This window comes from Lithobates pipiens, unplaced genomic scaffold (genome assembly GCF_037356315.1).
Source record: "Lithobates pipiens isolate NorthernLeopardFrog02 unplaced genomic scaffold, aLitPip1_a1.2 Scaffold_35, whole genome shotgun sequence".
Classification (NCBI taxonomy): domain Eukaryota; kingdom Metazoa; phylum Chordata; class Amphibia; order Anura; family Ranidae; genus Lithobates; species Lithobates pipiens.
This window is the reverse complement of record NW_027507811.1, coordinates 28,189,413-28,261,188: the sequence shown is the minus strand read 5'-3', so window position 1 is coordinate 28,261,188 and position 71,776 is coordinate 28,189,413. Positions and strand designations below refer to the sequence as shown.

The 71,776-nt window shown below is 47.1% G+C and overlaps 3 protein-coding genes and 1 pseudogene across 3 annotated transcripts; 2 read left to right on the top strand and 2 right to left on the bottom strand.

Annotated features, from left to right (window-relative positions):
• Positions 1-37,800: 37,800 nt before the first annotated feature.
• LOC143955303 (uncharacterized) lies at positions 37,801-41,252 on the top strand. The gene is made up of 2 exons (XM_077465378.1): positions 37,801-38,096; positions 40,801-41,252. Exons 1-2 carry the CDS (start codon positions 37,839-37,841, stop codon positions 41,200-41,202), a joined length of 660 nt encoding a protein of 219 aa, XP_077321504.1. The 5' UTR covers positions 37,801-37,838; the 3' UTR covers positions 41,203-41,252.
• A 1,292-nt stretch (positions 41,253-42,544) lies between these two features.
• On the bottom strand, positions 42,545-43,060 carry LOC143955302 (histone H3). The gene has a single exon (XM_077465377.1). It carries the CDS (start codon positions 43,008-43,010, stop codon positions 42,600-42,602), a length of 411 nt encoding a protein of 136 aa, XP_077321503.1. The 5' UTR covers positions 43,011-43,060; the 3' UTR covers positions 42,545-42,599.
• Positions 43,061-44,744: 1,684 nt separating this feature from the next.
• LOC143955301 (histone H2B 1.1-like) lies at positions 44,745-45,245 on the bottom strand (annotated as a pseudogene).
• A 159-nt stretch (positions 45,246-45,404) lies between these two features.
• On the top strand, positions 45,405-46,901 carry LOC143955300 (histone H2A.J). The gene has a single exon (XM_077465376.1). The coding sequence runs from the start codon at positions 45,510-45,512 to the stop codon at positions 45,903-45,905; it is 396 nt and encodes a 131-aa protein (XP_077321502.1). The 5' UTR covers positions 45,405-45,509; the 3' UTR covers positions 45,906-46,901.
• The last annotated feature ends 24,875 nt before the right edge of the window (positions 46,902-71,776 follow it).

The window sequence follows — 71,776 nt, the reverse complement described above, 5'->3', positions numbered from 1 at the left end:
GTGCAATCAGCACACAACATAAAACATTTGGTACCAGCATATAATATACAATTAACATTGAGCATACTATGAAGTAAAACCTTGAATTTGCCTTGAAAAATACTTAGAATAACAGTATTGCAAGAAAAAGGAAATACAAGGGATACAGTCAATCAAGGAGGAAAATTGCACCAAGAGGAGTCATTTGGAAAATAATATTGTATGAGAAAGGCATTAGTGTGTGTACCAGGTTGCCCATGGGACTAGGGGTGGACTGAAAACTCATGGGGCCCCCAGGCAATAGGAGATTATGGGGCCACACAGTATACACACACTGACACACACACACACACACACACACACACACACACACACACACACACACACACACACACACACACACACACACTATACAAGCACACAGTATACAAGCACACAGTATACACAGTCATGTTTTTAATGGCTAAGAAGGTACTGGAGAGGTGGGGCAGCTATAATCTGAGGATTTTTAGACCAAATGGATGTCGGTAAGGGACATTTCAGAGACAGATGTAAAAAAACAGATTTTTACATACTGTTCCTGGTTTTACTGAAGCTGGCAAACCTGATGGGGCCACTAGTGACTCAGGGCCCCTCGGGCAGTGCCCAAGTGGCCCAATGGTTAGTCCGCCCCTGCATGGGACCCATGTTTTTTTTGGGGGGAATGGATGTATGCTTCACTGGTAGAGACAGCATTGACTCTTAAGGCTCGTACACACAATCACACTTTTTGACAACAAACATGCAAATTATCTGTTTTAAGGCAGCATGCAACTGTGTGTACGTTCCATCGAACAAACTATTTTGGTTTTCATTGGACTTTTGTTGGCTGTGCGAACAGACAAACTTTTTGACAACATAAGAACGATGTAGCAAAGTCTGATCAAGTGTACACAAAACCATCAGACTTTTGTGAAAAACATCAAACAATACAGAAGTTGACCAAAGGGTGGCACCTGAGTAATTGAATGTCCTCTTTTGAGGTGTCGTCACTCATCAGTACATTGAAACGTCACGACGTTCGTGTTTGTTGCCTAAAAAGTCTGATTGTGTGTATGCAATACACATTTACGGCCAACATCCTTTGTACATAAGTACAAAAGACAAAAGAGACATACATCTGGTAGCAACAATCGATGGGCTGGTAAGGGTATGTTTAGTGGAACTATGGGAGTTTGCCTAAAATGGTAGGCTAAGAACTTTCACCAGGCTAGTGTGGCCCCCCTATAATTGTTGGGAGGTATTGGTGGGGAATATTTTCTGTTGGGTTTGTTGGATTCTGAAGCAGGAATCCACAGAGGTCTGTCTGATTGCCTTTGTGTCCCCCATCATTGCACTCCCTGCTTCGGGCAGACCTGGAAGTGGTGTGATCATTATTTCTAGATTTTCCATGTGGATCAGCATTCAATCTTATCACCTATTGTTGTATTTACATTCCCCTTTCAATCTATTCCCCATAATAAGTGGACCGCTACCAAACCTTTCATAGCAAATTCATATAAATGTTCAAAACTATCTGCACATATATAGAAAGTGACATCTTATGTGGATGTACGATCACTGTGTAAGGACTGATCCATCAGTCTATACAGCGGTACACCTCTACCTATACAAGTCTGGTTATAATATCTGACTGCTGAGTAGGCGGGATCTCTAATCCAGGGGGTATTATTAAAGAATAACATATGGGTCGATACAGTTTGATGATGGGATGAGATTGGTTGATGTATGCACGCTAAGGATGAGCTTAATATTCAGGTAAAACATAAGTTTGACTCAAACATCGAGTGCCTTTTGCCAATTATGGCTCAGGGGGTTAAGTCCATGCCTCACACTATATAAGGGCACCTGCGTCAGCCTTGTGTAGTGTGTTCTTTGCGGAGAGAGAGTGGCATTACATATACACTGTATCCAGTTTAGCTAGATCTGACTGCAGGCCATTCCTGGTGTACGCATTCAAATAAACTTTCAGGCAGGCAGGCCAGACATGTTATTCAGTAGGGATGAGCTCGGTGTTTGAGTCGAACGCATGTTCGACTCGAACATCGGCCGTTCGTCTGTTCGGCAAAATCAGAACATTGTGGGCCATTCACACCATATTCGTGTGGCATAAATGACCCACAATGCACTACGCCATTGCAGTGCATTCCTGTCTCATGATTGGCCAAGCATGCACTATGACCCCGCATGCTTGGCCAATCACAGCGCCGGCAGCGAGGAGAGCCATAATTGGCCCCAGGCAGGATGCCTGTGGCCAAATATAGCTCAGGGGGTTTGGGACATGCCCCACACTATATAAGGCTGCCAGCGTGGTGGCCTTGTGTAGTGTGTTCCGGCATGCAGTGAGAGAGCAGCATAGGCAGGGACAGTGTGTTCTTTTCCTGTAAATCTGCAGCAGTTAAAGTGGGTGTTGTGTGCCTCCAGCACAGTATACACCTGTAGCTACCCGTTATTGCTGGTGTTCTCTAGTACAGGCATCTGCAGGAGTTAAAGTGGTTGTAAACCCTTACAACACGCTTTGTCCTACAAGTAAGCCTAGATTAAGGCTTACCTGTAGGTCCAAGAAATATCTCCTAAACCTACACAGTTTAGGAGATATTTGCTGAAAGACAGGAGCACGCCGCGGTCAACGGCGATGTGCTTCGAGTGGCGGCTCCCGTGCACATGCGCGGGAGTGATGTCATTGCGGCTTCGCCGAATGACAGCTGCGGAGCAGCAAGACCCACCGAGAAGATGGATGCGCTGGACTACAGGGGACAGTAGTGACTTCGCTGGCTCCTATGTCAGGTAAGTGACACCTAATGGACTACTATGCGATGCATAGTAGTCCATTATGCTTTACCTTTGCAGGGAATGAAAGAGGAAGTAAACCCAGCAGGGTTTACTTCCTCTTTAAAGTAGGTGTTGTGTGCCTCCAGCACAGTATACACCTGAAGATACCTCTTATTGCTGGTGTTCTGTAATACAGGTATCTGCAGCATTTGCAGTGGGTGTTGTGTGCCTCCTGCACAGTATACACCTGAAGTTACCCCTTAATGCTGGTGTTGTTCTGTTTCTCTAACACAGACAGGCAGCATCAGTAATTACAGTCGGTGCACTGTGTCATCTGCTCAGTGTGCACCTAAAGCTACCCAGTTGCTGGTTTTCCCATCTCCCTGCAGGCCATTACTATGTCTGGAAGGCCAACAAAGAGAAGCAAACAGACACGAGCCAATAAAAGAGGGCAAGCAGGCTCTGTGTCTAGAGACAACAATGCTGGGCGTGGACGCGGTGCATCGTCATCAGCACGTGGCCATGGGACATGCTTGTCCTTATTTTTGGCAGCTGGACATGTTGAGCCGCATCATGCTGAAGACTTGGTAGAGTGGATGACCAAGCCCTCCTCATCCTCTCTCACCCAGTCTCAGGGTACAAACAAAGAAGCTGACAATGTGTCCTCTTCCCTTGTCTCAATGTCATCAGTCACTCCTTCCCTAGACCCACCATGTCCTCCTAGTAGTCCCCCAAACTGTTTGAGCACAGTGTTGGGTACATGCTCCAGGAGGATGCCCAGTGTTTTGAAGGCTCTGATGATGATACCCAGCTAGAGGAAGGCAGTAGCGTTAGTGCAGACAGAGGGGATGCTCAAGAAGGAGAACAATCTGGCAGTCATGTTCCACCAGCTGCAGCATACTGCCAGGTTTGCTCCAGTGATGAAGAGGGAGGGGATGATGAGGTCACTGACTCCATGTGGGTGCCTGATAGGAGAGAGGAGGAGGAGGAGAAGGAGGAGGAGGCACATCTCCAATGAGGCACCTCTGGGGGCCAGCTTAGGGGCAGCACACCGACTGAATAACACTGCAGAGCTCAGCCTGTGCAGGGAGCAGCCTCTGTGCGTTATTCCAAAAGTTCTTTGGTGTGGGCCTTTTTTGAGACCAGTGCATCAAATCGCAGAGCTGCTATTTGCAACATATGTCTCAAACGTATCTCGCGTTGGCCAAAACATCAGCTGCTTGGGCACCACATGCTTGACCAGACATATATTGACCTGCCATGCAGCTCGTTGGCAAGCATACCTTACAGACCCACACCAAAGAACAAAGTGGACCTCTCCTAGTTCTTCATCAGATGGGATCTCCAATCCCACTAGACCTTCCGTCCTCTTTGAAACCTGCACTGAGAGGAATAAAGGTGTAGAATTAGGTGTGTCACAGCCAAGTACTTGCGGGCACTCTGCTAGCAGTACACCCACGTCCAATTGTAGCAGGCAAATTGCCCTGCTCCAGATACTGGACCGTAGAAAGAAGTTCACTCCCAGCCATCTCCATGCCCAGCGGTTGAATGCTAGCTTGGCTAAATTGCTAGCACTTCAACTACTGCCTTTTCAGTTGGTAGACTCGGCCCCCTTCCGTGAGTTTGTGCAATGTGCGGTTCCTCAGTGGCAGGTCCCCAAACGCCACTTTTTCTCACAGGTGGTGATTCTCTACCGGCATGTAGAAGGCAATGTCCATGCCTTGCTGGACAGGGCAGTCAGTGGTAAGGTGCGTATTACCGCTGACTCATGGTCCAGCAGGCATAGACAGGGACGTTACTTATCTGTCACAGCCCATTGGGTCACTCTTCTGGCAGCTGGGAAGGATGCAGGACAAGGTGCAGTAGTGTTGGAGGTTGTTCCGCCACCACGCCTCCAAAATGCTACTACTGGTTGTGACACACCTCTCTCCTCCACCTCCTCCTCTTCTTCTTCCTCCATGGCCTCTTCCAGTGCTTTGTCTTCTGAACCAGCGGTGCTCCGTAAGCGTTCAAGGGGCTACGCAAGTATGCAGGCAAAAATATGCCATGCTGTGCTTGCGCTGGTTTGTTTGGGGGACAGGAGCCACATTGGGGCAGGTATTTTGGCAGCTCTGCAGGGGCAGGCCGAGAGGTGGTTGACCCCACGCCAGCTTAAGCTAGGAATGGTGGTTTGCGACAATGGCACCAACCTCCTCTCCGCCCTCCGACAAGGACAACTGACCCATGTGCCCTATGTGGCTCACATCCTTAATCTGGTGGTGCAGCAGTTCTTGGGCAGGTAACCGGGCTTACAGGATGTCCTGAGGAAGGCTAGGAAAGTCTGTGTGCGTTTCCACCGATCATTTAATGCCAGTTCTTGGCTGGCTGAGCTCCAAAAGGAGTTGAACCTGCCCAAGAACCTCCTTATATGTGCCATGCTAACCAGGTGGAACTCAACGTTAGCACTCTGCTGCATGTGCTGCCGCTGCAAAATGGCTATCAATGAGTACCTGTGAGACTACGGCACCAGGAAAGGGTCAGGGAAGCTCATTTGTTTTTGTTTTTTTGTTTTTTCAGGGATGCATGCACTGTCCTGTCACCATTTGAGGAGGTCATGAGGATGGTGCGCAGTCACAGTGCATGCATCAGTGACACTGTACCTCTTGTCCACCTGTTGGAGCACACACTGCATGGAATAATGGACAGGGCACTTGAGGCAGAACAGAGGCAGGAAGAGGAGGACTTCCTTGCCTCTCAAGGCCCCCTTTATCCAGACAGTGTTCCTGCTGTCCGACCCATCACACAGGAAAAGGACGAGGAGGAGGAGGTGGAGAAGGCTTGTGTCAGCATGGAGGTGGAGACTGGCACTCAGCATCAGTAGCAGCAGCAGTCTTTCAGGGATGAATGAATGAATGAATGAAATACTTATATAGAGCACAATGCGAACTGAATCGCCTCTAGGCGCTGTGGCGAGCTTTGATCATCGTGGTGTCGTGGTACCAGAACCAGCGCCTAAGGCCCAATTTTTCAGCCCCTGTTTAACAGGGGCATAGGATAGGATGATTTACAGTCCCAAGAAACCTGTGGACTTGTACGTGGCTGGGAGGAGGTGGCTGCGGATCATGTTGTCCTTAGTGACCCAGAGGACTCCGGACCTAATGCCTCAGCTAACCTACGCTGTATTGGCTCCCTGATCCTGCAAAGCCTGCGGAAGGATCCCCATATTCTTCGGATCAAGGAGAGGGACCATTACTGGCTGGCCACTCGCTTGATCCACGGTACAAGGGTAAGGTTGCAGACCTTATATTGCCATCGCAGAGGGAGTAGAAGATGAGGCCTTGCAGAAAGGTCTGTGCGATGCATTCCCAGAGACTGGGAGGTTACAAACTCCTGGTCCTGGACAACGTGTTGCTGAGGCTTCGGTCAGTCAGAGAAGGAGCAGTGGAGAAGGTGGCCTATCAATGAGTACCTGTGAGACTACGGCACCAGGAAAGGGTCAGGGAAGCTCATTTGTTTTTTTGTTTGTTTTTTTCAGGGATGCATGCACTGTCCTGTCACCATTTGAGGAGGTCATGAGGATGGTGCGCAGTCACAGTGCATGCATCAGTGACACTGTACCTCTTGTCCACCTGTTGGAGCACACACTGCATGGAATAATGGACAGGGCACTTGAGGCAGAACAGAGGCAGGAAGAGGAGGACTTCCTTGCCTCTCAAGGCCCCCTTTATCCAGACAGTGTTCCTGCTGTCCGACCCATCACACAGGAAAAGGACGAGGAGGAGGAGGTGGAGAAGGCTTGTGTCAGCATGGAGGTGGAGACTGGCACTCAGCATCAGTAGCAGCAGCAGTCTTTCAGGGATGAATGAATGAATGAATGAAATACTTATATAGAGCACAATGCGAACTGAATCGCCTCTAGGCGCTGTGGCGAGCTTTGATCATCGTGGTGTCGTGGTACCAGAACCAGCGCCTAAGGCCCAATTTTTCAGCCCCTGTTTAACAGGGGCATAGGATAGGATGATTTACAGTCCCAAGAAACCTGTGGACTTGTATGTGGCTGGGAGGAGGTGGCTGCGGATCATGTTGTCCTTAGTGACCCAGAGGACTCCGGACCTAATGCCTCAGCTAACCTACGCTGTATTGGCTCCCTGATCCTGCAAAGCCTGCGGAAGGATCCCCATATTCTTCGGATCAAGGAGAGGGACCATTACTGGCTGGCCACTCGCTTGATCCACGGTACAAGGGTAAGGTTGCAGACCTTATATTGCCATCGCAGAGGGAGGGAGTAGAAGATGAGGCCTTGCAGAAAGGTCTGTGCGATGCATTCCCAGAGACTGGGAGGTTACAAACTCCTGGTCCTGGACAACGTGTTGCTGAGGCTTCGGTCAGTCAGAGAAGGAGCAGTGGAGAAGGTGGCCGTCTGACCGATGCGTTCAGACAATTTTTTAGTTTGCACCCCGAAGGTATCATTGGTTCCAGCAACCATCGCCAGTGTCTGATTTACATGGTGCAGGAATACCTAGGGGCAAGGTCAGACTTGGACACCTTTCCTACCGAAAATCCTCTGGCTTACTGGGTCTTGAGGATGGATCACTGGCCAGAGCTTGCACAGTATGCAATTGATCTACTGGCCTGTCCTGCATCCAGCGTTCTTTCGGAACGCACCTTCAGTGCTGCTGGAGGATTTGTAACCGATCACAGGGTGCCCCTGTCCACGACTCAGTTGATCAGCTGACCTTCATAAAGATGAATCACTCTTGGATCACCACCAGCTACCAAGCACCTGAAGCTGATGTAACTGATTTTTTTATTTTTTATTTTTTTTTATGTCAAAATGTCACACCCCTTCAAGACTGCAATGTTGATGCTCAGTGACTGTCCTGTTATGTTGACTGACTATCCTCTTCCTTCTCAATGATCCTGCTGAAAGCTTGGAACAACATTTTTGGTTCTGGGTGACACCACCAGCCCAATTTTTCAGCCCCTGTTTAACAGGAGCGTGTAATTACATTTTTTTTTAATGCAATGTTATCTTGGAAGAACATTTTTGGATTCTGGGCGATGCCACCAGCCCCATATGTCAGCCCCTGTTTAACAGGGGCATGCAATTACATTTTTTTTTTTTTTTTTAAATGTATATTTATTGAGAAAAAGTTTTCTTTTGCAGAACAAAGTATTTATGCTTCCGATACATACAATCAAAATTAACATTGCAAATGTAACAGCAAAAACCGCCGCAGGCGGGATATTAAATGTTGGTATCTTGATATATCACATTGGGGGGAAAGGAAAAGGATACACCACAGATTCGCAAACAAAGATGCATAGTTAAACCAAATGCCGTAATTTATATAGGGGACATAGGGATAGGATCCCGGGAATAAGCCGTGGGGAGACTTTCCTGAGAGCTCATATCTACACATCAGAGTGTTGCCTCAGGGTTAAATATGGAGTTGTCCCATCTGTCCCATATTTTAGAGAATTTAGGTAGGGAGTCCTGTACCAAAGCAGTCATATGTTCCATCCTGCGTATGTTTGCAATAGCAGAAATTAACTGTGAGTGAGTGGGGGGGGGGGGGGTGGAGGACAGCCAAAGAACAGGGATCACTCTCTTGGCAGCTAGGAGGATATATGCTGTTAGCTTCTTAGCGCATTTAGATAGCGTCGCAACAGGCAGGCCCAGTAAATAATGCCTAGGGTCCAAAGGGATATCAATCCCCAACACAGTGTGGAGTAGGGATTGGACCATAGACCAAAAAGGTACAATCAAAGGGCAACTCCAAAAAATATGAAAATGAGTGCCCTCATGTCGTAGGCACCTCCAACACAGCTTAGATATAGAGGGGTCATATTTGTGTAACATTTCAGGAGTTTTGTACCAAAACATCAGTATCTTATAAGCTGTCTCTCTCTGCTCCACACACCTAGAGACTTTGGAGGTAGACATCCAGACGTCCTGCCATTGAGAGAGAGTTAAGGGAGTCTGTAAAATAGTGGCCCATCTCCTCATATAGAGGTGAGCTTCCGCGGTAGGGACGGTTGAATTATGAAGTATGCTGTATATAGAGGATATTAGGCCCTTCTGGCAAGGACCCTGGGAGCATAAGGTTTCAAAGGCACTAGGGTTGACCAAAGCCAGGTCAGGGGATCTGGAATGAAAATAGTGTTTAAATTGGAGGTATGAAAAAAGGAGTTGGTTCAGGATATCATATTTATTCTGAAGCTCTAGAAAGGATAGGAATTTACGAGATATCGGGTGCACCAGGTGGCGAAGTTGGAAGATACCCGAACTGAACCAAGGGAGCATATTCTTCAGGGAGAGGCTATCTGGTAAGTCTGGGTAGAAAATGACATTCAACAGGGGTGAGCATGGAGAAGAGAGAGAGAACTTCCTATGACATTTTTTCCATATGGATAGAGTAAATAGCATCGGCCCAAGGAGTATGTGCCGAAGCTGAGCCATAGAGGAGGGCAGATCTGACCACAGCATAGAGCAAGGGTGAACAGGACTGACAACACTCATCTCTAGTTCCGACCATCTACTGGTAGCGAAATACGACGACCAGGAGATAGCCGGCAGAAGGTGAGTCGCATAAAAATACTTCACTATATCAGGAGCTCCCAACCCCCCATGGGACCGTGGAGCAAAGACCACAGTCTGGGCGATTCTGTGCATTTTATTTCCCCATATAAATTTAGTGAAGGCCCGTTGAATATTCCAAAGCTGAGGCATGGAAATAGCAATTGGTAACGTTTCAAAGAGATACAAAAACTTAGGGAGTATGGCCATTTTTAATACATTAATCCTACCCATGAGGGATAAAGGGCATGTTGACCAGCCTCGGAGCAAACAGAGAAACAAAGTTAGCTTCGTATAAGGAATTATATGTAGAGGTTAAATTAATGCCAAGGTACTTGAGGGAGACAGGGCACCAATGGTAGGGGAATTCATTTTTTAAAGAAGCTAGAAGTGGGGGAGGAATGTGAATGGGGAGCGCTTCAGTTTTAGTCGTGTTAACCCTATATCCCGAGAGTCCACTGAATGTATCCAGGAGTGTATGAAGTTTGGGAAGGGAGACATGAGGTTTCGTCAAGGTGAGGAGGATGTCATCGGCAAACAGAGACAACTTGTATTCCTTCAGTCTGAGGGAGATTCCGCTTATATCCGGGTCTTCCCTTATAGCTGCGGCCAAGGGCTCAAGGCATAATATAAACAGCAGGGGGGAGAGGGGACATCCCTGTCTAGTACCATTACTATGCGTAAAGAGTGGGGATCTATAAGATGCCAATTGGACCTGGGACGTGGGAAGCGAGTACAAGGCCTGCAGGGCTGACAGGAAAGAACCAGAAAAACCAAAACGCTGGAGCGTGGCAAACATGTACGGCCATCCCAGCCTGTCAAAAGCTTTTTGTGCGTCTAAACTTAAAATAATGGCAGGGCGGGATGTCTTGTCGAGCAGGTCTATGAGGTCGATGGTACGTCTAGTGTTATCACCGGCTCGTCTACCCAGGACAAATCCCACCTGATCACTATGGACCAGGGCGGGAATCATCAAGGAAAGTCTATTAGCTAAAATTTTGGTGAAGATCTTATAATCGGAGTTAAGTAAAGCTATGGGTCTGTAATTGTCCGGTAGGGTAGGGGATTTACCCGGCTTCGGGATAACTGTTATGTGCGCATGTAGGAACTGGGAATGAGGCACTGTACCTTTCTGTAAAGAGGAAAAAAGATTTAGCAAATGGGGGCTCAGAGTCGGGAGGAAAGATTTATAATAAATATAAGGAAGTCCGCCTGGGCCTGGGGATTGATTTATGGCCAATTCCTCTGGCGTGACGGCAGCGTTCAGGGTATCCACCTGAGAAGAGGACAACACTGGCAATTTCAAAGAGGTACAGAAGTCATTAAAGCTATCTTGAGAGAAAACGTGATTGGGAACGGAAGTTAGGCAGTTATATAATTTTTTGTAAAAAGCACCAAAAACTTTAGTCATTGTTAAGGGGCAGTAAGTCGAAGTGCCATCTGACTGAATAAGAAGATCAGGATAGGAGTGAAATGGGCGGGGTTTGAGCTTATTCACCAACATCCTATGAGGCTTGTTGGCGAACTCATAAAATTTCTGTTTTGCCCAGAGTAGGGCTTTAGAGCATTTATGCATATCTAAAGATTTGACCCTTTCGCGTAAGGAGGTCACTGTGCGAAGACGGGACACCGAAGGGGAGGACAAGAGCAGAGCCTCAGCTTTTTGCAATTGTGAAAGAATGTCTAGCCTCTGCGTAGCCGAGTCCCGCTTAAGGCAGGAGCCGGCTGAAATACATATTCCTCTGAAGAAGGCCTTGTGAGCCTCCCAAAGGGTGGACACGTCCCGCACAGATCCTACGTTAAGTTGAAAAAAGTCAGTTAAACTTTGGGATAAATGAGCCTCAGTGACCGGATCACGGAGAAGGAAATCATTAAGTCTCCAGTGGCAGGTCCTGGGTGTAGAGGAAGAGAGGGTGAGGTCGAGCTGGACCGAGGCATGATCCGACCATGTCATGGGGTTCAACTCCGAGGCTACTGCCGACGTCAGTAGAGGCGCCGTTCCAAAGATATAATCCAATCTAGAGTACATCTTATGGGGGGGGGGAATAGAAAGAAAATTGCCGGTGCGTAGGGTGTTTAATCCTCCAAATGTCTAGAAGGTTATGGGACCTAATAAGTTTGCGAAACGCAGTGGATTGACGTTCAGTTTTAGAGGAGGGGTTACCTGAGAATAGGGTTTGTCTGTCTCTCCTAGCGGACATAGTCATGTTAAAGTCCCCGCCGATGATCATGAACGGCTGGGCATATGTGCCCAGTGTATCCAAGACCTCAGTGAGGAATTGAACCTGACCCGAATTGGGGGCGTAAATATTAATTATAGTAAGAGAGCGGGATAAGTAGTCACAGTCCAGGAGAATATATCTACCCTGCGGGTCAAGGAATGAGGACTTTACCCGTAACGGACAGTTTTTTTTAATCAGTATCGCGACCCCGGCTTTACCAGAGGGGTCGGAGGCCATAAAAGAAACCGGAAAATGTTTGGCAGCAAATTTAAGAGAGCCCCCTGGGCGGAAATGAGTCTCCTGGACTAGGACCACGTCTGCGTTGGAGGACTTGAACTCCTTCAGAGCCAACCAACGCTTATGAATAGAGTTCAGGCCCTTAACATTGTAAGTAAGTACCCTCAAAGCCATTGTGCACCAAGTAGTTGGAGCTTAAAGTACCCATAATAAACATACAATAAACAAATATACCTGTACAAACCAAGGAAATACTGGGAACCGTGGTGTATCCTAGGAATGAAAAGCGGGTGAAAACATATAATAACAAGAATGCATCTAAAGAGTGAGAAAGAGAGCATCCAAAATGAGCAAAAAATGAAAAAAAGGCCAAAAAAAGGCCTAAAAAATAGAAAAATAAACCATAAGTAGTAGAAAAAAGGCCTGGGGGGTAAAGACCACCCAGGAGTCCGCAGCCGCAGCCGCGGAACAAAAGGAGGCACATCAGGGGTTCCAGCTCATCTGGAGGGACCCCCCCACCTTCCAGCAAAAGCTACAGGCAGTAAGAACAATATACTATAGTCCCAATCAACCAAAAATGGGGAGAGAAGAAAAGTCACAACCCATAACTAAGGGTGCGAACACCCCCTGTCAAGCGGGGAAAAACATGGTGAAATAGGGGCCGAGGCCGAGTCCAACCAAACACAGCAATTAAGAGTTCTCTTCAAGGAGGCAGCCTGGGATGCAAATTACGCTGGGGAGTAGAGAAGGACTTCTGCGATTTCTGGCGGGCTAGAGTCCAAATCCGTGCTGGGATGGACGTGGGTCTGGGCGTCGTTGGAAGCGGGACGGGGTCTTCATCTGGCAGCGGTGGTAAACCCAAATTGCGTATGAAAGCTTCACTTTCCTGAAGGTCCCTCATGGAGTATTGAGTCCCATCTTTAGTAGCCGAGAGACGAAAGGGGAAGCCCCAGCGATACGGGAACTGGTGATTCTGCAGATGGGTAGTTACAGGGCGAAAGCTGCAACGTTTAGCCAAGGTAATGGGGGATAAGTCACTGAAAATTTGTATCTTGGCCCCTTTAAATTCCAGACGAGACTTGTTACGGGTGGCCATGGTCAGAGCTTCTTTGCTGTCGTAGTAGTACAATAATGTCTCTAGGGTTAGCCCCAGCCGGGGGCTTTGGGGCTAAAGATCTGTGGGCCCTATCCAATCTCCAATCTATGTCCGGGACTTTAGGGGCGACAACATTGAAGAAGCTGAGTAGGTATGGTTTAATCTCCCCCTCACTAACGGTCTCAGGGACTCCTCTGATGCGTAAGTTTTGGCGGCGTTCCCTGTTCTCCAGGTCCTCCTGTTGGGACTGGAGCTGCGAGACGGATTGCTTCAGACCGGCATTGTCTTCTTCCAAGACGTGTACATATTGCAGTAAATCGTCAAATTTAGTTTCCAGGACGTCAGTCCGTTCCCCAATCTGAGCAAGCTCCCGCCGCAATTCATGGGCGAGATTACACATTTCTTTAGAGACATTGCTGGTCAAGTCTTGCAGGAGAACTCGCAGTTTATCATCAAGTACTTTAACTGTAACAGGGGCGGACATTTTGTCTAAGTGGCCCCTTGACAAAGGGCTTGGGTTATCTTGTACGGACAATTGGGAGGCCACTTGTGCATATGTGGAAGAACCTGGAGTTGGAACAGGGGAGGCCGGTCTGCTTAGAAAGCGATCTAGAGTCTGTGAGGGCCGCAGATCAGGAGACAGAGACTGAGGGAGGTGTTTCGGTCCGTATTTCACCATGAGGCGTTGGGACTAGGCATATATTCAGTTACACGTGGAGCTCCCCATGTGGAAGTACCGACTGTAAGCGGTAGGGGAGCATTGGAAGGCGGCTAGGACTCGTAAAGAGTGATCACATGTCTGTCAAGCAGGGGGACCTGGGGTGTGACCCCGAAATAGGATGTTGCAGGTTAGAGAGCAAGGGGGGGGAGGGAGTCCAAGAAACACTGCACCACTGTGTTACAGGGAGAGTCCAGGCACAAATCAGGGTGTAGATTGGGCAGATGTGGGCCTCAGGAGGGTGGAAGGAGGAACCTGGTGCACCAAGATGGCCGCTGGTGGGGCCTAGAGCATGTGCAGGACTTAGAGAGGCGTTTGGTCTGGGCGGGCAACTATCCAGGGGGAGACAGGCTGTGCTGAGACTGGGGTCAATGTCCTCGCTGAAGGAATTTGCGAGTCAGCTGCCAGAGGAAGCGTGCAGGTATACTGCAGTAGGCCTCAGGTGTACCAAGATGGCCGCCGGGTCTCACCTCTCAGGCTGTAGGGCTGGTTCCTCTCCAGGCCTCCGACGGGCGATCATCAGCCCCCTGTCCCAGGCGGGGGAGTCCTGTGGGCCCAGTGGCGATGCGTCCCGAAAGCCGCCGTCCGTAGGTCCCGAGGTGCGGAGTAGGCCGCAAGATGGCGGCGGAGACCGGCCTGTCTCGCGGCCCGCGGCCCCGGGTTCGATTTCGGCGTGGGAACGGCCGAAAATAACAGCTCCATCCGGAGCTTAGATGTTCCCCCGGCTGGATGGAGGATCCGGCGGGGCGAAAAAACGCCCGGTGGACGAGGATGGACGGAGATGCTGAGAGGCCTCGGCGGAGCTCAGCACAGGCACGTCCGTCCACTTCAACTTCCGGTCACGCCCCCCCCCCCCCAATTACAATTTTTGATGCAATGCTTTGCAGCAGGACTCATTCCTGCACTCCAACTAGAGTATCTGAGAGAGGTTGCAGTGTCCTAGCACCAGTGCCTAAGGCCCAATTTTCCATCCCCGTTTAACAGGGGCATGTAATACAATTTCCGATGCAATGCTTTGCAGCAGGGCTCATTCCTGCACTCCAACTAGAGTATATAGGAGAGGTTGCAGTGTTGTGGCACCAGCACCAGTGCCTAAAGCCCAGTTTTTCAGCCCCTGTTTAACAGTGGCATGTAATACAATTTGTGTTGCAATGCTTTGCAGCAGGTTTCATTCCTGCACTCCAACTAGAGTATATGGGAGAGGTTGCAGTGTCGTGGCACCAGCACCAGTACCTAAGGCCCAACTTTTCAGCCCCTGTTTATCAGGCGCAAGTAATAGAATTTTTGTTGCAATGCTTTGCAGCAGGACTCATTCCTGCACTCCAACTAGAGTATCTGAGAGAGGTTGCAGTGTCCTGGCACCAGCACCAGTGCCTAAGGCCCAATTTTTCAGCCCCTGTTTATCAGGTACAAGTAATATAATTTTTGTTGCAATGATTTGCATCAGGACTCATTCCTGCACTCCAACTAGAGTATCTGAGAGAAGTTGCAGTGTCCTGGCACCAGCACCAGTGCCTAAGGCCCAATTTTTGAGCCCCTGTTCAACAGGGGCGTGTAATACAATTTCCGATGCAATGCTTTGCAGCAGGGCTCATTCCTGCACTCCAACTAGAGTATCTGGGAGAGGTTGCAGTGTCGTGGCACCAGCAAGCAGTGCCTAAGGCCCAATTTTTCAGCCCCTGTTTAACAGGGGCATGTAATTACAATTCTTGATATAATATTTCACAGCAGGGCCTGTTCCTGTGCCCACCGAGAGTAACTGTGAGGATTTATAGTGTTGTGGCACCAGCACCACCACCACAACCACCAACGGCCCAGTTTTTCTACCACTGTTCAACAATGGCATGTAATTACAATTCTTGATATAATCGTTCACAGCAGGGCACTCCAGCGCCCACCAAAAGTCACTTTGAGGGCTTACAGTGTTGTGGCAACACCAACACCTTAGACCCACATTTCTGCAGAGCATATAGAGCAGGCCCCTACTTTCAAACATCCAACTTACAAATGTCTCCTACTTGCAAACGGAAGGAGACAACAGGAAATGAGATGAAAAAAGATGGACAGACAAAAAAATGATACAGGGGTGATAACCCTTCCCTATGTTTTCCAAAAAGCTTAAGAATAGATTTTTTGACTGGAGCTACACTTTAAAAATGTACCAGTTCAAACTTACAAACAGGTTATATTTAACACAACAAACCTACACAGTTCCTGTCTTGTTGCACCGCCTGTATACTGCTGTTCTGAGTATGTAGGGCCTGGGGGCCCCACGGCTTTCCTTTTTTTAAAATTTGCCGTCCATCTTTTTTTCATCTCACTTCCTGTTGTCTCTCTCCGTTTGCAAGTAGGAGACATTTGCAAGTTGGAAGTTTGAAAGTATGGGCCTGCCTTATATGCTCTGCAGAAATGGGGGCCTAAGGTGTTGATGTTGCCACAACACTGTAAGCCCTGAAAGTGACTCTTGCTGGAGCGCCCTGCTGTGAACGATTATATGAAGAATTGTAATTACACTTCCGGTTCTGGTGCCACATGGAGTGACTGCTCCGCACTTCAGCTCCAGCAGCACGACCACATATCGGCTTATAAATCCCGCTGAGCGGCTGGGCCACTGAACAAACTCCTCTGGGAGACATCCGCCCTGGCCATGGACCGGTTTGTGGAGAAAACCGGAGCTCATACGCACACGGCTCCGTCCGCGGCCCAGCCGCAAATTGAGGCCCCGGCTTCGGCCTACTCGGCTCCCTTCTCAGAACCGAATGCGGCGGCCATTGAGGTAAGCAGTGACTCTGCCTCCCCTCTCCCTCCACAACCCTTAGCCTCACACAATGCCTCATCAACTCAGATCACTGCCTCCACACAGCCAGCTGGGGACAACACTACGGAACGTATAGCACAGGCTGTGGCTGCTCTCTTGTCACCCATGATAACTGCATCTGTGGAAAAGGCTGTGAATGCAGGCATGAAACAACTTAAAGCCCAAATAGGGGAACATACTACCCGACTGAATGACTCGGAGCACCGCTTATCAAATATGGAAGAAGAGCTCTATCAGGCTCGAGCCACGGAGCAATCTCAAGATAGGACAAATCAGTACATCTTACAGAAACTCAACGATTTGGAAAATAGAGCCAGACGGAGCAACCTGCGTATCCCCGAATCGCTACAAACCTCCGCGTTGACTGACTTATGTGCTGTGCGTATCCCAGAAGCTCTGAGCCTCCCAGGTCCCTGCACAGTTGAAAGGGCCCACCGCACTCTTCTCCTACCAGGGCTGCAAGTCTGGCACTGATCTGTGAGTTTTACTCTATGTTGATTCTTTTCGGTTATATTTGTTGATCACCCAGGCATTCCTTGCCTCGGTCGAACTCCTAGTCTGCTCCTCCCGGCAGACACATTATTGTTTTCGTTTATTCCCATTCCCCTGCTCTGCCCCCTGGCCTCGGCTAGGAGCAACTCACCATATTCCGGCTATGTTAAATGTTCTACTTCAATGGGTCTCTTTTTTAATGTTTTCATTGTACATCTGCCTGTGTTATTATATTGCATATCTGACTTTATTCTGCTCCCCTAGACTCACTGTGTACAACTGTAGCTATACCCTGGCACATGATCCACTCAGGCGAACCCATATTGATACTTCCCACCCGGGCGCCTATGTATCTTATCACAGGGTCGTGTACTGGGGGCTGGCCTACACAGTGACTCCATGGGGAAAAAAGTGAAGTTTGCTCGATTGTTTATGTTCCTGTTCTTGTTTCAGGTTTAGTTGGCGGTGATTTCAATGACATCCTACACCCCACAGACAACAGATCTTCCACACGGTGCAACAGGTCAGGATGTGTTCCCCTCGCTCCCACCCACTTTGCCTCCACCATGGATACTCTCCACCTCCACGATCTCTGGCACCTTACACACCCTGCGGACAGGGAATTCGCTTTTTTTTTTTTTTTTTTTTAAGACAATTTTTATTGAAAAAAGAAATAGTAGGCACAAAAGTACAAACGTACAGAGAGATCCCCAACAATTGGAGAGATAAGATGCCAATAAACTTACAAATAAAACATCAAATAAAACATGCAATGAGTTTGGTAAGGCTGTGCATGTAAGCATTCTCAAACTGAAAAGACCATAAGGGTGTGGGATGTATAGATACATTCTGTTAGGTACAGGTCAGCTACCAAGAGTGAGAGGGGGGGGGAGTAGACATTGAGAGGGGCATAAGAAGGGCTTGGAATGGTCCGCAACATGAAGCTAAGGGGATAGCTGCCTTAGTCAGATAAGGGGATCCATCCGAGGGATAAAGTCTGGGTCCAAGGTATGAGGGGATGGATCCGCTCCAGAAAAGTCTAGGGGTAAATGATAGGACAAGTTAGGTAACAGACTTCCTAGGTCGCATCATGTAGTTTCCTGATAGAGTGCCTTGGGTAAAGGCTGTATTGGTAGGTTGTTGGGGGTCCGTGTCATTGGAATGTAGTGGTATGTGTGTGTGCCTAGGTTGGGATGTCAGGGATGAGGAATAGTTCAGAGGAGGGGGGCAGAAGGGGGTGGGTGTAGAAGAGAAGAGAAGAGAAGAGAAGGGAGAGGGAGGAAGAGAGAAGAGAGGGGGGGAGAGAGAGGGCAGTGGGGACGAAGGGTAGACGAGGGGAGCAAAGGTACAGGAGAGACTGGAGCTGTCTGGAGTCCCCTTCCCCAAGGCCCCCTGGAGCATGTAGACTGATATGTAGGCAAACTTCTTGTTCGCCTTTCGAGTTTGGTGATCTCCAATGTCAGTAAGTACCAGGGTGAGGAGATCTTGACAGCAAATCTGCAATGCAAAATGTCCCTATCTTTATGCATCCAAGTAATCGGCAGTGGTCTGGAAGTGTTTCCAACAGGCCCATTTTGTGCTGAATTTAGAGGGGGTGTCTCTGGATATATGAATCAGCTCTTCCATTTCAGCTGTTTTGTTGATTCTGGTGAACCACTCTTTCATGGAGGGAACTTTGGAAGTGCCCCAGTGAACAGGGATGCACTGTTTAGCTGCGTTGAGCATGTGCATAGCTAGAGAGCCATGATAAGTTCGTCTCGGTAGGGGCGAGAGATGGAGGAGGCATTGGGTTGGGGTTGGATCAATGTTGTAAGTGGTAATTTGGGTGGTGAGTCTGCACACTTCTCTCCAGAAATTATGTAGTGAGGGGCACGACCACCAGATGTGAAGTGGTGTTCCCCTGTCTTGGTTGCACCTCCAACAAGTGTCAGTGGTGTTCGGGGCAAATTTGTGTAGTAGAGAGGGTGTACGGTACCATCTCGATTGAATTTTATAGCCGTTTTCTTGAGCGCTGACATTCAGTGATCCCTTATGAATGGTATGAAAGATGGCATCCCATTGCTCATCACTTATTGATAAGGCAAGATCTTCCTCCCACCGTTTACATGCAGTGGTGGAACCGGGACGCTCTCCATCAAAGAGCAAGTTATGGGTGAACGCTATTAGATGCCTTTGAGGGGTGGATTGGGTGCATAGATTTTCGAACGGGGTTAGTGCCCTAGAGCATTGCGAGTTTGTGTTCAGGGATCACAGGTAATGAGCGATCAATAGGTAGGTCCAAGGAGGGATGGGTGGTCTATTCAAGTTACTGGCGATGATCGAGGCGGGGATGAGTGACCCTCTCTCGAAAAAGTGGCAAGCGTTCAATCTGTCTCTTGGCCAGTTGTCTGACAAGAAACTCGGGGATACGCCAGGCGGGAAATCTGGGTTACATTTAATCGGGGTTAGGGGTCCCGAGGTTGAAGAGATGTTCGTATGGGAACAGATTTGCTGGAAGCATTTCAGCGTAGGGCGTATGAGGGGGTGGAGGATGGCGGGGATGGGTACATGAGATGGTTTCATCCAAGGTAAGGAGGCGAGTGGAAGGGAAGAGAAGGATGCCTCCAGAGAGACCCATTCTTTGTAGGGATCGCGAACATTCCAGTCAACTATTCTAGTTAAATGGGTTGCTCTATAATAATTGAGTATGTTCGGAAAGCCCAGGCCCCCAAGGTGTTTAGGGCATGATAGGGTCTTAAGGGAGATTCTAGGTGTTCGGCTTCCCCATAGGAACTTAGAGCAGATGGCATTATACGTTCTGAAGAATGTTTGAGGAACCTGTATAGGGACTGTTTGGAGAATATACAGCAAACGAGGCAGGATATTCATCTTGAGAACCGCGATTCTGCCGAACCAAGAGAGGGTTTGTTTGTTCCATCGTTCAAGGTCGGCCGTAAGGTTTTGGAGGATGGGGAGATGGTTTTTAGCGTATAGGTCGGCTAACTTTCTAGGAATTTGTGTGCCCAGGTAGGTAATGGAGTCGTTCTTCCAGCAGATAGGGAAGTTCGCTTCACATTGCGCTTGGGTCGTCTCTGGGAGGGAAATGTTTAGGGCGTATGACTTGGAAAAATTGATTTTAAGGTTGGAAATGGCTTGAAATTTTTTGAACTCTGATAGAATGATTGGGATTGTAGTAATAGGATCTGAGAGGAACATCAATATGTCGTCCGCAAATGCCGCATATTTACACTCTTTAAGTGGGGTGAGGATGCCCTTAATATCATTATTTAGTGTAAGGGTCTGGAGGAGGGGTTCTAGAGTTAGAATAAACAGAATCGGGGAGAGGGGACAGCCTTGCCTTGTTCCGTTTCCGATGGGGAAGGCGTCTGACAGAGTACCATTGACCCGCACCCTCGCAGAAGGGGTAGAATATAATGACATGATCATGGTCATCATGTGAGGTCCAAGACCCATATTAAGGAGCACCGCTTCCATGTAGTCCCATGCCACTCTGTCAAACGCCTTCTCCGCATCCAGAGACAAGAAGAAGGCCTTCTGTTCAGTTTGTGTTATCATGTGATGAATATTAAGAGATTTCAGGGTGTTGTCCCTGGCTTCACGCCCGGGAACGAAACCTACCTGGTCAGGGGAGATGAGGGTTGGAAAAAATGGTAGAAGTCTGTTGGCTAATATTTTGGCAAATAGTTTGATGTCTACATTGAGTAGGCAAATTGGTCTATAGCTGCTTGTGATTGTTGGGTCCTTATCGGGTTTGGGTATAACGGTGATATGGGCTTCTAAGATACCGCAGGGGAGGGATTTGGATGTTGGGACAGAGTTAAGGGCCTTAAGAAAGGGGGACTGAAGTGTCTCAGCGAATAATTTATAATAAGCAGAGGTTAGCCCGTCGGGTCCAGGGCTCTTGCCTGGTTTCAATTGTTTAACAGCTTGAAGCCATTCTGCCGCCGAGATTGGTGTTTCCAACGATTGAAGGGCGTCAGAGGAAACATTTTGAAGAGGAAGCCTAGAAAGGTATGTATGAAAGTCATGCAGACGCTTTTGGGGATCTGGAGGGCGTGGGCAGTCGGAGTTAAGGTTGTAAAGGGAGGTGTAGTAGCGTTCAAATTCCCGAGCTATTTCTGCGTTCGTTTCAAGGGTGGAGCCAGTAGGGGAGTGGATATGGTGTATCGTCTGTTTGGCTTTCTTGGATCTTAGCGCGCGTGCCAATAAGTGACCGGATTTGTTCCCATGTTCGTAAAAGAATTTCTGTGAGAGGGCAAAGGATTTTCTCGTCTGGTAGCCTAGTATGTCTTGGATCTGGGTGCGGGTATCCATTAACTCGGTATGGGTGTCCACCGCTAGGGTTTTCTTGTGCTTTGTTTCAAGGGATCTGAGTTTCGCAAATAGGGCTGTCAGTGTGGCGGCTCTCTCTTTCTTGCGGGCAGAAGCAAGGGAGATAAATTTGACTCTTACCACGCACTTATGTGCTTCCCATTGCGTGAGAGGGGAAACGTCCGGTGTGTCATTGTCTAAGAAGTAGTGGGATAGACATTCCCTGACTTCCTTAACTCTAACTTCGTCTGTTAGGATATTCGCATCTAATCTCCATATATTGGTTCGGTCAAGCCGTTCAGGAAAGGTAAACAGGGCCGTGATAGGGTGATGGTCAGAGATCGTCATGGGTTCTACAGAGGCCTTGGTTAGATGGTGTAAATCCTGCTGGGAGACCATGAGGTAGTCGATCCGTGAGTACCTATTGTGGGGGGCAGAGAAAAAGGTGAAATCTTTGTCTCTGGGGTGAAGCGTTCGCCACGTGTCATGCAGTAGTAATTCATGGAGGCTTTTCTTGATCTGTTTAAGTGCACGAAACGGTAAGCTGGAAGTCCCGGAGGAAGTGTCTAGTAGGGGATCTAAGGGGGCGTTAAAATCGCCACCAAGGATCAGCATCCCTTCAGAAAAAGAGCTTAGTTGGTGCATTATCCTTCGGAAAAAGGATACTTGGGAGGTATTAGGGCTGTATATGTTCGCTAGCGTAATCTTTCTATTTTTAAACGTACCCTTGATAAGTAAGAATCTGCCATTCACATCTGCTAGAGTGTCCAGAGTTTGGAAGTCAAAGTGTTTGGAGAGAAGTATGGAGACTCCTTTACTTTTAGAATCGGGGCAGGTTGCGTGAAATTCCACTGGGAAGGTGTGATTGGACAATTTGGGGGTAGATTTAGAGCAAAAATGGGTTTCCTGAAGGAAGACAACATCTGCCTTCAATTTCTGCATCATCAACCGTGTCTGATGACGTTTCTCCGGGGTGTTTAATCCCTTTGCATTTAGGGAGAAAAGCTTCAGGGACAAGTTCGCTGTTCGTTGCATTGAAGGGGAAATTTTGTTGGAGATCAGAGGCAAGAGTCGTGGACAATGCTTGAGAGAGGGGGGCCCTGGGAAGGGGGAAGGACAGCGAGAGAAAATGAAGAAGAAAAGAGAAGAGGAGGGGAGGAGGGGGAGGAGAGGGGGCTAGAGGCTGGTATATGTAGGAGGGGAGTGGGTACCTGGAGAAGTAGGGAGGGGGGGTGAGGGATGAGACCAGTGGTTGGGTTGAGCCTGTCAACCCTCGGAATACCGAAAAGGGCACCGGTTGGGTCAACACTGACTACCAGCGTCTGTTGCTTGGGGGTGGCGGACGGGGGTTACACGAGATGTGAAGGGGCTCCGTCACTGCGAGACCGAAATGTGTAAGTGGAGGCAAGTGGAGGTGGTATATGGTATGGGCTCTAGAGAGATTAACAAAGAGAAGTAGCTTAAGAATATCATGACCTGAGTCACAGAGAGGGAGTGTAACGGATCGGTGGTCGCTGTTTCAGTCCTAGAATCCGGGGGTTAAGGTAGAAAGGTCAAGTTCATGGCCAGGAGGGAACAGGGCGTGTTCCAGACGAATGATGGTGGCCTAAGGGGGGCATGGTTGGGTATTTTGTAGGCCTAAGGAGGGTTACAAAAAGGGTAGCAGACATGACCTGTAGGTGGGAGGCCAAAAATAGTCCGGGTTGGTTATCACGGGGATGTCTAGGCTCTCGGGTCCGGCTGGGTAGAGTGGAGGAAGGGTTAAGTCAGGGGGATAACCATGTGGACAATATGTGTAAAGATAGGCATAGGCATAGGCCTTGTACATGTCGAAAGGGTCAGGAACATCTAAACAGGTTGAGCTATGTGGAGGGAAAGCTTCAGATTTCAGTATAGAGGTGGGGAGCAATCCTAATCATAAACAATTAAACAAGAAATGACCGAGAACCCTCTGGCTTACTGGGTCTTGAGGATGGATCACTGGCCAGAGCTTGCACAGTATGCAATTGAGCTACTGGCCTGTCTTGCATCCAGCGTTCTTTCGGAACGCACCTTCAGTGCTGCTGGTGGCTTTGTTACCGATCACAGGGTGCGCCTGTCCACCAAATCAGTTGATCGACTGACCTTCATCAAGATGAATCAGTCTTGGATCACCCACAGCTACCAAGCACCTGAAGCTGATTTAACCGAATAATTTTTTTTTGAAATATCACATCCCTTCAAGACTGCCTATGCCGATGCTGGGTGACTGTCCTGTTATGTTGATTGTCTATCCTCTTCCTCCTCCGCTGATATGTTGGAAGAACATTTCTGGTTCTGGGTGATGCCATCAGCCCATTTTTTCTGCCCCTGTTTAACAGGGGCGTTTAATTACAATTTTTGATGCAATGCTTTGCAGCAGGGCTAATTCCTGCAATAAAAATAGAGTATATGGGAGAGGTTGCAGTGTCCCTATGTTTTCCAAAAAGCTTAAAAATAGTTTTTTTGACTGGAGCTACACTTTAAAAATGTACCAGTTGAAAATTACAAACAGATTCAACTTAACACAACAAACCTACACAGTCCCTGTCTTGTTTGCACCGCCAGTATACTGCTGTCCTGAGTATATAGGGCCTGGGGGCCCCACACCTTTGCTTTTTTTTTTATTTGGGTATGGGGTTCCCCTTAATATCTGTACAAGACCCAAAGGGGCTGGTAATGGTCTTGTTTTCACCGCCTGTATACTGCTGTTCTGAGTATATAGGGCCTGGGGGCCACACGCATTTCCTTTTTTTAATATGGGTACGGGGTTCCCCTTAATATGCGTACAAGACCCAAAGGGGCTGGTAATGGGCAGGGAGGGATACCCATGCCATTTTTCTCAATAATTTTCAACCATATTGCAGGAACCAGATATAACATTAAAACCGCAAGCAGTTTTCAATGATGTTATTTCCGTTTAATGTCATTTTGTGAAGGGACTGTTCTAAACACGGGAAACACGTGGCACTTCACAGGCATACTACAGACACCCCCCAGGCACCATATTTAAAGGAATATTTCACTTTTTTTTTTCACTTTAATCGTCATTAAAATCAGTGCTCCCGCCAAAACGGTCATTTTTAAAAACATTTTAGGCATTGACCCATGTCCCCTGGGGCAGGAGCCAGGTCCCCAAACCCTTTTTAGGACAGTATCTTGCATATTAGCCGTTAAAATTAGCACTTTTAATTTCGAACGTTCGAGTCCCATAGACTTCAATGGGGTTCTAAAGTTCGTATGAATTTGGGGTCCGTTCGAAAGTTCTGGTGCGAACCGAACCGGTGGGTGTTCGGCTCATCCCTACTTGTAGTTGTCGATCTCAGATTCACCTCAGATTCTCCTGGGGCTGTACCTCTGCTGTGCATATTATGAGGGGCTCCCACCATCCCTGTGCTATGCTCATTATGAGGGGCTCCCACCATCCTTGTGCTGTCCTGACTTCCTCCTGGGGCTGCTTATTATGAGGGGCTCCCAACATCCCTGTGCTGTGCTGACTTCCTCCTGGGGCTGCATATTATGAGGGCCTCCCACCATCCCTGTGCTGTGCTGACTTCCTCCTGGGGCTGCTTATTATGAGGGGCTCCCACCATCCCTGTGCTGTGCTGACTTCCTCCTGGGGCTGCTTACGGTGCAGGTGTCAGTGCTGTATATCACAGTGCTGGTGTCAGTGCTTTATGTCACGCTGCTGGTGTCAGTGCTTTATGTCACGCTGCTGATGTCAGTGCTCTCTACCACGGTGCTGGTGTCAGATCACTCTATCACGGTGCAGGTGTCAGTGTTCTATATCACGGTGCTGGTGATCATCTCCTGCACCCTTTTCTTTGCCTACCCTGACCTTCCCTCGCCTCCATTGCCTCATGAGTCCTGAATTGTCAGAATTTCACATATAAAAAAGAATGCTTGTAGTTGTTGATCCCAGATTCACCTCATACATGTGTTATGTCATTGGCCATGTGGTGGGACTATGTGTGCACAGCTAGTAATTATTTTGTGGCTGCAAATATGACCTGTAGGTTTGTAAAGTTTGCCATCCCTGTGCTGTGCTGACTTCCTCCTGGGGCTGCTTATGATGAGGGGCTCCCACCATCCCTGTGCTATGCTGACATCCTCCTGGGGCTGCTTATTATGAGGGGCTCCCACCATCCCTGTGCTATGCTCATTATGAGGGGCTCCCACCATCCCTGTGCTGTGCTGACTTCCTCCTGGGGATGCTTACGGTGCAGGTGTCAGTGCTGTATATCACAGTGCTGGTGTCCGTGCTTTATGTCACGCTGCTGATGTCAGTGCTCTCTATCACGGTGCTGGTGTCAGATCACTCTATCACGGTGCAGGTGTCAGTGTTCTATATCACGGTGCTGGTGATCATCTCCTGCACCCTTTTCTTTGCCTACCCTGACCTTCCCTCGCCTCCATTGCCTCATGAGTCCTGAATTTTCAGAATTTCACATATAAAAAAGAATGCTTGTAGTTGTTGATCCCAGATTCACCTCATACATGTGTTATGTCATTGGCCATGTGGTGGGACTATGTGTGCACAGCTAGTAATTATTTTGTGGCTGCAAATATGACCTGTAGGTTTGTAAAGTTTGCCATCCCTGTGCTGTGCTGACTTCCTCCTGGGGCTGCTTATTATGAGGGGCTCCCACCATCCCTGTGCTGTGCTGACTTCCTCCTGGGGCTGCTTATTATGAGGGGCTCCCACCATTCCTGTGCTATGCTGACTTCCTCCTGGGGCTTTACCTCTGCTGTGCATATTATGAGGGGCTCCCACCATCCCTGTGCTGTGCTGACTTCCTCCTGGGGCTGCTTACGGTGCAGGTGTCAGTGCTGTATATCACGGTGCTGGTGTCAGTGCTGTATATCACGGTGCTGATGTCAGTGCTTTATGTCACGCTGCTGATGTCAGTGCTCTCTATCACGGTGCAGGTGTCAGTGCTCTATATCACGGTGCTGGGGGTCATCTCCTGCACCCTCTTCTTTGCCTACCCTGACCTTTCCTCACCTCCATTGCCTCATGAGTCCTGAATTGTCAGAATTTCACATATAAAAAAAGAAAGCTTGTAGTTGTCGATCCCAGATTCATTCATACATGTGCTATGTCATTGGCCATGTGGTGGGACTATGTGTGCACAGCTACTAGCTAGTAATTATTTTGTGGCTTCAAATATGACCTTTAGGTTTGTAAAGTTCACCTCCCATTGATGTCAATGGGGCCCGCCGCAAACGTTATGGTCCGCGAACTATCGGCCACGTTCGCGTTTCGCGTTTGCGAAATTTCACGTCGGAAGTTCGTCCATCACTATTTACAATTCTACACATGAGAGTCCCCTTTCTTTTTTTTCTTTTTTTTCCAAATGTTTTATTGAATAAAGAAGAGGGTACAGAAGCAATAGCATACATAAAGATATGTAATGATCAAGAAAAAAAAAAAAAAGAGGAACACAGATTCGTATGGCCCGTATATAACAAAGATCACATGGGGCACAATACAATGCGAGAAGAAGTATAGTATTGTATTAGTAACAGCTCATAGATGAGAAGTAACAATCAAATATGTGTAAAGGAGTCTAGTCGGAATAAGTAATAGGGACCAAAAAGAGACAACTTGTGGGAGTTCTCATCAGGTAGATCTCAGGGGTTGGGGACGAGCTAGAGGTAAGGGGGGGGGGGGGGGTGAATCCTCTAAATACAATGCATGGAGCATAAAGTAGTACCCGTAAGAAAGATAGGGATGGGGTGGATGGGGAGGGGTAAGACAGAGGGGTAGTAGGGGTTAGGAAGGAGGGGGGGATAGGGAGTCCGTTCACCGATGTTCTCCTTGGCAAAAACTGGGCGTATAGAAACCCACAGTGGCATGCAGTAGAGAGTCCCCTTTCTTTCCCCCATGATCGGTGGTATTGTGATTTGAATGTGAGGCTGAACGAATCATCTATAAGAAGCTAAGCCAGCAATTTCCCCCACAAGTGTGTTTGACCCTGAGGGGTCTCGTATTGAGGTGAGAGGCTGGGGGAAACAGGGGGTGCACTGGTGGAGCACTGAAGGTGGAACGTCTATCTTTTTGTGAAGCATGTCTGCATATGTGACAACACTGCATGACCATTAGATAAACTGTCACTTTTGGATATTGAGCTACTGAATAGCACTGGAACTTTTTTGAACACTTGTATTGCACATGGACCTTTTTTTTTTTTTAGCTATTTTTGCATTGTGATGTAGCCACATATTTTCTGCGATATTTGCACATTTTTTTTTTTTTTTTTTAAGATAGTTTTTATTGAGGAAAATGCATAGATGTACAGAAAATTACAACATGCTGGAAAAAAAAAAAACATTACCTAAACACAATCAGAGTTCTTGGCAGAAACAAAATCAAGCACTGAGCATTTGAACATACAAACTGTCGTAGGGTAGCTTGACTACCTTGGGTCACAACTTATCAGAGATAAGTGATTTCGGAGTAGCTCTCACAAGGTAGAAGGCGAGGGAGCCGAAAACAGAAAAGAAAGAAAAAGAAGATCAAAACAAATTGGTATGTTGTGGGGTTGTAAAAGATCTCTGTCCTCAAACTTAAAGCCAATTCGGTCTGGGGGTGAAGATGTGCGGGGTTCATTTGAGGATAAGGCTATTTGAGCCTGGGTGAGCGCCTGCAGCCTCTGTAGGCTTGTTCATGAGATCGTGCCTACCAGGCCGTTTTTGTTTTGGGGGGGCCATGTTGAAAGTCGGTGGACCACATCAGTGGATTGTGTTTCCGGGGTTCTGTACTGCTGATATTTAATTGTATAGAGTGAGTCTACAGAGTGGGGGATGGGGTCAGGATGGGGAATAATTAGAAGGGAGAGGGGGGGGGGGGGGGGGCGAGGGGATGGGGAGTGAGAGAGAAAAGGGGAAAGAGGAGGGGGGAGAAGAAAAAAAAGGGGGGGGGGTTTGAGGGGGCTGAGGATGGAGGGTTCCTCAATATATCTGGCGCAATCGTCAGGTGTCGTGAGGGTGCAAGAAATGACAGGGCTCTTTCTCAGCGACCCCCCCCCTCTCAGAGCATTCCAGTTGGTAAGTTACTTAATGTGTCGTAAGCATCTTTCTAATTCTTTACCCCACCTCGGGTTTATACTGGTACGTGCTGGTTATGGCCAATAGGTAAGTATATGCATGGGTTATCATTTGTTTACCTCTGTGAATGCATTGGTTGTCTGGAAGTGTTTCCAGCAGGCCCATTTCATGTTGAATTTTGAAGGTGTGTCCCTGGAAATGTGGATCAGCTCCTCCATTTCTGCTATTTTATTTATTCTAGAGAACCATTCTTTAATCGATGGTGTTCTGGGAGAGCCCCAGTGAATGGGGATACATTGCTTAGCTGCATTGATCATGTGCATTGCCAATGAGCCATGGTAGACCTTTCTCGGTAGAGGCGAGAGGTGGAGAAGGCATTGAGATGGGGTAGGATCTACATTGTATGTGGTAACGAGGGTGATGATTCTGCATACTTCTCTCCAATACCCTTGCAGTGGGATACAGGACCACCAAATGTGTAGTAGCGTCCCCCTATTCTGATGGCACCTCTAACAAGTATCTGCAGTGCTCGGAGTGATTTTGTGTAGGAGAGTTGGAGTACGGTACCACCTTGATTGTATTTTGTAGCCATTCTCTTGAGTGTTCACATTAAGTGAGCCCTTATGGATAGTATGGAAGATGGATTCCCATTGTCCGTCACTGATTGCGAGGGATAAGTCTTCTTCCCAACGCTTGCAAGCTTTACTGGAGCTGGGACGTTCTTCGTCAAAGAGTAGGTTATGGGTGAGTGCTATGAGGTGTCTTTGGGGGTCTGATTGTTTACACAACTTCTAAAATGGGGTTAGTGGTCTGGAGCATCGAGAGTCTCTGTCCAGCGATCTCAGGTAGTGGGCGATTAACAAGTAAGTCCAGGGGGGATGGGAGGTCTATCTGTGTTGCTTGCCAATGTCAAGGCTGGCATGAGTTTGCCTCTCTCATAAAAGTTGTAGGCTCTTAGCTTATCATGTGTCCAACTGTCTGATAGGAATTCGGGGGACATGCCGGGCGGAAAGTCCGGGTTACATTTAATTGGGGTCAGAGGACCTGGTATTGAAGATACCTGAGTACGGGAGCAGATCTGTTTGAAACACCTTAGGGTTGGGCTTATGAGGGGGTGTTGGGAGGCGGTGATCGGGGTGTGAGTTGATTGTGTCCAGGGCATGGATGCTAGTGGGAGAGGTGAGAAGGATGCTTCTAAGGAGACCCAATCTTTATAGGGACTGTGGACATTGCAGTCCACAATTCTGGTAAGATGTACAGCTCTATAATAATTGAGTATATCCGGGAAGCCAAGGCCTCCTAAGTGTTTAGGACGTGCGAGGGTCTTAAGGCCAATTCTAGGTTTCCGGCTACCCCAGAGAAACCGGGAGCAGATACCATTGTACGTTTTGAAAAAGGTTCGGGGAACCTGTATAGGGACGGTTTGAAGAATGTACAATAAGCGTGGTAGGACATTCATCTTCAGGACCGCGATTCTGCCAAACCAAGAGAAAGTTTGTTTGTTCCATTTCTCAAGGTCGGCCTTTAAGTTGTGTAGGATGGGGAGATAATTCCTGGAGTACAGATCAGTAATCTTCCGAGGGATTTGGGTGCCCAGGTAAGTAATGGAGTCGTTTTTCCAACGCACCGGGAAATTAGTTTCGCATTGTTTTTGGATTTCTTCTGGAAGAGAAACATTAAGGGCATATGATTTTGAAAAGTTTTGAAATTGGATATGGCCTGAAATCGTATGGCCTGAAATCGTTGGAATTCTGACAGAATAATTGGGATGGTGGTAATGGGTTCTGTAAGGAACATCAGTATATCATTGGCGAACGCCGCATATTTGAATTCCCGTATTGGGGTTTTGACACCTTTGATGTCTCAGTTTAAGGTGATCATCTGTAGAAAGGGCTCTAAGGTTAGAATAAATAGGATCGGGGAGAGGGGGCAGCCCTGCCTTGTTCCATTTTTAATGGAGAAGGCGTTTGACAGAGTACCGTTAGCTCTCACCCTCGCAGTTGGGTTAGAGTATAGGGACATGATCATGTTCGTCATGTGAGGGCCGAGGCCTAAATTCGTTAGCACCATTTCCATATAGTCCCAGGCTACTCTGTCAAACGCCTTCTCTGCGTCTAGGGATAGGAAGAAGGCTTTCTACTCAGATTGTGTTATTAGATGGTGGATATTGAAGGACTTTAGGGTATTATCCCTGGCCTCCCAGCCAGGGACAAAGCCCACTTGGTTTGGGGTAATGAGGGTTGGAATGAGGGGGAGTATTCTATTTGCGAGAATCTTGGCGAAAATCTTAATGTCTACATTGAGTAGGGAGATGGGTCTATAGCTGCTTGTGTTCGTGGGGTCTTTATCTGGTTTGGGTATAACTGCAATATGGGCCTCTAACAGACCTTGGGGGAGAGATTTGCACTAGAGATAGAGTTAAAGGCTTTAAGGAAGGGTGTTTGAAGCGTTTCAGCGAACGTTTTATAGTAAGCTGAGGTCAGTCCATCAGGGCCAGGACTCTTGCCGGGCTTTAGTTGTCTTTTGGCTTGTAGCCATTCTACTGGTGATATTGGTATTTCCATTGCTTGGATCGCGTCAGAGGGGATTGGCTTGCGTGGGAGATTTCCAAGATATGCTTGGATGTGTTTTAGACGTTTTTGGGGGTCTTGTGTGCCTAAATTCGTTGGATCAAGGTTATAGAGGGAGGTGTAGTACTTTTCAAATTCTCTGGCTATGTCTGTATTTTTTTCATGGATTGAGCCCGTTGGGGAGTGTATTTGGTGGATAGTCCGTTTGGCTCTTTTTGACCTCAAGGCTTGTGCTAAGAGGTGACCCGATTTATTCCCATGCTCGTAAAAGAGCTTCTGGGATAAGGCGAATCCCTTCCTCGTGTGGTATCCTAATTCATCGCGAATTTGGGTATGGGTGTCCATTAATTCAGATTGAGTGTCTGTCGCCAGAGTTTTTTGTTTTGTTTTGTTTCAAGCGATCTGAGTTTCAAAAATAAATCTGTTAATCTAGTGGCTCTCTCTTTTTTAATTGCAGCAGCTAGAGAAATGAATTTACCTCGCACCACGCATTTGTGTGCTTCCCACTGTGTAAGCTGAGGGACATCAGGTGTGTCGTTGTCCGTAAAGTAATGAGTTAGACAGTCATGGACTTCCTTTTTTCTGGATTTATCTGTCAAGATGCTTGCGTCTAGTCTCCAGATGGGAGCACATTCAAGTGTCTCGGGGAAGGTAAACTGGGCTGTGATGGGGTGGTGGTCAGAGATTGTCATTGGTTCAATGGTAGCCTTGGTTAAGTATTGGAGAGCCTGTTGGGAGGTCATTAGGTAGTCAATACGAGAATATTTATTATGGGGGACAGAGAAAAACGTAAAATCTTTGTCTCTGGGGTGGAGTGTTCGCCATGTGTCATGAAGTAATAAGTCTTGGAGGCTTTTCTTTATTTGTTTAATCGCCCTAAACGCCAAGCTGGAGGTCCCTCAAGAGGTGTCAAGCAGAGGGTCCAAGGGGACATTGAAATTGCCACCTAGCATCAGCATCCCCTCCGTGAAGGAGAAAATCTGGTTGACCACTTTCCTAAAGAAAAGTACTTGAGAGGAGTTTGGGCTATAGACATTTGCTAGCGTAATCTTCCTATTATTGAGTGAGCCTTTAATGAACAAGAATCGCCCATTATCCTCTATTAGAGTGTCGGAGACTCGAAAATCGCAATGTTTGGAGAGAAGTATGAAAACACCTTTACTTTTAGATGTGGGGGATGTTGCATGATATTCCATAGGGAAGATGTGGTTGGTCAACTTGGGAGTAGATTTGGAGCTGAAGTGTGTTTCCTGAAGGAAAACTACATCAGTTTTCAACTTTTGCATGGTGGATAGAACTTGGTAGCGCTTTTCAGGGGTGTTTAGGCCCTTAGCGTTCAATGAGACAAGTCTTAAGGACAAGTTCGTCTGGCGGTTTGTCGTAGGGGTCATTTTGTTGGAGGAAGTACGCGAGTACTACTTACACTGCTATCGAGAGGGGTTGTCCCGAGAAAGAAGAGGTCTCAAAAGGGAAGAGGGTATGGGAGAGAGAGGAAGGGTGGGGGGGAAAGGGGGGGAGAGAAAGAGGGTGTCCTAGGCGCAACTTCTACGTGGGGAAGATAGGTATTGCACGGTTCAGTTGGGCATGAAGAGTAAGGCCGGAGATAGGGCTGCACCTGTCAGTCCTACGGGTCTTAAAGGGGTACCGGTCGGGTCAACGATGACTACCAGGGTCCGTTGTGTGGGTGTGGCGGACAGAGTTTTGCGAGATGTGCGAGATTCTCATCTGTGCGAGGCCTGAAGGCGTATGGGTTCGGCATATCGAACATAGAATGATTGAAAGAATAATAAAATAATAAGAAAAACAAAATGTGACTAGGGAGGTATGGTAATTCGTAGGTCAGCTTCCAGTCTCTGTGTTTCGGGGTCAGGATTTAGTGGCGAGTTGGAGAGCACACGTGAAGGTGGGTGGCATTTGTAGTTGATGATTGAGAGTGCACCCCTATGGGGACTGGGGCAAGGAACTTTAACGATCTGCTGAAGATTATGAGGGGTGGTATGGCCGTAGAGTGCGTCGGGGTTGTAACCGCATAGAGTGTGTTACCATGTTTAGCAATATCTCAGGCCAGGGATTAAATAGTGTGGGCAGGCAGTATCCTGGTGGGGGGCTATAACATGAGAAAAGTGTTAGGATTCATGTATTTGGCCACAGTCATGAGTGTCATGTACACAAGAGGAAGAACAAACATTTCAATATGTGGAGGTAAGGTTCAAAATCAAGTGTGTTAACGGAAGGAAAACCAATCAACAGTTAATTCAAAGAAAACAACTTTAACAAGAGAGGGTCTGAATGGCACAAAAAGATATGTAACCCCAGGAAACAGTTATTTGTAAACAACAACAGAGATCTTAACATGTATGTCTGAGAGGAACGATGGAGCTCTGGTACATAGTCTAATAGTTTGCACCACGGTGAGAGTCGGGAGGGAGGGGACCGTTTTCCCAGTGAAAAATAATATACCTCTGATGGGGAAATCTGTCCTTTCTCATGTTGTCAGGTTCTCTACTATGTATCCTCATAATCCCATAACCTTACTGTCAAACTGCAGCCTCCTCCATGTTGTCCTACTCGCTCATATCTTTCTACCACTCTCGCTTCCTCAGGTCAGCCTTATTCCTTCTCTTCCCCTTACCCATGCTTACCCCTTCTCTGTCCCTTAGCTAGGTCCCCTAGTCCCTTCGTAAACATTTGGGGAGACCCTCAGTATGCCTCACCAAATTCGTGAGGTTGGGAGTAGGTGCGGCCTATCATGTGATTCTTGGGGAGGATGTCTGACCTGATCCCATAATCTCATGTCATGTGTTACTGCCCAATAGGGCAGAAAGTATGCTTACCAGGCGCCTTCCTCCCGACTCCTCCGGAGACCTGAACGATATACAAAGCAGTAAAGGAATGGTCTACAAAGCCAACATTGTGGGGAAAAAAAAAGACACAAAGGGGAAAACAATTTTGTTTGAACAAAGGGAAAACATAGGGGGAATGGGGAAATGGCAAAAAAGTCTAGTGGCCGGGCTATGTCCTCGGACGACTGGTCGGAGTCAAATGCGATCAGTCATAGCCAGCGTTTATCGTTCCAGACGAGCATATGGTGGGTGTGCATGTAAAGGGATCATCATGCGCATGTGCAAATAAGGTGGGATTTACACATTTGATTCGTATCTCTTCTGATTTTTTTAGTCTCCGTTAGGTGTCACCGTGTGGGAAAAAAAATAAAAAAAAGGGGGGGGGGTAATTTCATGAAGAAGTCACGTGGTATGACGTAACACGTAGGGAGTGGCCGTAGGACAAACTGGAAGTAGAGTAAGACTGGCGGAAGACGCCAGACAACCATCTTCCTCACTGTGATTTTTATTTTATTTTAAATGTGAGAGCCTTGGATATTATTTTAATAAATATATCTGCTTATCTCAAATTACTACACCATTGGAGTCCTCTCTCTCTCTCTCCTTCTCCTCTCCCTCTTGTTTTTGAGCCATACACTACGGAATAGATTGAAGAATCTACAGTGCAAAACCTATATGCTGGGATTGGCCCTCTAGTGGCGGAAGTTTTGTATTACATCCCTCACCTGCATTTCCTTAGTGGCTTAATACAGTGAACCAAATGAGAGATTCCTGGGGTTATATTTGATCTGCTTGTTTATTCTATCTCAAGGTGAGAGTTCTGAGAGCCTGGACTAGTGGACTTTGCATCATTGGTCCCCTTTTTCCACATTTTATCCTTATCCATTTGTGTGCTTTTTTTGGACATTTTTTTCTTCTTTTACATATATTGACTGTTTCACGTTGTTATTATTTTATATTTTCTATTATATTATATGAGTGGCACGATTTGCGCAGGACTCCTTGTTTTTCTAATTTCAGGGGGGATTGCCGTAAACCATGTTCTCCGGTGTCATATTGGAAGACATTGTCGGTCGCATTTGGTCCAAGATGGGGGGGGGGGTCTCCAGGTTTACAATGTAGGCATGGCCGTCAGGTTGGTAAGTGAGGAGAGGTGTCGGTTCAGAATGGTATAGAAGTTCTCACATGCGTCCAGAGCTGCAAATATGTGATCATGGTCCAAAGGCTCCGTCAGCATGTGTCTAGGTTTGCAGGCACTGGGTCTCAGACGTATAAGTCAGCAGGCTGGGTAACTTGCAATGGGTTACAGTTATAACAACTGGTGCCACTCATAAAGTCCAAACTTGAGAACTTGCTCTACTTATGGCGGGGTCTGCGATGGGCAGGCGACACAGTAGGGCTGCCATTTCTTGGTGGAGTGGCGTTCCTTTGTGGTGAGCGGGGGAGAGGGGGCTGATGACCAGGTCTGCGGCGTCTGCCCACGACGTAGTTTCCTGCTTCGTCCACTCCTTCCATGGATGTTGCTCTGTGGATAGTAGGTAGCCTGAAGTCGCTATACCAGTCTGGTAGATCAACAGAAGGTAAGCCCAACACAGTGCAAAAATGCTCAAGGTCCTCTGGGACTCTCAGGTTTTCTGTGCGCCCCTGGTGGGAAACAGATAGACAGAACGGATATTTCCAACTATATGGTATGGATCTGTTCCGCAGGACTTCTAGCAACGGACGCAGCTCCCTCCTTCGCTGAAGCGTTATATTGGACAAATCTTGGAAAATTTTAACATTCGCTCCCCTGTGGTTTATTTGGTTCCGTTCCTTTGCCTTGCGCAGGATTTCCTCTTTCAGGGGGAAATCTGTCAGACAACATACTACATCCCTTGGGGGATCAGTCTCTCAGCCCCTGGGGCACAATGCCCTGTGAATACGTTCAAAAACGATCGGGGTATCAGGAGGTCTTTCAAGCAGATCATTAAAGATGTTGATGACCCGCTGAGTCAGAAGGTTAGGGTCTATTGTTTCAGGTAGCCCTCTCACTCTCAGGTTCCGATGTCTCCCCCTGTTATCAAGGTCCTCCATGTGCCTGTTTATGTCTCGTAAGTGAATAGCATGAGACTCAGTGAGTTGTTGCATCTGACAGAGGGAGGAATCATGGCGGGCTTGTGCAGCTTCTATGTCTTCCACCCTTAGTGTCATGGACTGTATGTCCGCTCTCAGGTCTGAAATTGCGGCAGATAAAGTGTTCTTGATGTCAGCCGCTACACTGCGGAGATCATCAAGGCAGATTGCAGGCTGCTCCCGGGGTTCTGGGTCCGCTCTTGAGCGCAGCGGGCTCCTGCTGTGTGACCACGACCTACTCGAGGCCACGGCTTGAGAGTCGCCTGTAGGCCGGGACCTGAACATGTCCGGGATTTGTCTGTTTGGGTGAGAATCCGGCTCCGGTGGGGACCGGGGTCTCGCCGCCGACATGGTGGACGAGCGGGTCTTAGTATGGGCGATAGGGCAGCTAGATCACTTGCCTTTGCTTATGGTGTCGGGCCTCGTAGACGGGAGCTCAGGAGTCAAGCGGCCATCCCGGAACAGCGCCAAGCCACGCCCCCCGATATTTGCACATTTTATGTCATTTTGGATTTATCACTCCTGATACATGCAATTTTGCCCTTTTGTGATATCTTACACTATTGTGTTTGCATGTCTATTGATGCACAGTGTTTTTATATTTGCACATTTATGTACATATATATGTAGAGTTATTGATTTGTGTCACTTAATAGGTGGTCTATTTTAAAAGCCAGTGGTACATACCTTTTTTTACATCTTATTAGATAGTGTGGAGAGCATTATTTATGTTAGCAGCTTCCCTTAATAATATATATTTTTTAAATATATATATATATATATATATATATATATATATATATATATATATATATATATATATATATATATATATATATATATATATATTTTTTTTTTTTTTTATATTAGTTTAGTTTAGTTTAGGTTTGATTAGTTGGGGTTGTGCGCATTAGTACCTTATTTATATTAATAATTTATTTATTTATTTTTCCTCTCTCTTCTTTATACAGTATATTTTCTAAGTAGGCTATATAGCTGTGTAGTAAAATAAGGCAATAAACTTACTTGGCATATTTGAATGACAATATATTTATCATGATGATTGATGAGCAAATAATGATACATTACCACCAGAATAAACTACTTACTAGTCTGCTGTGTGCAGTGGCTACAATCTTACAGTTGTCATAATGAGCAAAGAATGATACATAGTACATGAAATATGACATGTTCTCATCAGCTGACACCTTTGTATCTCTAAAACCCCATACACACTATCAGATTTTCTACTGATTTTTTTCCTTGAGATTTACCAAAACCATATAATAGGAGGCCAAACCTTAGGGGTTTCAATTAGTATACAATCAGGCAGGCCCTTGTACTACATTATTTTTGTAAAGCTGAAGACAAAAAATCAGCAGAAAATCTGATAGAGTGTTATATGAGGCTTCACAATCTCCCCCATCACATCACACAAGGATCTCATGGCACCGGCTGATGTTTTTGTTCCCGGCTCCTTCTACTCAGCTATAGATGAGCAGAGTTCTGTATTAGAGGGGAATGTTTCCTGATCTTCACTCTTCACTCATCTAATGTGAAGATGATTGTAGTGGGAGATGTGAGAAGATTGTTTTCTGATGAGAATGTGTGTAGAAAAGCAGGTAGAAGGAAGAATGGGACACACGCTCAGGAGGATGGATGTGTTTGCAGCCTCTGTGTTCAGCCTCCTGAGCAGATCATGAGAGCGGTAAGTGACAGATCGGTAAGTGACAGTCCAGTGAGCAGATCGGGTCCCCGATAAAGATTGGACATCCTTCTATTTCTTATTATAATCGTTTTTCTCTCTGCCAGGGAAACACAACAAGAGAGAGAAGATTCCCCAACACTGGAGTGACAGTGAGTGGGCGTGTCTAGCGTGTAACCAATAGCAGTGCAGAAGGCAAGTTCTATATCAACCAATAGAAGTGCAGAACGTCTCTATATAAGGCAGAGCACCACACATACACAATATTGATCTATTTTCCAAACCTCGTTGAGAATCATGACTGAAACTGAGAGCGCCCCAGCCGCCGCTCCTCCAGCGGAGCCCGCCGCCAAGAAGAAGGCGACTAAGAAGGCGGCAGCCGGAGGAGCCAAGAAAGGCAGCAAGAAGCCGTCCGGTCCCAGCGTGTCCGACCTCATCGTCACAGCCGTGGCCGCTTCCAAGGAGCGCAGCGGGGTCTCCCTGGCCGCCCTCAAGAAGCTCCTGGCCGCCGGAGGATACGATGTGGACAAGAACAACAGCCGCCTGAAGATCGCCATCAGGGTAGTGATGGGAAGTTCGGATCTTTAAAATGAATCGGTTCATTTCAAACTGCTCACTGAAATGAATCGATTCTTCGGTTCACTTGCTGAGTCTACTGACAAGCAAGTGAACCGAAGCTCTGATTCAACCTTCTTAAATGAGTAGAATCAGAAGACTGATTCACACAGAAGGTTGGCAGGTCCTGGTAATGTTTACTTTGATTTAGTTCATCGGCGCAGAGCACAATTGTTGTCAATTGACAATTATTCCATTGTTGTCAGATTAGCGCAGTGTCATGCATTTTGGTGATACGCAAACAGCTGTGTTAGGCTGATTTCACACTTGTGCGATGCGGGAACCCTGCGATTCCACGACGGATTCCTGCATCGCACCCAACTCGCACGACAGTTCACAACGACATATGCGAACTGCTGGGGAGTGTCATACAATGTTAATGGCACCCCCATTTCAGTTCGCATGTCGCACTGCGAAGTGTCAGTTTGGACATGAATCGGATCGCACGAGTGCTATGCGATCCGATTCTGGTGCGGACCAAAAAAAGGGTTCTGTGCGAGTTTAGTCCAAATGCGATACGATTTCAACCATACTATCTGTATGGCTGAAATCGCATTGCACGGACATCGCCTGTGATTTGCACTGCAGTGCAAATCGAATGCGATTTTGCACTATGCTGCAGTGTGAACCGGCCCTGAGCCTAGGTTTCCGCAAATTTGATGGATAGCAATGTTACCTGTGAAGTTGCCCCAGAATGCAGTTCACATGCACACAAACCCCGCTTTTCATTTAGGCTCTGTTTCCACTTGTGCAACTTGTCCTGCGACTTGGGACTGCAAAGTTGCATGACAAGAAGTACCCGATTTCCAATGAGTACCATTCATATCTGTGCGACTTCAAGTCACAGCGACTTCAAAGTAGTCCCTGCACTACTTTGGTCCCATTGTAATGTGACTTGAGGTCCATAAACCTCCAGAATACACAGGCATGGCTTCAAGTCGCGGCATAATCGTGCAACTTTCTGGCTTTTCAGGCTAACGCAGCCTGAAAGTTGCACAATTCTGCCGCAATTTTGATGTGACTTTAAAGCAATGCCTGTGTATTCCCGAGGTCTATGGATCTCAAGTTGCATCCGAGTGGGACCAAAGTAGTGCAGGGACTACTTTGAAGTCGCACAGATACGAATAATACTCATTGGAAATCATAGAGTACAAAGTCGCAGGACAAGTTGCACAAGTGGAAATGGAGCCTAAATGAAAAGTGGGTTTTTGTGCATGTGAACTGCATTCTGATGGGCCAACTTCACAGGTAACATTGCTAGCCATCAGATTTTCCCATAGTCTTTACAGCGCATGCGCAGGAATGATGATCAGATTTTACTACCACTACCATGGACGAAGTACCCCTGGTAGTAAAATCCAATCGTTAAGGCTATTTTCACACTTGTGCGACTTGAAAGTCAAGTGCTTTTGCCATGATTTTTGCCATGACTTGAAGCAATGTTTGTGTAATCTTGAGGTCTCTGCCACAAGTCGCATCAAAGTCAGACAAAAGTAGTACAAAAACTACTTTGAAGTCGCACAGATATGAACTGAACTCGTTGGAAATCATGGGGTGTGACTTGTCATGTGACTTTGCAGTCTCAAGTCGCAGGACAAGTCGCATGAGTGTGAAAGGGCCTTAGGCTGTCCGTACCACCTGATCACTGCTGCTACCTCATTGGTTTAGTGTATTGTTTTACTGGTGGTGACTCGTGGTTCTTTCAGTGTACTGTGTTCTAAAAACTGATACGATTCTTTCACTCGGTAACTTGTACGATTCTTTAACTCGGTAACTTGTACGATTCTTTAAAGAGGAAGTAAACCCTGATGGGTTTACTTCCTCTTTTTTTCCCTGCAAAGGTAAAGCATAATGGACTACTATGCATCGCATAGTAGCTCATTATGTGTCACTTACCTGACACAGGAGCCAGCGAAGTCGCCGCTGATCCCTGTAGTCCGCCGCGTCCATCTTGCTGGTGGCGTCTCGCAGCTCCGACCAATGACAGCGGCGCAACTGCGATGACGTCACTCGGACGACACGGGAGTCGCGCCTCGCAGCTCCGCCGCTGTCATACGGCGAAGCCGCGATGATGTCACTCCCGCGCATGCGCACGGGAGTCGACAAATTTGGCAAATCCATTCTTGGATTTGCCGCATTTAGTGCGCATGCGCGCCGCTGTCTACGGCGCATGCGCCGTAGACAGCGGTGCCCATTTTCGGGCAAATATCTCCTAAACCATATAGGTTTAGGAGATATTGCTTGGACCTACAGGTAAGCCTTAATCTAGGCTTACCTATAGGTCCAAGTTGTTTGGAAGGGTTTACTTCCTCTTTAATCTAGGCTTACCTATAGGTCCAAGTTGTTTGGAAGGGTTTACTTCCTCTTTAACTCGGTGTACTGTGTACTCCTGGCTCTTGTTTTAAGTTTGTATCCAGTTCCTGAGTGTCACTGTGCTTTGAGTCAGCTGATTGGTTGCAGGGAGGGGCCGAGCTCTCTCACTCTAGGATCATATTACCACTGCCAGCTCTGCTGCTCTGCTATGTACTGAGTGCAGAGTGAACTGTTTCAAACGAATCAGTTCACTGAAAAGAATCGATTCATCCAGTTCACTAAAAAGAACCGGTTCAAAAGAACGATTCGTTCATGAACTGGACATCACTACATCAGGGCGCTGGTGACTAAGGGGAGCCTCGTCCAGGTCAAAGGACATGGAGCCTCCGGATCCTTCAAGATCAACAAGAAGCAGCAAGAGGGCGACAAGGCCAAGAAAGTCACCATCAAGAAGAAGCCATCGGCTGCGGCCAAGCCCAAGAAACCTGCGGCCGCCAAGAAGCCAGCCAAGTCCCCCAAGAAGAAAGCCCCCAGCAAAGCAGCCAAGAGCCCCAAGAAGGCCGCCAAGAAACCGGCAAAGGCTGCAGCTGCTCCCGCCAAGAAGGCGACAAAGAGCCCCAAGAAGCCCAAAGCTGCAGCCAAGCCGAAAAAAGCCGCCAAGAGTCCGGCTAAGAAGGCGGCTAAAGCCAAGACAGCAGCCAAGCCCAAGAAGGCCGCTCCGAAGAAGAAATAAGAATACCTCCCTCATCTCCACCCCCCAAAGGCTCTTCTCAGAGCCACCCACCTCCTCCTATCCGAGCTACAACTACCTACCTACACATACCTACCTACACCCACATCGCTAACAGGCACCAGGGGCCTCATAGACTTTACACACAGTCTAGATGAGATGTTCCCATCACACATTGTACATTTGTCCCATGCAGGGAATCTCCGATTACATTTTATGAAAATCCCACAAATGATCACTAGAGATCCTGTAGATCGGAAATCCCTCCTGCTATAAAGGATCGTTTCAGGGGCCCCATCCCACCCACATCTGTCATGTGAAGATAGGAGACCTGGAGGTTTTCCCGCACACTGTCTGGGATCTCCCCGGGGGAGGGGAACATTCACACTACAATATGTCATGTGATCGGTAGAAGGGAAATCATTGTACTGATCGGGAATGTTAGAATGATCAGCAACAAGAACATTGTATTATGCGGAGAATGGATTCTCCACTGTCATAGAATTCCATATTTTTCTCCCAAAAATATGAAGAGGATTAGCAGCTCCGGTGTGACATTTGTGTAGAAATTGATCTCCCGGCTCCGCTTTTAGAAAGTTCCCCGTATGAGGGTATAAACGGTTTTATTGGCTGATCGGAATATATGTAATTTGTCTCAGCAGATAGGGATCTATACGGTACACCATCCACTAATTGGCTGACATATACAATAATTTGACGCTTGGAATGAGAAATGTACAAATCTCTGCAGGGTGCCAATAATTGTCTTCTGTAGATAATGAATGAGAAGAGAGTGTAAGATGTGCTGATGGGAAGGTGTAACGATGTGATCGGTGTGTGTGTGTGTGTGAGGGGGGAGAGATTGGAGTAAGTTGTAGAATAGCAGAGGAGAGATTCCTGTGATAGATCGAGGAGAGGAAATGTCTTCTTCCTACAGAAGAATGAATAGTGAGTGTGAGATGTTTTACTATTTATACACCGGAGCTGAGGAAGAGGTGATCCCGGGATGTGTGGAGAGGAGGGGAGGAGATGAGTTCTTATTTATCTTGAACACATTTCTTTTCCCCGATCTCGTAATGAGGGAAGTATAGAGATAGGAAGAGAATCTTTCTAGGAACTGGTCTGCCTCTCCTATATATTATTACATTGTATTATGGTGGGAAGAGATCGGCAGGAGAAAAGCTCTTCTTCCTAGAGAAGTGAGGATTGTTACTTTGTAATCGTCTTAGAAATGTTAGAGATTCGAATGCAGAGAAGAGTGAGAAGAAAGAAGTGATGTGGTGGGAAGGATTTGTATGATGTAGTGGAGATGAGATAGTATGGAGCTCTGAGGAGGATGTGGTGGCTCTGAGAAGAGCCTTTGTTGGGGGGTGGCGATGAGGAGGTCGGTGGGGGGTTTATTAGGCCCTCTCTCCGCGGATGCGGCGTGCCAGCTGGATGTCTTTGGGCATGATGGTGACCCTCTTGGCATGGATGGCGCAGAGGTTGGTGTCCTCGAAGAGTCCTACGAGATAAGCCTCGGAGGCTTCCTGCAGAGCCATGACGGCGGAGCTCTGGAAGCGCAGGTCGGTCTTGAAGTCCTGGGCGATCTCTCGGACGAGGCGCTGGAAGGGCAGCTTGCGGATGAGCAGCTCGGTGGATTTCTGGTAGCGGCGGATCTCTCGGAGAGCCACGGTGCCGGGCCTGTAGCGGTGAGGCTTCTTCACTCCGCCGGTGGCCGGGGCGCTCTTGCGGGCGGCTTTGGTGGCCAGCTGCTTGCGGGGAGCTTTCCCTCCGGTGGACTTACGAGCGGTCTGCTTGGTTCTTGCCATGGCTGATCAATGCTTCCAATCTCCACAAGGAATACAAGTGTGAGAACTCGGGCTGTGCGGCGTCTATTTATACACATCACTGCCTTCTGATTGGACAGCTAAAACACACCCCTTTTCATGATTGGTTTACTTAAAAAAGAGGCATTTTTAAAATGCCCGCCAAGATCTGCCCGTTCTGTGTTAGTAGAGATATCTTCTGTGTGTGGGGTGGGGGAGGGGAGTTCCTCCACATCCTACGAGATCTCCCTATTACAGAAAAGAGACAATATTATCCATACATACTTTTATAATTAGAGATTAGAGACTCCTTCCCGGTGTAAGAATTAGGAGCTCTGACATTGGACTGCTTGTCTCCATAATAAATGAGATGACAGAAAATCCTCCTCCGATCTCACTGATCGGATTATTCCGTTCTTAGTGAATAACAAGTAGAAAGGTGACTTGTACAGCTTGTTCCATCCAGCACAATTCTGTACTAACATGGAGGGACAGATCGCTGAGCAGACAATGAATCGTGTCCCAGCCAGCCAGCATTGTCCTCCCTGCTCCGGCCACATCTGGGATCGGTGCGATCATTACTTCTACATGTTTCATGTGGATCAGCATTAGATCAGGGGCTCCTATTGCTGGATTTACATTATAATCGGTGTGCCGCTAACAACTCCTACCGGGGGATTTTAGGGAATGGACACAGGGCGACATCTAGATTGCATAATCAATCCGATACATTTACATGAATCAGGTTTTATGTGTCAGAAAATGCTGCAAAAACATTATTTCAACTATAATTCTCATGACGTCACGTCAACATTAGAAGGAGAATGACGGCTCCGATATGGTGCATAGAAGAACATGTGTGTCTTGTTTGGATGATGGGGGTGTTGGGGAATTACTTGGTGTGGGTGAAATTCAAAAAATGCTCGAATACAAAAAATAAATGAAAACGTGTGTGTATATATATATATACACACACACACACACAAAACAGAGAGAAAGAAGAGGGAGAGATACAGACCAGGAAAGACAATGTATGTCCAGTTGAATCCGTCCCCCCTTCCCCCATCTAAGGTGAGTAGATGATTATATATCTTATATTTGGACTCCCATAAAGAAAACAGATGCTGTATGACAAAATGAAAGCACAAGGGGATGTATTAGTAAAAATTCTAAGCAGATGATCCCTAAACTATTCCTAATATGTATGCATCCCCCTGTATATCTGTCTCCAGACATTATCGTGATTTGTGAGGAGTCCAAGATCATTTATAAAATGGAAAACAAACGCGTCGGTCACAAAGGACGTAATAAAGATGTGATATATGTGTAATCCTTCTGTACATACAAATCCGCTTTCAATTTACGGGGGAAATCTCCCATGTATTCTCCGAGGAGCAACACTGACACCTAGTGGTGACGAAGTGAATGCCTTTTATACGGGGAAGACATACAATGTGATTGAATTGTTTGTCCCACTAGCCGACAATATTCATCTATAAATTAGATCCTCCGGATATCCATTCTACAGAACGGGGCTAAGTGGGGGGGGGGGGGGGGGGGGATCTTCTGGAATGTCTCAGAGACTCTGAAACACCAGCTGGTATTCGGACGGATTTATTCTAATATATCCACAAATGTATAACTCTCCATCAGATTGTACACAAATTATTTTTCATTTGTTAATTGTTCACTTGTGTTTATAAACGAAATGTGATGAGAGCTCATTGATGGAAATGGTGGGTGGCTCTTAGAAGAGCCTTTGTGTCTTGTGTTGGGATGATGATGATGGGGGGGATGGGGGATTACTTGGCGCTGGTGTACTTGGTGACGGCCTTGGTGCCCTCGGAGACGGCGTGCTTGGCCAGCTCTCCGGGCAGGAGGAGGCGGACGGCGGTCGATCTCCCGGGAGGTGATGGTGCGGCGCTTGTTGTAATGAGCCAGGCGGGAAGCTTCGCCGGCGATGCGCTCGAAGATGTCATTGACGAAGGAGTTCATGATGCCCATGGCCTTGGACGAGATGCCGGTGTCGGGGTGGACCTGCTTGAGCACCTTGTACACGTAGATGGCATAACTCTCCTTCCTGCTCTTCCTCCGCTTCTTGCCGTCCTTCTTCTGGCTCTTGGTCACGGCTTTCTTGGAGCCCTTCTTGGGCGCCGGGGCGGACTTGGCTGGTTCAGGCATGATAAGGGTTAATGTGATCTCTGCTGTTTGAAGCAAATGTGTGCTGGAGCCGCCCTCATGTGCTGCTTTTATAGGCGTCCTATGCAAATGAGTCTCCTCCCCTCCTCACTCTTCTATTGGAGGATTCAGTCATGTGATGGGGAGGAGTGTTTTGCTTTCCTTCTTCGTTTACTGATTGGTGTAGAAACAATTCAGAACACTATTGGCTAGCTTGAAAAGTAGCCAATCAAAGTGTTTGATGTCACAGCATTGACTGTATAAATATAAGGAGACCCTAGAAGGTGGTTATCTTTGTCAGTGTAACGACACAGGAATCTCAAAATGTCTGGCCGTGGAAAGCAAGGAGGCAAGGTTCGGGCTAAGGCCAAGACCCGATCATCCCGGGCTGGTCTGCAGTTCCCAGTCGGCCGTGTTCACCGTCTGCTCAGGAAGGGCAACTATGCGGAGCGGGTCGGGGCCGGAGCTCCCGTCTATCTGGCCGCCGTCCTCGAGTATCTCACGGCTGAGATCCTCGAGCTGGCCGGCAACGCCGCCCGCGACAACAAGAAGACCCGCATCATCCCCCGACACCTCCAGCTGGCCGTCCGCAACGACGAGGAGCTCAACAAGCTGCTGGGCGGCGTCACCATCGCCCAGGGAGGAGTCCTGCCCAACATCCAGGCCGTGCTGCTGCCCAAGAAGACCGAGAGCCACAAGGCCGCCGCCAAATCCAAGTAATCCCGACAACTCCTTTCTACTCCCAAATCCTTTCATTTCTACAACACAAAGGCTCTTCTCAGAGCCACCCACATCTCTCTACAAAGAGCCCCCCACACACCCCTCATTGTGTCTACCACATCGCATGCAATCAGCCCTCAATTGTCTGCATAGCTTTACACGGGAAATACATTCTTATTTATTCACACTTCTAGTACAGGAGATCTGTACAGGGAGGACAATGACTACATATAAAGAGCCTAGAAATCATTATTGGGGGATCCGGTCATTTTACAGGGACTGATCGTCATTATCCTTCAGACTTTAGTTCTGCTGAATTTATTACAGATCAGAAATCATTTTTTATATAATAAAACAATCACCCCCGACTGATCAGCAGCACAGATCTCAGAATGTCCCTATTATGGCGGGCGGGGTATGGAACGGATTGGCTTCATTTATCATGGAACCTTCCCAATCACCTCAGATCGGCTAATCTGACAGAAATGTAATGATACAAAGTTTCAGTTCTTCCGGGGAACGTTCCAGGCACCTTATAAACGCGCTAAAATATTATATTATATCAAGGGGTTTGTATACAGAATCATAGAGAATGTTTTCTATAGAGATCAATGGAAAGTCTACAGAACGAGTATTTACTGGGCTGAAAACGGAATAAGATCTCAGAAGACATTTCTTTGGATTCCTCATCAAAAACATTATTGGCTCATGAAGGGAACGCCCACAGGTCTAATTGGCTCATATTTCAAATTGCTACTTTCGAATTTGCCCGCCAGAATTCTTTAGAACGTTACAGAGAAATTATCAGCCCTATTATACCGCCAAATCCGACACTGAGACATTTATCCGAGAGATATCAGCGATTTATTTTGAAACGGATTCATCCGGAATAGAAATCGATTCAAAAGATTGTTGAATAATGTGAAATATGTTCTCTGTTATTAGATTTATAAAAAGTGAAAGGAGTATTAAATGGTTTTATCTTAGAAACATAAATGCGATTTTTTTTCTCCCCTTCTTTAGTAATCTTTTATAAATACGGAATTGTTATTAACAATAGTAACTGGTGATTTGTGTAATCTCCGAAAAAGAACTGGAAGAATAGGTTTGTCATCAGATCTGTATAGGATCCTGGGACTGGCCTCTATCAGTTACGGATTTCCTCCATATTACAACTAGAATATTAATAAATAAATAAATACGTGAATGGACTGGTAGAAATCATGACACTGCCAGATACATAACGGTGTGTACAATAAAACACATAATCAGATCTGCCTAGAATTATGTAACTAACTGAAAAAAAGAAAAAGATACAAATATGTACTATGAATCAATAAAGAAAATATTGCGATTCTGACGAATTACATCCGTTTCCATTCAGCAAAATATTTAAACGTTTCTAAATAAATGACATTTTCTGCAGTGTAATACATGAATAGACCCCGCCCCTTCTCATCAGGTCCGCTCATCTTTACACAGGAAGGTGAGATGTAGGAAAAAAATGCATTTCTTTGTTTCCTTTTCAAAATAATCTTTATAAATAATTGAAACTGATGTTTGTGTTATGAAGTGTTAAAGATGTGTGTTCTTTGTGTAATCTCCAGGTACACGTGCGATATCTAACTGACCATACACTGTTCGATCTGCTTTACTAAAGCGACTTAAGAACACAACAAAATGATTTCTCCAATGTTGTATCTAATTGGGTAGAGAGTTGATCTATAAAATTTTACAATCTGCACTCAGGAGGATGAAATATAAAAACTTTACTTCTTCCACCAGTAACAAATGAAGGAATCCGATAATTGTACGGAAATCCTCCATCCATTCCCTGCTGAGATTTGGCGATACACTAGATCTGCTTCTCTGGATGGAATGTTCATAAGATCCCATACACGTGATTCGATTTTGTTACCAAAGCCGTATAATAGGAGGTCAGACCTTAAGAGTTTCAGTGAATACAATCAGGCAGACCCTTACACTACATGGTTTTTGAAAAATCGAAAAGTGGGTTATATGGGGCTTTAGACCTAGTAGAGAAATGTTCAAATAAAGCCGATCCGATCCCAGTTCTGGACGTTTCCTGACAAACCCAAACTACTGTTTTTAATTGGCCCATTAAAGATTAGAATCAATCGCCCCTCATACAGTGTGATCACACTTAGATCGCCTACATAGGGTGAATGTCACGTGTCCAATCCCGAGAACAAACCCCCCGCTACAGAAATGTGTACAACGCGTCATTCATTTTCCACGTTTACTTCTACTGATAACAAATAGCGGTATGTAGTTCTTTGTATGAGAAGGTGGGTGGCCCTGAGAAGGGCCTTTGTGTAGATGAAGTAGGTAGGTGTCTATGAGGGTTTAGCCTCCGAATCCGTAGAGAGTGCGCCCCTGGCGTTTGAGAGCATAGACGACATCCATGGCGGTGACGGTCTTCCTCTTGGCGTGCTCGGTGTAGGTGACGGCATCGCGGATGACATTCTCCAGGAAAACCTTCAGCACTCCGCGGGTCTCCTCATAGATGAGTCCGGAGATGCGCTTGACACCCCCTCTGCGGGCCAAACGTCGGATGGCGGGTTTGGTGATGCCCTGGATGTTGTCCCGGAGCACCTTCCTGTGCCGCTTGGCGCCTCCTTTCCCCAGACCCTTCCCTCCTTTACCGCGACCAGACATGACGAAGGATTTTCTGCCCAAACAGAAACTGAGCTCCGCTGTCCGCCTGCCCTCCTTATATACAGCCTGGGCGGACCTGATTGAAACCTTCCGGGGAAAGAGGCGGAGTCACACTCATCCATTACAAAATAATAGAGAATGTAATTCCTGTAGTCAGATACATTGATGCAACAGCAATTACATGTCCAGAAGATTCATTTATTCCTTCTTCTCAATTATTTATTTTCTATTTATACCTGTAGATTACACGGAGAATATGAATCTTTAATACTTCATAACAGAAAAGCAAACAGCAGTTTCAATTAGTCATAGTCATTTCATATTTATAAAACATTATATTGAAAAGGAAACAAAGAAACACATTGTTTTATGACATCTCACCTTCCTGGGTGTAAGGCAGAGCGGACCTGATGGGAAACATGCCGATAAGGGGCGGGGTCTTTTATTACACTGCAGAGAATTTCATTCATTTTTAGAAGCTTTTAGATATTTTGCTGAATGGAAACGGATGTGATTCATCAGAAGCGCATCTCACTATCATGTTGTAGGGGGGACGCTACATTCCGACTTGGAATAAAAGAGAACATATGGAAATGTTTTACATTTTTTTATTCAGTAATCTTCAGAATCCATTTCTATTTATTCCGGATTAATCGATGGAAATAAAGCATTGATGATATCTCTGGGATAAATGTCTCATCTGATGATCTCAGTGTCGGATTTGGCGGTATAATTGGGCTGATTATTTCTCTGTAAAGTTCTTCGCTATTCAGGCGGGCAAATATGAAAGTAGCAATTTGAAATCGGAGCCAATCAGAGCTGTGGGCGTTTCCTTCATCAGCCAGTAATGTCTTTCTTTTCATAATTTTAAAAGAAATATATTCTGAGATCTTTCTCCGTTTCAGTCCAGAATATATTTGTTCTGTAGACTTTTCATTGATCTCTATAGAAAACATTCTCTAGCAGGGCGGGTTCTGTATGGTGGAGAAAATGAAAAGACGAGAAGAAATGTGACATTCATATTTCTAACGGATGTATTATTCTTGGTTGGATAAACTGCCCGACAATTCAGAGGAGCGTTGATCGATGTTCCCGGAGGAAGAGATATCAGATTTTAGTGTCGGATGTCTCTATCTGAGATCATTGGAACGTTCCATAGAATTCCGGCGGGAAATTTGTATGAATGAATTTCATATTTGCACCAATCACAGATCTGGGCGATTTCTTCAGATAATAAAACGTATTTTCCTTCCAAGGAGTGTGAAGGAGGATCTGAGATCTGTGTTCCTTTCAGCTGGGGGAGGTTTATTCAGCAGAATTAAAGGATGGAGGACAATAAAAAGCAGTCCCTGTAAGGAGATCACATCGTTCCTTCACATGAAATACGTTCTAATAAATGATACAAATCATAGAAGCTCTGAATTGCTGTCAGGACGGACGGGTATGGAGGGGTGGATGGTTTTGGTTGGAGGGTTTAGCGGTGAGTAGACGATCAGCATAGAAAGATTGGAATGAAAAGAGATGAGAGAATGATGTACTGTGATCACATTTCCTGTCATTACTCCTCACCTCTATTACAAGTCTGAGTGTGATAAGAAGACAAAGGCTTTGTCTTTACAGGGAACTTTACCTGACAGTATTAATAATATAGAACTTAATTGGAGAATAGGAATAGAAACCAGGAATGTCCGGCGCTATGTAGAGCATGTTTGTGAGGCAATGCTGAAATAATAATAATACTGATCGGTCAGAGTGGGAGGGGGTGAATAAACATCCCTTCTATTCCCATCCTAATTCTAGATTTATTGCGGAGATCATCTCCACTTTCTAGCTGTATACATTCCCTATTCACCTCCTTGTATTGCACACACCCCAGTGTTCTACCAGGAATGACCACAAGGTGGCAGAGCTGAATAAACACTTATGCCGCACTCAAACATTGTTACAATAAAAGATCCTCCACAATCTCCCGCCTTACATTGTTACTTTATCTGAAATCACAAGAAGAGAAGATCGCGGCGTTCTTAAACCACAACACAATGGAGGAAAGAAGCAAGAAAAACGAAACATTGTATCTACTCAATCAGCCCTGACACATCTTTGTCTATTTGAATCTATTTCAATCAACAGCAGATCAATGTACACACAGGGTGGGGGTTGACCTCATTCTGTGTACTTATAGTTCTAATTAGCAATAATAATAAACATCATAAATATATACAAAGTATCATCTACATACAAATCTGATCACAATATCACCTCGGGAAGCACACAGTCCTTTATAGAAGTGAGAAAATGTTTCCTAACATGGAAATGTTTATCACCATAATGAACTTACACATGATCTCCAAACCTGAAAACAATTTAATTTCCATCATCATTTAGCAGCGTCTGAATGTTTTTTTTGTTTGTTTTGTTTTTATACCAAGTTCAATGCATTGTATTGCATTTTTTTTAAAGAAACATATACCATACAGTAACATGACATGGCAGATACAGAGTAATGGTGTTATAACAGTGCAATCAGCACACAACATAAAACATTTGGTACCAGCATATAATATGCAATTAACATTGAGCATACTATGAAGTAAAACCTTGAATTTACCTTGAAAAATACTTAGAATAACAGTATTGCAAGAAAAAGGAAATACAAGGGATACAGTCAAGCAAGGAGGAAAATTGCACCAAGAGGAGTCATTTGGAAAATAATATTGTATGAGAAAGGCATTAGTGTGTGTACCAGGTTGCCCATGGGACCAGGGGTGGACTGACAACTCATGGGGCCCCCAGGCAATAGGAGATTATGGGGCCACACAGTATACACACACACACACACACATACTATACAAGCACACAGTATACAAGCACACAGTATACACAGTCATGTTTTTAATGGCTGAGAAGGTACTGGAGAGGTGGGGCAGCTATAATCTGAGGATTTTTAGACCAAATGGATGTCGGTAAGGGACATTTCAGAGACAGATGTAAAAAACAGATTTTTACATACTGTTCCTTGTTTTACTGAAGCTGGCAAACCTGATGGGGCCACTAGTGACTCAGGGCCCCTTGCGCAGTGCCCAAGTGGCCCAATGGTTAGTCCACCCCTGCATGGGACCCATGTTTTTTTTTTTGGGAGTGGATGTATGCTTCACTGGTAGAGACAGCATTGACTCTTCTGTTCAATATTTTTTTATTAATATAAAGAAATGCAAAGTAATACAAAGTATGCAATTAGTACATCGGTATTTTCAAATACAACAGTAAAAAAAAAACAAAAAAAGAAATACAAAGTTATAAGGGGAAAAGAACAGTATATAGATTGCAGTAGCAGTAATAATCCAAGACATAATGAATAAGTGGGGTAGCACCCTGCTCCAGGTACCCCAAATGGGAACACACTGTACACAGGATCAAGGTGCTAACCCTGACAGTAGGGAGGGAGTGGAAACCGAGGAGAATAAGATTAATACCATATTCTCTCCCTGTGATAGCAGAATGAACTAGAGATTGATATCCTAACTCTAGAAAATGTCAATAACAAAACCAGTATAAGGATGGTAACATGAGACACCAACTAATAAAATAGAACCACTAAGGGCAAATAAATGATATTCGTCAATAGTGAGCAAACCGTTAGGAGGTAGGCACAGAGATAAAAAAAAAAAAGGGGGGGGGGAGGGGGGAGAGGTAGGGGGGCAGGGGCAAAATGAGTCCCTCTTGGATTAATGAAAGTGATCAATGGAACAAGAGTTTAGCCGATTCGTACCAGTTTAGCCAAGCTTCCCATTTGTGTGTCAGTTGAAGGAGAGAACTTTCTGCTAAGGCATACATGCGTTCATACATGCCATGTATATGTGTTTCTCTGATGACATCTGAGTGTGAAAGTTGGTCAGTTGATTTCCAGTTACGTACAATGGTCAACCTAGCAGCTAGGCAGATATGTGTAACTATGCATTGAGAATTGTGGGGGTAGTTTTTGATCCCAATATTAAGTAGTGCCAGTTCTGGAGATGGAGGGGAGGCAATATGTGTAATTTCTGAGATAAGACGAAAGGTATCAATCCAAAATTGTTTCAGTTTAGGGCATTCCCAGAGTACGTGATATAGAGTACCTGGGAGGCCACATAATCACCCCATCGCATATACATAAATTTAACCCATCCACAGATCCTAACTGTTGGAGATTATGTGACAGCATTGACTCTTAAAGCTCGTACACACAATCACACTTTTTGACAACAAACATGCAAATTAGCTGTTTTAAGGCAGCATGCAACTGTGTGTACGTTCCATCGAACAAACTATTTTGGTTTTCATTGGACTTTTGTTGGCTGTGCGAACAGACAAACTTTTTGACAACATAAGAACGATGTAGCAAAGTCTGATCAAGTGTACACAAAACCATCAGACTTTTGTGAAAAACATCAGACAACAATACAGAAGTTGACCAAAGGGTGGCACCTGAGTAATTGAATGTCCTCTTTTGAGGTGTCGTCACTCATCAGTACATTGAAACGTCACTACGTTTGTGTTTGTTGCCTAAAAAGTCTGATTGTGTGTATGCAATACACATTTACGGCCAACATCCTTTGTACATAAGTGCAAAAGACAAAAGAGACATACATCTGGTAGCAACAATCGATGGGCTGGTAAGGGTATGTTTAGTGGAACTATGGGAGTTTGCCTAAAATGGTAGGCTAAGAACTTTCACCAGGCTAGTGTGGCCCCCCTATAATTGTTGGGAGGTATTGGTGGGGAATATTTTCTGTTGGGTTTGTTGGATTCTGAAGCAGGAATCCACAGAGGTCTGTCTGATTGCCTTTGTGTCCCCCCATCATTGCACTCCCTGCTTCGGGCAGACCTGGAAGTGGTGTGATCATTATTTCTAGATTTTCCATGTGGATCAGCATTCAATCTTATCACCTATTGTTGTATTTACATTCCCCTTTCAATCTATTCCCCATAATAAGTGGACCGCTACCAAACCTTTCATAGCAAATTCATATAAATGTTCAAAACTATCTGCACATATATAGAAAGTGACATCTTATGTGGATGTACGATCACTGTGTAAGGACTGATCCATCAGTCTATACAGCGGTACACCTCTACCTATACAAGTCTGGTTATAATATCTGACTGCTGAGTAGGCGGGATCTCTAATCCAGGGGGTATTATTAAAGAATAACATATGGGTCGATACAGTTTGATGATGGGATGAGATTGGTTGATGTATGCACGCTAGGGATGAGCTTAATGTTCGGGTAAAACATAAGTTTGACTCAAACATCGAGTGCCTTTTGCCAATTATGGCTCAGGGGGTTAAGTCCATGCCTCACACTATATAAGGGCACCTGCGTCGGCCTTGTGTAGTGTGTTCTTTGCGGAGAGAGAGTGGCATTACATATACACTGTATCCAGTTTAGCTAGATCTGACTGCAGGTCATTCCTGGTGTACGCATTCAAATAAACTTTCAGGCAGGCAGGCCAGACATGTTATTCAGTAGGGATGAGCTCGGTGTTTGAGTCGAACGCATGTTCGACTCGAACATCGGCCGTTCGTCTGTTCGGCAAAATCAGAACATTGTGGGCCATTCCCACCATATTCGTGTGGCGCAAATGGCCCACAATGCACTACGCCATTGCAGTGCATTCCTGTCTCATGATTGGCCAAGCATGCACTATGACCCCGCATGCTTGGCCAATCACAGCGCCGGCAGCGAGGAGAGCCATAATTGGCCCCAGGCAGGATGCCTGTGGCCAAATATAGCTCAGGGGGTTTGGGACATGCCCCACACTATATAAGGCTGCCAGCGTGGTGGCCTTGTGTAGTGTGTTCCGGCATGCAGTGAGAGAGCAGCATAGGCAGGGACAGTGTGTTCTTTTCCTGTAAATCTGCAGCAGTTAAAGTGGGTGTTGTGTGCCTCCAGCACAGTATACACCTGTAGCTACCCTTTATTGCTGGTGTTCTCTAGTACAGGCATCTGCAGGAGTTAAAGTGGTTGTAAATAGTGATGGACGAACTTCCGACGGGACGTTTCGCGAACGCGAAACGCGAACGGACACAAACGTTCGCGAAAACGACCGTTCGCCGCGGGCTCCATTGACTTCAATGGGAGGCGAATTTCGCAAACCTTTAGGTCGAATTTGCGGCCACGGGGTAATTATTAGGGGGTAGCACGTAGTCCCACCACCTGGACAATAGCATAATACATGTATGAGGTGAATTTGGGATCGATAACTACAAGCATTTTTTTTTTATTTGGGAAATTGTTCTGACAATTCAGGACTATGGAGCTAATGAAGGCAATGGAGGAGAGGGAAGGTCAGGGACCAGGGTAGGCAAACAAGAGGGTGCAGGAGATACAGAGCACTGACAGCAGCACCGTAATACAGAGCACTGACATCAGCACCGTGACATACAGCGCTGACAGCAGCTCCGTGACATACAGCGCTGACAGCAGCTCCGTGACATACAGCGCTGACAGCAGCTCCGTGACATACAGCGCTGACAGCAGCTCCGTGACATACAGCGCTGACAGCAGCTCCGTGACATACAGCGCTGACAGCAGCACCGTGACATACAGCGCTGACAGCAGCTCCGTGACATACAGCGCTGACAGCAGCTCCGTGACATACAGCGCTGACAGCAGCTCCGTGACATACAGCGCTGACAGCAGCTCCGTGACATACAGCGCTGACAGCAGCACCGTGACATACAGCGCTGACAGCAGCTCCGTGACATACAGCGCTGACAGCAGCTCCGTGACATACAGCGCTGACAGCAGCTCCGTGACATACAGCACTGACAGCAGCTCCGTGACATACAGCGCTGACAGCAGCTCCGTGACATACAGCGCTGACAGCAGCACCGTGACATACAGCGCTGACAGCAGCTCCGTGACATACAGCGCTGACAGCAGCTCCGTGACATACAGCGCTGACAGCAGCTCCGTGACATACAGCGCTGACAGCAGCTCCGTGACATACAGCGCTGACAGCAGCTCCGTGACATACAGCGCTGACAGCAGCTCCGTGACATACAGCGCTGACAGCAGCTCCGTGACATACAGCGCTGACAGCAGCTCCGTGACATACAGCGCTGACAGCAGCACCGTAAGCAGCCCCAGGAGGAAGTCAGCACAGCACAGGGATGGTGTGATCCCCTCATAATAAGAACCCCCAGGAGGAAGTCAGCACAGCACAGGGATGGTGGGAGCCCCTCATAATAAGAACACCCAGGAGGAAGTCAGCACAGCACAGGGATGGTGGGAACCCCTCATAATAAGCAGCCCCAGTAGAAATATGACACCGCTCAACCTCTTCAAAGAGGAGGGTAGGGGCATATAGTACGGTGTGCTTTTTTGGGTCAGGGAAGTGAGCCAAATGAATTAAGAAGGTCTGTGTGCTTGATTCCAAAAATTGTTTATAGACATATACATGGTCTACTGATCACATGTGTTGAATTCCTCCGAGATCCATGCCTCATTCATTTTTAGAAATGTGAGGTAGTTAACACTGTGGTGAGCTAGGCGAGTACGCTTATCGGTCACAATCCCCCCTGCTGCGCTGAACGTCCTTTCGGACAGGACACTGGATGAGGGGCAAGCCAACAGTTCGATTGCAAATTGGGCAAGCTCTGGCCAGAGGTCAAGCCTGCCCACCCAGTAGTCTAGGGGTTCATCACTCCTCAGAGCGTCCACATCGGCCGTTAACCCAATGTAGTCGGACACCTGACGGTCTAGGCGTTCCCTGATGCTGGATCCGGATGACACCTGTCGATGGGTCGGCTGAAAGAATGACCTCATATCCGAAGTCACCAACACATCTTCAAACCGGCCTCTTCTTGCAGGCGCTGTTGGATTGGTACCCGCAAATCCTTCTCTGGGAGTGGGAATTGCTCCTCTGCCAGCGCACGCAAAAGCAGAATGCAGCATTTCTCGAAGCAAGGCCTGGAAGTGCTGCATTCTGACAGCCCTCTGCGACGGCGGTAACATTTCCGCCATTTTGTGTTTGTACCGGGGGTCTAAGTACGTTGCCACCCAGTACTGGTCCTTGACCCTCATGCTTTTTATACGGGGGTCCCTATTAAAACACTGGAGCATGAAGGCCCCCATTTGCACTAAAGTGGAAGCGGTGTGGTGGCCTGGCTCCTGCTCATCATCCAGGATAATGTCGTCCTCTTCATTCTCCTCTCCCCATCCTCGCACAACAGGGATCCCAGAAAGGTTTAAAGCATGCTCTTCTTGCTCCTGCTCATCCGCCCCGGCACCATCCTCCTCTGACTCCTCATCAGACTCCTGTTGTTGACTTGTCTCAGATAGAGTAGCCCCCCCTGGGAATTCATCCAGCATTGCGACTTCCTCATCTTCCCGCTCCTGCTCCTCCACAGCCTGATCAATGACACGACGCAATGCACGCTCCAGAAAGAAGGCATAAGGTACCATGTCACTGATGGCGCCATGGCTGCGACTGACCAGTTTGGTGATCTCCTCAAATGGCCGCAGAAGTCTGCATGTGTCGCGCATGAGCAGCCACTGGCGCGGTGAAAAAAAACCCAGCTCCCCAGAACCGTTTCTTTCGCAGAGTTCATACAGGTAGACGTTAACTGCACGTTTCTGCTGGAGCAGCCTATCAAGCATATAGAAGGTTGAGTTCCATCGCGTCGGGCAATCGCAAATAAGACGTCTGACCGGCAGATGGTGTCGCCGCTGAATGTCAGCAAGGCGAGCCATGGCCGTGTAAGATCTTCTGAAATGGGCCGAGATTTTCCTTGCCTGCCGCAAGATGTCCTGGACCCCAGGGTATTTGACAAGGAATCGCTGCACGACCAAGTTTAAGACGTGTGCCATGCACGGCACGTGCGTGATTTTGCCCTGTTTCAATGCGCTAAGCAGATTGGCACCGTTGTCACACACCACTTTACCAACTGTCAAATTGAGCGGTGTTAGCCACTCATCTGCCTGTGAACGCAAAGCTGAAAGGAGTGCCGGGCCAGTGTGGCTCTTTGCTTCCAGGCACAACAGACGCAGCACGGCATGGCAACGTCTCACCTGGCATGTGGAATAGGTTCTGGGGAGCTTGGGCGGTGCAGTGGAAGAGACGCTAGCAGCGGAAAAGGAGGAGGCAGCTGAGGAGGAGAGGGAGGAGGATGGAGTAGGAGGAGGAGAAGAAGAGTCAGGCCTGCATGCAATCCGTGGCGGTAAAACCAAATCTACACGGGTGCCACGGGTTACATGCTTGACGGCCGTCAGAAGGTTCACCCAGTGGGCAGTAAAACTGATATACCTTCCCTGCCCGTGTTTGCTAGACCACGTGTCTGTGGTCAGATGTATCTTGGCACCGACACTGTGTGCCAGAGATACATTCACTTGCCGCTGAACATGGCCATATAGCTCTGGGATGCCCTTCTCTGAGAAATACTTCCTTCCTGGGACCTTCCATTGTGGTGTTCCAATGGCCACAAATTTGCGAAAGGCCTCCGAGTCCACCAGTTTATATGGCAGTAGTTGGCGGGCTATGAGTTCTGACAAGCCAGCCGCCAACCGTTGGGCAAGAGGGTTATCCGGCGTCATCATTTTTTTACGCTCAAACATTAGGCCCACGGAAGCCTGCCTTTTTGCAGAAAAATGTGAGCTTGGCGTGATGGAAGGTGGAGTGGAGGACAATTGTGAGGAGAGAGGAGAAGGAGAAGTAGAAGACGAGGCTGGACGGTGAGAGCCTGCAGTGTGGCTTTGTGTGTTCCGTTGCTCCCACTGGGCTCGGTGATGGCTGCTCATGTGCCTTCTTAAGGCGGTCGTCCCTAGGTGAGTAATGGGCTTACCGCGACTAACGCGTTGACTGCAAAGATTGCAGATGGCAACGCTATTGTCAGCAGCGGACACGTTAAAAAAAGCCCACACTGCGGAGCCATGTGCCGGTGTCCTGGGAGCGCCAGATGTGACCGTACATGGTCGATGACTCGCTCCTGATACATTTGCAGTCTGCTTTGTCCCTGCTGTGCAATGTAAGTCATTGCTGCTTCTCCTCCCTATCTGCTGGTCCATATCTCCCTCTGAACTCCCCTCCTCTTCCTCTCTTGTGGGCACCCACGTGACATCACTAGACACGTCATCATCAACGTCACCTTCCCCACCGCTATAAGTAGAGTAGGCAGCAACACCGGGGACCAACCTCCTCCTTGGGCTGATCTGGGTACTGGCGTCAGACTGCTGAGTAGCGCTTGTTGCTACCTCCTCTTCCTGATCCAATACCAAGAGTGGCTGCGCATCAGAAATGTCCTCTTGATATGGATCGGAAAATAATTCCAGTGACTCAAGCGGAAGGTATGTGGTGGTGGTGGTGGTGGTCGTGTTGTTGGTGGTAGTGTCTTTGGGGGTGCACATAGCAGAGAGTGAAGAAGAGGGTGCAGATCGAGAGGATGAGGAGGGTGCAGAAGAGTAAGGCTGAGCGAGCCACTCAACCAAGTCTGGTGCATCCTTTAAAGTAATTGAACGCACCTTCTGCAACTTCCCACTTTGGCTCAAGCCTGTTGCTCCTGCCCTACCCCTACCACCCCTGCGGAAGGGCCTGCCTCTTCCTCTGCATGTCATTTTTTAAATGACCCTGTGACAAAACTCTTAGTCCCTATACCGCTGAAGGACTGCTGCAGTATAGGTGAGCGGTCAGCAGTGGTGCACGTCAACCCTATCTATTGTGGACCGATAGCGGTCCTTACAGAACAGCAGACTGTACCGCACTCAAGCCTATGTACCGTAGCACCCTATACCAAGTTACCAGTCCTTATAAGAACTTTTGTGGACCAAGCAGGTTGTGTATTAGTGTTTAGCAGACTGTACGTCAGTCCCTATACCGCTGAAGGACTGCTGCAGTATAGGGCAGCGGTCAGCAGTGGTGCACGTCAACCCTATCTATTGTGGACCGATAGCGGTCCTTACAGAACAGCAGACTGTACCGCACTCAAGCCTATGTACCGTAGCACCCTATACCAAGTTACCAGTCCTTATAAGAACTTTTGTGGACCAAGCAGGTTGTGTATTAGTGTTTAGCAGACTGTACGTCAGTCCCTATACCGCTGAAGGACTGCTGCAGTATAGGGCAGCGGTCAGCAGTGGTGCACGTCAACCCTATCTATTGTGGACCGATAGCGGTCCTTACAGAACAGCAGACTGTACCGCACTCAAGCCTATGTACCGTAGCACCCTATACCAAGTTACCAGTCCTTATAAGAACTTTTGTGGAACAAGCAGGTTGTGTGTTAGTGATTAGCAGACTGTACGTCAGTCCCTATACCGCTGAAGGACTGCTGCAGTATAGGGCAGCGGTCAGCAGTGGTGCACGTCAACCCTATCTATTGTGGACCGATAGCGGTCCTTACAGAACAGCAGACTGTACCGCACTCAAGCCTATGTACCGTAGCACCCTATACCAAGTTACCAGTCCTTATAAGAACTTTTGTGGACCAAGCAGGTTGTGTATTAGTGTTTAGCAGACTGTACGTCAGTCCCTATACCGCTGAAGGACTGCTGCAGTATAGGGCAGCGGTCAGCAGTGGTGCACGTCAACCCTATCTATTGTGGACCGATAGCGGTCCTTACAGAACAGCAGACTGTACCGCACTCAAGCCTATGTACCGTAGCACCCTATACCAAGTTACCAGTCCTTATAAGAACTTTTGTGGACCAAGCAGGTTGTGTATTAGTGTTTAGCAGACTGTACGTCAGTCCCTATACCGCTGAAGGACTGCTGCAGTATAGGGCAGCGGTCAGCAGTGGTGCACGTCAACCCTATCTATTGTGGACCGATAGCGGTCCTTACAGAACAGCAGACTGTACCGCACTCAAGCCTATGTACCGTAGCACCCTATACCAAGTTACCAGTCCTTATAAGAACTTTTGTGGACCAAGCAGGTTGTGTATTAGTGTTTAGCAGACTGTACGTCAGTCCCTATACCGCTGAAGGACTGCTGCAGTATAGGGCAGCGGTCAGCAGTGGTGCACGTCAACCCTATCTATTGTGGACCGATAGCGGTCCTTACAGAACAGCAGACTGTACCGCACTCAAGCCTATGTACCGTAGCACCCTATACCAAGTTACCAGTCCTTATAAGAACTTTTGTGGAACAAGCAGGTTGTGTGTTAGTGATTAGCAGACTGTACGTCAGTCCCTATACCAATGAAGGACTGCTGCAGTATAGGGCAGCGGTCAGCAGTAGTGCACGGCAACCCTATGTATTGTGGACCGATAGCGGTCCTTACAGAACAGCAGACTGTAACGCACTCAGGCCTATGTACCGTAGCACCCTATACCAAGTTACCAGTCCTTATAAGAACTTTTGTGGACCAAGCAGGTTGTGTGTTAGTGATTAGCAGACTGTACGTCAGTCCCTATACCAATGAAGGACTGCTGCAGTATAGGGCAGCGGTCAGCAGTAGTGCACGGCAACCCTATGTATTGTGGACCGATAGCGGTCCTTACAGAACAGCAGACTGTACTGCACTCAGGCCTATGTACCGTAGCACCCTATACCAAGTTACCAGTCCTTATAAGAACTTTTGTGGACCAAGCAGGTTGTGTGTTAGTGATTAGCAGACTGTACGTCAGTCCCTATACCAATGAAGGACTGCTGCAGTATAGGGCAGCGGTCAGCAGTAGTGCACGGCAACCCTATGTATTGTGGACCGATAGCGGTCCTTACAGAACAGCAGACTGTACTGCACTCAGGCCTATGTACCGTAGCACCCTATACCAAGTTACCAGTCCTTATAAGAACTTTTGTGGACCAAGCAGGTTGTGTATTAGTGTTTAGCAGACTGTGCGTCAGTCCCTATACCGCTGAAGGACTGCTGCAGTATAGGGCAGCGGTCAGCAGTAGTGCACGGCAACCCTATGTATTGTGGACCGATAGCGGTCCTTACAGAACAGCAGACTGTACCGCACCCAAGCCTATGTACCGTAGCACCCTAGACAGACCAAGTTACCAGTCCTGATAAAGAGCTTTGTGGAACAAGTGAGTTGTGAATGATTAGCAGACTGCAGCAGAAGGGCAGCAGTCAAGTATAATATTCTTTCTATATTTGGAAGAAAGAATATTATACGTGTACAAGCCTATTACCGTACCACTGATACCAGTCCTGAAAAGAACCTTTGTGGAACTAATAGTAACAGCAAGTCTTTAAAATTATCCTCACTGCCTGACACACTGCTTCCTGCCTGTCCCTATACAAATTGGCAAAAAAGAGTAGGCTGGAACGATTAGCTGGAACAGCTCTTTTGTGGACCTGATAGTAACAGCTAATGATGATGATGATGATGATGATGAAGAAAGACTAATCTGGCTGAGCTGTCCCTAAAATAGCAGCATACAGCGCTCTGTCCCTTTATCTAAACTGACAAAAGAAACTCAGGCTGCTGACCTAACACCTATACCAGTCCTGAAAAGAACTTTTGTGTACCAAATAGCTAGCGTTTTCTCTGTCCCTACTCCACACAGGATCCTTTCCCTACAGTGACAGAAGAAAGAATGTAAAATGGCCACCGGATCGGGTGTATTTATAGGTTAGGGGGAATGTCCAAGTGTCCATGAGCTGTCATGTCTCAATTGGTTGTCCTGTAACACATGATAAACGTGTCACGAAAGGTTAAAGTTCTTGTATACATTAAACACGTAAGTCCGCCGGGGCGAACGACGGAAAAAGGCGTTCGAACCCGCGGACGGCGAAAGTCGGAAATTCGCCGCGAAACGACCGCCGGGCGAACCGTTCGGCCATCACTAGTTGTAAACCCTTACAACACGCTTTGTCCTACAAGTAAGCCTAGATTAAGGCTTACCTGTAGGTCCAAGAAATATCTCCTAAACCTACACGGTTTAGGAGATATTTGCTGAAAGACAGGAGCACGCCGCGGTCAACGGCGATGTGCTTCGAGTGGCGGCTCCCGTGCACATGCGCGGGAGTGATGTCATTGCGGCTTCGCCGAATGACAGCTGCGGAGCAGCAAGACCCACCGAGAAGATGGATGCGCTGGACTACAGGGGACAGCAGTGACTTCGCTGGCTCCTATGTCAGGTAAGTGACACCTAATGGACTACTATGCGATGCATAGTAGTCCATTATGCTTTACCTTTGCAGGGAATGAAAGAGGAAGTAAACCCAGCAGGGTTTACTTCCTCTTTAAGTGGGTGTTGTGTGCCTCCAGCACAGTATACACCTGAAGATACCTCTTATTGCTGGTGTTCTGTAATACAGGTATCTGCAGCGTTTGCAGTGGGTGTTGTGTGCCTCCTGCACAGTATACACCTGAAGTTACCCCTTAATGCTGGTGTTGTTCTGTTTCTCTAACACAGACAGGCAGCATCAGTAATTACAGTCGGTGCACTGTGTCATCTGCTCAGTGTGCACCTAAAGCTACCCAGTTCCTGGTTTTCCCATCTCCCTGCAGGCCATTACTATGTCTGGAAGGCCAACAAAGAGAAGCAAACAGACACGAGCCAATAAAAGAGGGCAAGCAGGCTCTGTGTCTAGAGACAACAGTGCTGGGCGTGGACGCGGTGCATCGTCATCAGCACGTGGCCATGGGACATGCTTGTCCTTATTTTTGGCAGCTGGACATGTTGAGCCGCATCATGCTGAAGACTTGGTAGAGTGGATGACCAAGCCCTCCTCATCCTCTCTCACCCAGTCTCAGGGTACAAACAAAGAAGCTGACAATGTGTCCTCTTCCCTTGTCTCAATGTCATCAGTCACTCCTTCCCTAGACCCACCATGTCCTCCTAGTAGTCCCCCAAACTGTTTGAGCACAGTGTTGGGTACATGCTCCAGGAGGATGCCCAGTGTTTTGAAGGCTCTGATGATGATACCCAGCTAGAGGAAGGCAGTAGCGTTAGTGCAGGCAGAGGGGATGCTCAAGAAGGAGAACAATCTGGCAGTCATGTTCCACCAGCTGCAGCATACTGCCAGGTTTGCTCCAGTGATGAAGAGGGAGGGGATGATGAGGTCACTGACTCCATGTGGGTGCCTGATAGGAGAGAGGAGGAGGAGGAGAAGGAGGAGGAGGCACATCTCCAATGAGGCACCTCTGGGGGCCAGCTTAGGGGCAGCACACCGACTGAATAACACTGCAGAGCTCAGCCTGTGCAGGGAGCAGCCTCTGTGCGTTATTCCAAAAGTTCTTTGGTGTGGGCCTTTTTTGAGACCAGTGCATCAAATCGCAGAGCTGCTATTTGCAACATATGTCTCAGACGTATCTCGCGTTGGCCAAAACATCAGCTGCTTGGGCACCACATGCTTGACCAGACATATATTGACCTGCCATGCAGCTCGTTGGCAAGCATACCTTACAGACCCACACCAAAGAACAAAGTGGACCTCTCCTAGTTCTTCATCAGATGGGATCTCCAACCCTACTAGACCTTCCGTCCTCTTTGAAACCTGCACTGAGAGGAATGAAGGTTTAGAATTAGGTGTGTCACAGTCACAGTACTTGCGGGCACTCTGCTAGCAGTACACCCACGTCCAATTGTAGCAGGCAAATTGCCCTGCCCCAGATACTGGACCGTAGAAAGAAGTTCACTCCCAGCCATCTCGATGCCCAGCGGTTGAATGCTAGCTTGGCTAAATTGCTAGCACTTCAACTACTGCCTTTTCAGTTGGTAGACTTGGCCCCCTTCCGTGAGTTTGTGCAATGTGCAGTTCCTCAGTGGCAGGTCCCCAAACGCCACTTTTTCTCACAGGTGGTGATTCCGGCTCTCTACCGGCATGTAGAAGGCCATGTCCATGCCTTGCTGGACAGGGCAGTCAGTGGTAAGGTGCGTATTACCGCTGACTCATGGTCCAGCAGGCATAGACAGGAACGTTACTTATCTGTCACAGCCCATTGGGTCACTCTTCTGGCAGCTGGGAAGGATGCAGGACAAGGTGCAGTAGTGTTGGAGGTTGTTCCGCCACCACGCCTCCAAAATGCTACTACTGGTTGTGACACACCTCTCTCCTCCACCCCCTCCTCTTCTTCTTCCTCCATGGCCTCTTCCAGTGCTTTGTCTTCTGAACCAGCGGTGCTCCATAAGCGTTCAAGGGGCTACGCAAGTATGCAGGCAAAAATATGCCATGCTGTGCTTGCGCTGGTTTGTTTGGGGGACAGGAGCCACATTGGGGAAGGTATTTTGTCAGCTCTGCAGGGGCAGGCCGAGAGGTGGTTGACCCCACGCCAGCTTAAGCTAGGAATGGTGGTTTGCGACAATGGCACCAACCTCCTCTCCGCCCTCCGACAGGGACAACTGACCCATGTGCCCTATGTGGCTCACATCCTTAATCTGGTGGTGCAGCAGTTCTTGGGCAGGTAACCGGGCTTACAGGATGTCCTGAGGAAGGCCAGGAAAGTCTGTGTCCGCCGATCATTTAATGCCAGTTCTCGGCTGGCTGAGCTCCAAAAGGAGTTGAACCTGCCCAAGAACCTCCTTATATGTGCCATGCTAACCAGGTGGAACTCAACAATAGCACTCTGCTGCATGTGCTGCCGCTGCAAAATGGCTATCAATGAGTACCTGTGAGACTACGGCACCAGGAAAGGGTCAGGGAAGCTCATTTGTTTTTTTGTTTTTTTTTCAGGGATGCATGCACTGTCCTGTCACCATTTGAGGAGGTCATGAGGATGGTGCACAGTCACAGTGCATGCATCAGTGACACTGTACCTCTTGTCCACCTGTTGGAGCACACACTGCATGGAATAATGGACAGGGCACTTGAGGCAGAACAGAGGCAGGAAGAGGAGGACTTCCTTGCCTCTCAAGGCCCCCTTTATCCAGACAGTGTTCCTGCTGTCCCACCCATCACACAGGAAAAGGACGAGGAGGAGGAGGTGGAGAAGGCTTGTGTCAGCATGGAGGTGGAGACTGGCACGCAGCATCAGTAGCAGCAGCAGTCTTTCAGGGATGATTTACAGTCCCAAGAAACCTGTGGACTTGTACGTGGCTGGGAGGAGGTGGCTGCGGATCATGTTGTCCTTAGTGACCCAGAGGACTCCGGACCTAGTGCCTCAGCTAACCTACGCTGTATTGGCTCCCTGATCCTGCAAAGCCTGCGGAAGGATCCCCATATTCTTCGGATCAAGGAGAGGGACCATTACTGGCTGGCCACTCTCTTTGATCCACAGTACAAGGGTAAGGTTGCAGACCTTATATTGCCATTGCAGAGGGAGTAGAAGATGAGGCCTTGCAGAAAGGTCTGTGTGATGCATTCCCAGAGACTGGGAGGTTACAAACTCCTGGTCCTGGACAACGTGTTGCTGAGGCTTCGGTCAGTCAAAGAAGGAGCGGTGGAGAAGGTGGCCATCTGACCGATGCGTTCAGACAATTTTTTAGTTTGCACCCCGAAGGTATCATTGGTTCCAGCAACCATCGCCAGTGTCTGATTTACATGGTGCAGGAATACCTAGGGGCAAGGTCAGACTTGGACACCTTTCCTACCGAAAATCCTCTGGCTTACTGGGTCTTGAGGATGGATCACTGGCCAGAGCTTGCACAGTATGCAATTGATCTACTGGCCTGTCCTGCATCCAGCGTTCTTTCGGAACGCACCTTCAGTGCTGCTGGAGGATTTGTAACCGATCACAGGGTGCCCCTGTCCACGACTCAGTTGATCAGCTGACCTTCATAAAGATGAATCACTCTTGGATCACCACCAGCTACCAAGCACCTGAAGCTGATGTAACTGATTTTTTTTATTTTTTATTTTTTTTTATGTCAAAATGTCACACCCCTTCAAGACTGCAATGTTGATGCTCAGTGACTGTCCTGTTATGTTGACTGACTATCCTCTTCCTTCTCAATGATCCTGCTGAAAGCTTGGAACAACATTTTTGGTTCTGGGTGACACCACCAGCCCAATTTTTCAGCCCCTGTTTAACAGGAGCGTGTAATTACATTTTTTTTTTTTATGCAATGTTATCTTGGAAGAACATTTTGTTATCTGAGAGAGGTTGCAGTGTCCAAGCACCAGTGCCTAAGGCCCCATTTTCCAGCCCCTGTTCAACAGGGGCATGTAATACAATTTCCAATGCAATGCTTTGCAGCAGGGCTCCTTCCTGCACTCCAACTAGAGTATCTGGGAGAGGTTGCAGTGTCGTGGCACCAGCAAGCAGTGCCTAAGGCCCAATTTTTCAGCCCCTGTTTAACAGGGGCATGTAATTACAATTCTTGATATAATATTTCACAGCAGGGCCTGTTCCTGTGCCCACCGAGAGTAACTGTGAGGATTTATATTGTTGTGGTACCAGCACCACCACCACAACCACCAACGGCCCAGTTTTTCTACCACTGTTCAACAATGGCATGCAATTACAATTCTTGTTTTCAAAAAAGTTTATTAAAGCGAAAAATAGAAAACAGTGTCAGCAAAAAGGATCAAATGACATACATAGCACAAGTAGTTGGATGACAAGATTACAAGGAGGTGATAAACAGATCGTAGAACTCCACAGATCAAACAAGAGATTATAAACATCAGTGTGGATCTTACATCCAACAACAGGTCACGAAAAAGAGAGAAGATAAAACCTTCAATGTGCTGACCTACATATCTAAAATGCATAAGAAAAGATCATACCGAGAAAGAGAGGGGGAAAGTTCAGAGAGAAAAAAAAAAAAAAAGAGAAAAAATTGCAGATAGAAAAGAAAACGAAAAACCCAAGGTGCGATCACTTTAGCAAACGAAATAGGAACCATGGGTTCCACTTCAGGTCATATATGTGAGTCGTGTCTTGCAGAGTATGGAAAATCTTTTCAGTCAGCATTACTTGGTCAATGCGTGAGAGAACTTGAGACAAAGGGATCGACGGGGATTTCCAGTGAAGTGCTATAGTCCATAGCATAGAGACACATATGGAGTGAACTAGCTGTACAAAGTGTTTTGGGGTGTCAGGCGGGGTCTGGAAGAGAAGACAGTGGTGATAAGTGAGGGACAATGCCCGGCCAGCGAGCCCGTCCATCAGCCTTAAAACCTCCTGCCAGACTGGACGAATTAAACTACAGTCCCAAAAAATGTGAACAAAGGTGCCCGGGTGATTGCAGCCTCTAAAACAGTTAGGGGATGTATGGGCATAGATCTGGTGCAAACGTACCGGAGTGTAGTACCATCTGGTGATTACTTTAATGGCCGTTTCTCTAATTGTTAGGGATCTGGTGCATTTGCGCATATTATTCCATCCTTCCTCCCAGTCTACCACACCGGTCTCCAGCGCCAACTCCTTTTCCCATTGTGATCTATACCGCAGAGTCTGAACCACAGTATGTCCTTCCAGAGCCCTGTAGATCAGGGAGATCAGGCCTTTTTGGCGTGGGAAGTTAAAACATAAATCCTCAAAGATACTGAGTTGGGTCTGGGACCGGAGCCCGTAGTGGGAGAGAAAGAAGTGGCGGATTTGTAAGTATCTGAAACGTTCAACGTCCGGGAGTTGGTGCTGGGTCTGCAGTATCGAAAAGGGAACAAAGTCAGAACCCGTTACAAAGTCCCTCAATTGAGTAAGTTTACATTGAACCAACATTCTGAAAGATTCAGTATGGAGATAGGCTGGGGGGAAAATAGGATCACCCAGGAAAGAGGCGCCCATAGAGCCCCCCAAGGTGAGGTTGTATTTGTGTTTGTAGCGGTGCCACAGTAGGAGACTGTCCGCAACTATAGTATTAAGCGTGTATAAAGTCGAGTGAGGTCGATGAGTCGACCACATAAGGCCAGGGAGATAAAAGGGCGTTATCGAGTCAATCTCAAACCTCACCCAAGGGACTCTGGAATTAGGGATCGACCACTGTGCCTGTTGCGTAAATCTGCAGGTAAGATAATACAACCAAATTTGAGGAACCCCCAGACCTCCATTTTTCATAGAGCTGTACAGGACCCCCCTAGCAAACCTGGGAGATCTATTATTCCAAATAAATCTGTTGAAATGGGATTGAAGGTTGAGGAGAAAAGATTTGGAGAGCTTAACCGGTAGAGAGCGAAACAGATACAACAGCCTGGGGAGGATGACCATTTTGAGCGCTGTGATTCTTCCTATAAAGGGGATATGTAAAGATAGCCAGCCTTTTATAGTATTTTTAAGTTTACTAATCAATGGGGGGTAATTGACCCTAAAGAGATCACGGAAATTCCCGGGCAGTCCTACTCCCAAGTAGGGAATGTGGGAAGTGGCCCAAGTAAAGGAGTAGTTTTGTTTAATAAGGGCCAAATCATTGGGAGCAAAGCCTATAGGGAGGGCTACAGATTTGGAGACATTAATGGAAAGACCAGAGACCCTCGCAAAGTGTGACAGTGTTAGAAAAAGGTTGGGGAGGGAGACATGAGGGTTTGTTATAAACATCAAAACATCATCAGCATACATGCAAAATTTGTACATTTCGTTACCCTTAGTGTAACCAGCAATGTCAGGATGTCTCAGGAGGGCAATCGCGAGGGGTTCTAGGGCTAAAGTGAAGATTAAAGGGGAAAGGGGACACCCCTGTCTACCTATTGGGAAGAATTCGGAGCAACAGCCAGGCAACTTAATGCGGGACATAGGGTTATCATAGAGGGCTTTAAAACCCACCAGGAAGCTGCCGTGAAAGCCCATGAGTGGCAGAAGTGTGTCTAAGTAGTTCCATGTAACACTGTCAAACGCCTTCTGTATGTCTAGGCTTAACAGGAGGAGTTTGCGGGAAAACAGGTTGGCGTCTTGGATAACGTCTGTTGCTAGGCGGATGTTGTCTGTGATGAAGCGATGTGGGATAAATCCAGATTGGAAGGGGGAAATCAAGGAGGGAATAAACTTTGCCAGTCTATCAGCTAAAATTCTACTAAATATTTTGATATCGTTATTTATAACCGAGATAGGCCTAAAATTTTGGGGTAAATTATGATTCTTATTGGGTTTAGGGATCAGTGACATGTTAGCTAACAACATTTCCTCTGGGAAGCAATTGCCAAGCAAAATTGAGTTGAAAAGGTGTACCATTCTAGGGGCCAAGATCATGGAGTATTTTTTGTAATAAAGAGCCGAAAAGCCATCCGGGCCCGGGGCAGAACCCATTTTCAGTGACTTGAGGACCCCTAAGAGTTCCGGGACTGTGATAGGGGCATTGAGTACTTCCAGTTGTGAGGTGGAAAGTGTCGGGAGGGGGATGTCATGTAGCCAGGACAGGTCTCCGGGGGAGGGGAGAGTGTGGGGGGGCTCTAAGAGCTTGGTATAGAATTGCTCAAAGATTTTGAGAACCTCCTTGGGATGTGAAGACACAAAACTGTCTCTATTAGACAGCCAGTATAAATGAGGAGGGCGAATTGAGTTAGACAATCTCCTAGCAAACATAGTCGATGCTGAGTTATTGAATAACAAACTGCGGGCCTTGGTCCAACGTAGCGTCTTTTCTACCTTGGATGACAACAAGGAGTCTAGTTCCAGGCGCTTCTGGTCAATGGAACGCCTGGTAGAGTCCAAGTGTAACAAAGATGAATTTTTATATAATTGATCTAGTTCATTGGTTAACTCTACTATTCTGAGTCTGTTGGATTTGTTACGGGCAGCAGAAATACTGATAAGTTTCCCTCTGATGACGGCTTTATGCGCCATCCAGAGAAGTGAGGGCTGCATATCTGGGCGAGCATTCAGAGAAAAATATTCTTCCAGAGACTGAGCCACTTGGGAATCCACCGCTGCGTCAGAGAGAAGGGACTCATTCAATCTCCAAGAATGGGGCGTGGGGGCGAGCCTAATAAATCCTGTAGTGAAGGAGGTAACCTGATGGTCTGACCATACACAGGGGTGGATGGAGGCCTCTAAAGAGTTAGCAAGTATAATTGGGGAGGTGTATATGTAGTCTAATCTTGCATAACTGTTATGAGGATGGGAGAAAAAGGTGTACTCTCTGCAGCCTATGTTATGCGCCCTCCAGGTGTCAGTGAGTTGCAGATCCCGAAGGCCTCCAGTGAGAGATTTCGGGAAAGCTCTAGAAGCGACCGTAGTCGACGAGCGGTCTAGAGTGGCGTTGGCTACTGAGTTAAAATCGCCACATATGATCATATGAGGGAAGTGATGTTGTGCCAATTTCTCAAAAAATAACCCAAAAAAGGCAGCTGAGCCTTCATTGGGTGCATAAATACTGGCAATGGTAAGTTCCCTGTTGTGGACAATGCCCTTCACAATCATATAACGACTTTCAGGGTCCCTGAATATTTGCTTAACCTCCATCGGGAGGGAAGAGTGGAGGAGTATGGCGGCACCCCTGGTCTTGGACGAGTGGAGAGAGTAAAAGGCTTGAGGGAAATCTTTATTGAAAAATTTGGGATGGGAGGAGTGGGAGAAATGTGTTTCTTGGAGAAGAAGGATCTTAGCTCCAAGTTATTTATAAAAGGTAAAGGCTTTGCGCCGTTTGGAAGGGGAGTCAAATCCTTTAACGTTATGTGAGATACATGTTATTGCCATGGTGTATGAGAAAAAACATCGATAATTAGGGGATCAAATCTGGTGGAGGGGGGGGAGGGGGAAGTCACCAAGGAACACTCGTCCATCAAGTCCAAGAGTATCAGGGGAACCCTCACAGCGTCTCCTAGACTCCTCGGAAATAAGGTACAATACAGTAACGCCAAGAGTGAAATGAGAACACAGAACCTGAGTATAAAAGAAACATATGCTGATGAAGGATCATAGGATTTGAAAAATGATCGACCAATATGGGAGAAAACCAAAAAAAGATAGAGAAAGAAAATTAACATTTGAAAAAACAATCCCAGCCTCTAACATAGGTCTGAGAAACAACATTAATGCTAAATGTGGTAGCGTGTGGGAGAGAGTTCCCACACCGAAGGAAAAATCGGATACCGAGACTACTAGGTCTCGCGGCCAGTAGGGTTGCGCAATGGTAGGGAGCACCCACCAGAGAAGCAACCAACCACTGGAAAGGGGAGCCATAATACAGCTCCTAGGGACTTGTAAAATTCCAGAGGACCGGGTAGAATACCGTGAAAAACATATGCTCCTCCTCCCTCTCTCCCCACCCCCCCCGAAAAAAATGGAGGGGTAGAGAGAGAGGGAAAAAAGAGGAAAATAAAAAAACAAAAAAATTTCTACCCTCGAAACAGCAAACAAAAGCATAGTGTGTATGTCCTCTGGGAGTCAAAGCTAACCGCAGTCAGAACCTCAAGGTGAATCAGAGTAAAGTACCATCAGCG

Excerpts from the sequence above, each read along its gene's own strand:
- LOC143955303 (XM_077465378.1), top strand. The coding sequence starts at position 37,839 with ATGACTGAAACTGAGAGCGCCCCAGCCGCCGCTCCTCCAGCGGAGCCC. Across the intron at positions 38,097-40,800 it reads ACAGCCGCCTGAAGATCGCC|ATCAGGGCGCTGGTGACTAA; the intron begins ATCAGGGTAGTG and ends GGACATCACTAC.
- LOC143955302 (XM_077465377.1), bottom strand. The coding sequence starts at position 43,010 with ATGGCAAGAACCAAGCAGACCGCTCGTAAGTCCACCGGAGGGAAAGCT.
- LOC143955300 (XM_077465376.1), top strand. The coding sequence starts at position 45,510 with ATGTCTGGCCGTGGAAAGCAAGGAGGCAAGGTTCGGGCTAAGGCCAAG.